Below are 72,089 nucleotides of genomic sequence, written 5' to 3' on the forward strand. Positions count from 1 at the left end.
GACTAATCTCGTTAGAGATGATGCCCTACCGGATAGTTGAAAGTGAAGCTTTCAAAGCCCTGATGGACTACGCTGTACCACGCTACGAGCTACCAGTCGACACTTCTTTTCGAGAAAAGCCATCCCAGCCCTCCACCTGCATGTAAAAGACCGCATTGTCCATGCACTCAGGCAATTTGTGAGTAGAAAGGTGCACCTGACAACAGATGCATGGACCAGTAGGCATGGCCAGGGGTGTTACGTGTCCATCATGGCACACTGGGTTAATGTGGTGGGTGCAGGGTCCACAGGGGACAGCAATATTGGGACAGTTCTGCCTAGCCCATGGTCTAGGAAACAGTTGGCTGTAGGTGTTTGCCCCCCCTCCTCCTCCTCCTCATCCTCGTGCAGAAGCGACAGCTTGTCCACAGACCGCAGTCCCACGACCACTCCATCCGCAGCTGCCACTGTTGCACACGAGGTGTCCCATTATGGAACAGCTAGTGGCAAGCGTCAGCAGGCTGTATTGGCAATGAAGTGTTTGGGTGACAACAGACACACCGCGGAAGTTCTGTCCGAGTTCTTGCAGCAAGAAACTCAGTCATGGCTGGGCAGTGTACATCTTGAGGCAGGCAAGGTAGTGAGTGATAACGGAAGGAATTTTATGGCTGCCATAGCCCTTTCACAACTGAAACACATTCCTTGCCTGGCTCACACCTTAAACCTGGTGGCGCAGTGCTTCCTGAAAAGTTATCCGGGGTTACCCGACGTGCTCCTGAAGGTACGCAGACTTTGCTCGCACATCCGCCATGCGCCCGTACACTCCAGCCGTATGCAGAACCATCAGCGATCTTTGAACCTTCCCCAGCATCGCCTAATCATCGACGTTGCAACAAGGTGGAACTCCACACTGCACATGCTTCAGAGACTGTGCGAACAGAGGCGTGCTGCTATGTATTTGTGAGAGGATACACATACACGGGCAGGCAGTTGGATGGCAGACATGGAATTGTCAGGTGTGCAGTGGTCGAAGCTGCAAGACCTCTGTCAAGTCCTTCAGTGTTTTGAGGAATGCACACGGCTGGTTAGTGCAGACAACGCCATAATAAGCATGAGCATCCCCCTAATGCGTCTGCTGATGCAAAGTTTGACGCACGTAAAGGAACAGGCGTCTGCAGCCGAGGATGAGGGAAGCCATGATGACAGTCAGCCATTGTCTGATCAGGGAAGTCTACTGGACGAGGTGGCGGGCGAAGAGGAGGAGGACGAGGAGGATGATGGGGATGAGTATTTTTTGGATGAGGAAGTTTCTCAGGGGGCAATAGAAACTGGTGGCGTCGCAAGGCCAGGTACAGGGTTTTTGAGTGAGGCAAGCAACGTTGATTTGCCGGAAAGTGCTCCTCAACCCAGCACAAGCAGTGAATTGACAACTGGAACATTGGCCCACATGGCGGATTATGCCTTGCGTATCCTAAAAAGGGACCCCCGCATTCTAAAAATGATGACCGATGATGATTACTGGTTGGCCTGCCTCCTGGATCCACGCTATAAGGGGAAACTGCAAAACATCATGCCACTTGAGAACCTTGAACAAATATTGACAACCAAACAAGCAACTATTGTTGAGCATTTGATTCAGGCATTCCCAGCACACAGCGCCGGTGATGGTTCTCACATGAGCTGCAGGGGGCAACAGGGCAGAGGTGTTAGAGGTGCACAAATCAGAAGTGGCGTTGGACAGAGGGGTTTTCTGACCAGGTTGTGGAGTGATTTCGCAATGACCGCAGACAGGACAGGTACTGCAGCATCAATTCAAAGTGAAAGGAGACAACATTTGTCCAGTACGGTTACTAACTATTTTTTCTCCCCTATCGATGTTCTCCCTCACCCGTCATTCCCATTTGATTACTGGGCATCCAAAATAGACACCTGGCCTGAATTGTCCGAATATGCATTGCAGGAGCTCGCTTGCCGAGCAGCTAGTATGCTATCAGAAAGAGTATTCAGTGCTGCTGGTTCAATACTGACCAAAAAAAGGACTCATCTGGCTACCCAAAATGTTGATGATCTAACCTTCATTAAAATGAACCACTCATGGATTTCTAATTTTTTTGCCCCACCTTTCCCGGCTGACACCTAGGTTTCCTTTAAAAAGGTCTTGCTTTTGGACTGGTCTTACTGAGTGTTCCAATTTCTCCATTTGCAGCTGCTGTATGTCCAGCATACGACATGTTTACACCTCCCTAAATGGGCTGACTCCCCCCACGGGGCCATGGTCTCGCCACTTGGCGGAAGCACCCGTGAGAGTGCCTTTTTTTCTGAAAAGGTGGGTGTGCCCACTTTAGGTCGACGGCACTTTCACTGGGTCCCTCATAGTACAATGAAGTGTCTCTGGCGGTGGTGGTGCGCCCTCAACGTCAGACACACCGTTGTAACATGAGGGGCCTTGGGCCAGTACCGCCGGGCACGAGAGAGTGCCCACCCAGCTCAAACTGTGCTCTTCCACTTGCAAAATTATCTGTCACTGCTCCACCACTGTTTAGTCTATGCGTGAAATCCTTCAATGCCTGGCACTGACAATACCAATTTGTTGACATGTATGATGCTACTTAAAATATTCAGTGGCCCTGTCCTACATTTACACCAGTAAATACTTTGCGCCAAATAACAATGTCTGAAAGTCATCAGAGGAGCCCACCCCTGTACATAAGTATGCCACCCTTTTTTTTGCTTGTTTTTTTTTTTTGCAAGACATTACCATCTATGTATTATTTTGGAGTACTAACTGTGTCAGACACTCCTTCCAATTGTCCTCCGCTGACCACACCAATGCTGCCTGTGTACCCCTGCAAGATAATTGAAACTGCATTGAGCCTACTTTTTTTATGTTAGGCCTACTAAGTCTGTCTGCGGTCCCTCCTTCCAATAGTCCTCCGCTGACCACACCAATGCTGCCTGTGTACCCCTTGAACCTATTTGAAAGTGCATAGAGCCACCTTTTTTATGTTAGGCCTACTAAGTCTGTCTGCGGTCCCTCCTTCCAATAGTCCTCCGCTGACCACACCAATGCTGCCTGTGTACCACTGGAACCTATTTAAAAGTGCATAGAGCCACCTTTTTTATGTTAGGCCTACTAAGTCTGTCTGCGGTCCCTCTTTCCAATAGTCCTCCGCTGACCACACCAATGCTGCCTGTGCACCCCTGGAACCTAATTAAAAGTGCATAGAGCCTACTTTTTTATTTTCGGCCTACTAAGTCTGTCTGCGGTCCCTCCTTCCAATAGTCCTCCGCTGACCACACCAATGCTGACTGTGTACCCATGTAACCTTTTTTAAACCTGCATCGAGCCAACTTTGTGGTGTAAGGCCTACTAGCAGTGTCTGTCTGTGCCACTCAATACAGCTGTCTTCTTAAAAAAATGACCTGCAATTGTCAGGTTTTCAGCCTATTGGAATTTTAAAACTGCAGTGGGGCTACTAGTTTGGTTGGGGCCTACTAACAGTGTCTGCCGCTCCAAGGTGTTCTCCTGGTTGCCTTTCCTGAGCTTCTATCTTCAGGCTCTTGTTAAATAGTTGTTAAATGGAACAAATGCAGTGGGGCTACTAGTTTGGTTGGGGCCTACTAACGGTGTCTGCCGCTCCTTGCTGTTCTCCTGGTTTCCTGTCCTGAACTTCGATCTTCATGCTCTCATTAAGTAGTTGTTAATATAACACTGCATTTGGCCTATTAGTTTGGTTGGGGCCTACTAACGGTGTCTGCCGCTCCTTGCTGTTCTCCTCCACTGAACAAAGCAGTGCTGCCTGTTTACTACTGTAACCAATTTTGAACTGCATTTAGACTACTTACTGATTTGGGCCTACTCACTGTGTCAGTCTCTCATTACAGTTGTCCTCCACTGAACAAAGCAATGCCGCCTGTTTAGTCCTGTTACCAATTTTGAACTGCTTTTAGCCTACTTTTGTATTTGGCACTATATCTGTGTTTCCTCCTCATCCTGCCCATTGCCCAGCCAGTGCTAGATGACTCTGTTGGTACATTGACCCAGACTGCTACATTCCCCTTGCACACTACACAGCCAGATTCTGACCCTGCTGAAAGTGAGGTTCCCCTTCCCGCATACTATACCACCTTACACGGGGACAAAGAGGAAGGTGCAAATGAAAGTGCAGGTTCCTTCATCAGGTGGGGGGGATACTCGTTGGCGACGTCACTGGCACAGGGCCCCTCATAGTATGCAAAAGTGTCGCTGCCGGTGGGAGGCGCCCCCGCCGTGCAAACACACCACCGTACTTTGAGGGGCCCTTTGCCAGTGCCAATGCGAACGAGTGGGCCACCCCTGCTTGCTCAGGATCACAGCACTTGCAAAGTTGAAATACTTACCTCTCCCTGCTCCACTGCCGTGACATGGTCCACGTTTCCTGGGCCCACTAAATACTTGACCCAGCGATACCCCCCACAACTTTAGCCAAATGACCCCAATGTCCAATGCCTAACTATTATTATAAGGTCAATTAAGATTGACAAGCTTCAGTACCAAGAATGGATGTTTTTGCCATTAAAATGGGCACTGTAGGTGTTTTCCTGGCCTCCACTCACTGCCAACTATGCTCCCCCATTGACTTGCATTGGGTTTCGTGTTTGGGTCGATCCCCGACTTTTCGCGATAATCGGCCGATTTCACTCGACTCGACTTTTGAGATAGTCGGGTTTCGCAAAACCCGACTCGACCCTAAAAAAGTAAAAGTTGCTCAACCCTAGCCAGGAGCAGTTGGAGCTTCTGGCGATGTGAACAGTGATGAGTGTTTTGTTTGTATTTTTTTTTTACATCTTATGTTTATTATGCCCTGGGAACTTCAGGGATTACATAGCATAGAGGGGACTTTAAATTTGTGCATAGCAACTTCTCAGCAAATTGAATTTCCAAGTAAAATCTCTGTGAACAGGTAAATTAGAATTTTGCCTAATTCATTGTCTCTTCAGTAAAATGCAATGTCTTAAAGTCTTTTCCATAGAGATTTCAATATTCATCTCATCAGCTATTAACAATTTTCACTGTCAAAGAGGATATGCAGTTTTCTCTGGGTTTTATTTAGCAGTTTTTATTTTGCAGTAGAAATGATCAAAACGATTAATTGAGAATCAAACTGAAGTAAAATTTTATGCAATTTGCAGGTTTCTTTGAATTTGCAGTTTAATGTGACACTGAGTCACATATCATAGTCAAGCCGTGAGTCGGGATAGTCAATGAGTCCAAGACCAATAGCCAGAATGGTTCGTCATGAACAGAGGGAAGAGACAAAGTTGTAGTCATGCAATGGCCAGAGGTCAAAATACCAGGAGGATAGAGGATCAGAGAAAAGGGGGTTAAACATATGGATATAAGAATGAGGTTCAAGGTCAGGCAGCAATATATCAACAAGCAAAATACCAGGCACAAATTAAACCAACGACACTTAGTTGAAGCTATGGCTGACAGCAAACTGAGACTACCAGCTCAGTTAAATAGTTGAGCAATTAAGGGAGTCTGATGAGGACTCAGTACCTCCCAGTCTCAGCTGTCAATAAAAACACAGATATTGTTACATTTAATTTACAAGTATGAATTTCTGCCCCATCTGAGGAATCGATTGGGAACACTTGTAATAGCGTAGGTATCGTGGGGCAGAGGAGCCCGTTGCCACGGGTTCATTAACATTAAAGGGCCCATCCGGAGCCACGGCCGCTTCTGTCAATTAGTAGTGTTGAGCATTCCGATACTGCAATATCGGGTATCGGCCAATATTCGTGGTATTGGAGTTCCGATACTGAGTTCCGATACTTTTACAATATCGAATACCGGAATCGGAAGTTCCCATAATGCAATGAGCCAGTTTGATTTAATTCAGTCAGTGAGGAATCCTAAGAAGTGTGGGCACATCCTGTTATGCATGTTAGGCATGTAACTAATGGCATGGCTGTGATTGGCTGCTGAAATGATGTCATGATGCACTATAAAAGCCGCCGCCATTTTGGGTTCACTCTGCTGTGAATTCAGTTAGGGACAGGACGCTGCTGTTCTGACTGACAGTTTGAGATAGCGATTTGATTCATTGTGCTTTACCCAGGCTACTTTAGCAACCGCTGTGTGAGAAGCTTTTTTTTCCTTGCAGCACTGTTCACGGCTGTCTGCGAGGTCTCTGTGTGTGAGTGTAGCTCATGCTGCAGTGTGTTCTGCAGCCACATCTGGTTGTAGTCCGCTCAGCATGCGTCACTGCCTCATGCTGCTGCATTGTCCTTTTTTGCATTAGTGCTGGGTCACATTTTTCCTGATTTCTCCTATTTGTGTGTTTCCATCCATATTCAGCTAGATTGCATGCAAACCCTAAATAGGAGTAGATAGAGGAGCTTTTCTGCAGCCTTGCAGCTCTGTTCACGGCTGTCTGCGAGGTCTGTGTGTGTGAGTGCAGCTCATGCGGTAGAGTGTTCTGTAGCTACATCTGGTTGTAGTCCGCTCAGCGTGCGTCACTGCCTCATACTGTTACATTGTCCTTTTTTGCATTAGTGCTGCTGCACATTTTTCCTGATTTCTCCTATTAGTGTGTTTCCATCCGTATCCAGCTAGATTGCATGCAAACACTAAATAGAAGTATATAGAGGAGCTTTACTGCAGCCTTGCAGCCCTGTTCACGGCTGTCTGCGAGGTCTGTGTGTGTGAGTGCAGCTCACTCTGTAGTTGTGTTCTGCAGTCACCTCCGGTTGTAGTCTGCTCAGGGTGCGTCGCTGCCTCATACATTGTCCTTTTTTTCATTAGTGCAGCTCATTTTTCCTGATTTCTCCTATTAGTGTGGTTCCATCCGTATCCAGCTAGATTGCTTGAAAACACTATATAGGAGTAGATAGAGGAGCCTTTCTGCTGGCTTGCGCTCTGCAGCCCCAGAAAGATTAGTATTAGCCTATTTTTGGAGCCTCATCTATTGCATTGTAGGTTACCTTCCTGCATTGTAATAGCAACAAAAAGTTTGTGATACTATCGGTTTTACATCTTTGGGCACATCCAGTGTCTTTTTGTGAAAAAAAACAAAAAGTTAATAAAGTTCACCAAACACTCCACTTTAAAGTTGTGTAGAACACATTAGCTCATATTAAAGTCTAGTCCACACTTTATAAAATTAGTGTTTCTTATACCTGTTAGCAGCTGTTCAGGAATAAGGCTAGGTTCATATTGCGTTATGGCGGTACATTTAACGGACTACGTTACACCGTGGCATAATGCGGTGTATCGTAGTCCATTAACGCCGCTATAGACTGCAATATCAGACGCATTGCTAGCGCATGCCCACAATGGGCGTGCGCCAGCAATGTGCCATCATTGAGTGACGGACCCGAGACGCGGGCTGCAGCGTTTCCGGGTCCATCACTGCTAGCGCAAATGGAGCTAGCAGATGCTCCATCTGCGCTAGCGCTGTGCCAAAGTCGGCACTTGCGTTAGTGTAGTCCATTTAACGTATGCTTTGAACGGACTGCACTAACACAATATGAACCTAAGCACACTAAGCCCTTAGTACTTTTCTGCCTATGTTTATCAGTCTACCAAGATAAAGAAGGCAGGGAGTAAGGCACGTGGTCGTGGGAGTGGAGTTTCTGCAGGGAGAGGACGTGGGGATTCTGTGCCTGCTGTGGGCACCTGTGACTCAGCATACCCCCGTTTTACCAGGGAACAGTCCTTTATTTGCAGCTTTGTAGGAGCTCGCCGTAACCCACTGCTGCAGGAGGATCAAATTGAAGCCGTTGTCGGATGGATGGCAGCTAGTGCATCGACTTCAATTAGTGCCACATCCTCTCAGGTCCAGAGCACTGAAGAGCACCCATCTGTCTCTACACCACCTGCCAAATTACCCAGGCAGTCAGAGAGCCCTGGACAGGAGCCATCTCTACTTCTGTTCTCTGAATCTCTTGGCTTGGAAAGAGGGGGCCAACCAAGCAGCATTTGAGAAATTGAAGAAGAGGCAGTATGCAGTGATGCACAACTGCTTTGTCTCTCTGAATCTGAAGAGGCAGGTGGGAGAGTGCCTATGGTCAGCACACCTCAGTACGCATCTGATGATGAGACTTAGGTGCCACTTTCTGGTGTCTACTGTGCTGCCGAGACTAGCCAGGAGAAGCAGTTGTTGGAAGAGGGTAGTGTAGATGATGAGGTCCTTGACCCATCATGGCATGAGGTACAGGAAGGTGGTGGGAGCAGCTTTCATTCAGGCTGTTGGAGACGGACACCTTCCGTAACTTCATGGCAGTGGCAGTCCCACAATACAACGTGCCCAGCCGCTTTTATTTCAGCAGGCATGCTGTCCCTGCCCTGCAAAAGCATGTGGAGGGAAAAATTAAACATGCACTACTAAATGCTGTCAGTAGCAAGGTCCACCTGATCACCGATGCGTGGACCAGTAACCATGGACAGGGATGATACCTTTCCCTCACTTCCCATTAAGTAAATGTTGTGGAGCCAGGTACAGATCTTGAGAGTGGCACTGTACGTGTTCTGCCAACTCCAAGGATTGCAGGAATCCAGTCTGTACACATTGACTCCTCCTCATACTCCAGTTCCTCTGAATCAGCGCTGCAGGAGCCGTCACAGTCTACCTCCACATGGACCGGTGAATGCTTACCTGTTACGACCGATATGAGCACAGCCGTGGCCCAACGTCAACAGGCCATATTGAATTTAATTTCTTTGGGGAATCGAAGCCACACAGCGCAGGAGCACTGGAATGCCATCAAGCTGGAGAGCAATGTGTGGTTTGTGCCAGCGAATCTCCAGCCAGGCATGGTAGTGTGTGACAATGGACGAAATCTGGTGGCAGCTCTGGGCCTAGGCAACCTCACTCACATCCCATGTCTGGCACATGTGCTCAACTTGGTCGTGCAGAGTTTTTTGAGGGACTATCCGGATCTTGATGCACTGCTGCACAAGGTCCGCCTAGAGTGCGCTCACTTGCGGCGTTCCAGCATGGCAAGATCGCGTATTGCAGCTCTGCAGTGCCGATTCCACCTACCAGAACATGGCATCATATGTGACGTACCCACCAGGTGAAATTCAACGTTACATATGTTGGAGCGGTTGTGTAAGCAGCAGGCAGCAGTAACGGAGTACCAGCTGCATCAGGCGCAAACAAGTCGCACTGCATGCTCACCACCACTGAGTGGGCCTCTATGAAGGACATCTGCCATGTTTTGCATGCCTTTGATGATTCCTCGTGGATGGCGAGTGCAGATGATGCACTAGCCAGCATGACTATCTCCTTTATCTGCCTGCTTGAAAAAACACTGCAAGCACTAAGGGAGGAGGTGGTGGAAGAGATGGAGGATGAGGAGTCACAAATGCCATCTGCTCCTGGACAGTCTGCGCAATGTGGTTCCTCACAAAGTCTTTGTGGGGAGGATAAGGAGGAGTCAATAGAGGAGGAAGACATCTGTCCAGAGGTGGGAGGTACACATTGCTCTAGTAGTCAGTATGTAGAGCGAGGGTGGGGTGATGCAGAGCAGGCAGAGATGATGCCTCAAGCAGGGGACAGCATTTCTTGGCCAGATGGCAGTCTGCAGCACATGGTTGATTTCATGCTGCAGTGCCTGAGAAAAGACCGCCGCATCGCCCACATTCTCAACACGGCTGATTATTGGGTGTACACCCTCCTAGATCCTCGCTACTGGGACAACTTACAAAGCCTCATAACACCGTTGAACCGGGAGCGTAAAATGCGGGAGTACCAAGACTGTTATGAATAGGTAATTCAGAACCACAATGGACCTTGAAGTTCTGAGCACACAAAGTGACCTGACAATAACCAAAAAACATAGGACGAGCTCTGAGACGTGGGAACTCTGCTGACCGCAATCCCTAATCCTATCACACCACACTAGAGGTAGCCGTGGATTGCGCCTAACGCTCCCTATGCAACTCGGCACAGCCTGAGAAACTAGCTAGGCCTGAAGACAGAAAAATAAGCCTACCTTGCCTCAGAGAAATTCCCCAAAGGAAAAGGCAGCCCCCCACATATAATGACTGTGAGTAAGATGAAAACACAAACACAGAGATGAAATAGATTTAGCAAAGTGAGGCCCGACTTACTGAATAGACCGAGGATAGGAAAGATAGCTTTGCGGTCAACACAAAAACCTACAAACAACCACGCAGAGGGGCAAAAAGACCCTCCGCACCGACTAACGGTACGGAGGTGCTCCCTCTGCGTCTCAGAGCTTCCAGCAAGCAAGAAAAACCAAAATAGCAAGCTGGAAAGAAAATATAGCAACAAAAAGTAACACAAGCAGAACTTAGCTTATGCTGAGCAGACAGGCCACAGGAACGATCCAGGAGGAAGCAAGACCAATACTAGAACATTGACTGGAGGCCAGGATCAAAGCACTAGGTGGAGTTAAATAGAGCAGCACCTAACGACTTAACCTCACCACCTGAGGAAGGAAACTCAGAAGCCGCAGTACCACTCGTGACCACAGGAGGGAGCTTGATCACAGAATTCACAACACAAGACACATTGGTGCATTCCATCATGTTCTCCATTCCAACCAAGAGCAGTGCTGCTAGTCCTTTACAAAGCAGCTCAGTACGTCGAAGCAGTGGAGGAAGCTCTGCACAAAAAGGGAGCAGAAGCTGTGCCTCAGCACAAGGCAAGACCAGTATGGCCCAAATGTGGCAGTTTTGTGTCCCTGCCACAAATGTCTACACCATCACAGATGGCTCCAGTCAGCAGGATGCAACGTTTCTTTCAGATGGTGACAGACTACATGTCTTGCCCTATCAGTGTTCTCCCAAACAGCTCTTCCCCTTCAAGTTTTGGGTCTCTAAGCTGGATACATGGCCAGAGCTTAGCCAGTATGCATTGGAGGTGCTGGCTTGCCCTGCTGCTAGTGTATTATCGGAACGTGTCTTTAATGCTGCAGGTGGTGTACTAACAGACCGTCGAATGCAACTATCCTACGATAATGTTGACCAGCTTACTTTTCTGAAAATGAACAAGGCCTGGATCTCGCAGGAATTTGCCAGTCCTCTTCCAGATTAAATAATTTAATTGGTTGGCAACAGTATCCAGGTCTCCTCGTGTGTAATTGTTTCTACCACCTGAACTGTGGTCCCTGGGCTCCAACACCGCCAGTTGCTGATCAGAAGTGCCATCTGCACAGTCAACACATGTTCCAGTGTTATTGGGGTTCAGTGACGTCAGCTGATCCCCTGCTGTGTATCCGGCAATTTTTCCTGCTCCGACAACACTCACACTACTGCAGATATTAAACTTGCTCCAATTAGGCCTCAGGCTACACTCTGTTTCTATCATTGACCCTGGGCTCCAACATCGCCAGTTGCTGCTCAGAAGTGCCGTCTGCACAGTCAACACATGCTCCAGTGTTATTGGAGTTCAGTAATGTCAGCTGATCCCCTGCTGTTTATCCACCAATTTCTCCTGCTTCATCCACATTCACACTACTACAGATTTTAAACTTGCTCCAATTATGCCTCTGGCTGCACTCTGTTTCTAGCATTGACCCTAGGCTCCAACACCACCAGTTGCTGCTCAGAAGTGCCGTCTGCACAGTCACCATTTGCTCCTGTGTTATTGGGGTTCAGTAATGTCAGCTAATCCCCTGCTGTGTTTCCGGCAATTTCTCCTGCTTTGTCCACATTCACACTACTACAGATTTTAAACTTGCTCCAATTACACCTCTGCCTCCACTCTATTTCTAGACATTGCCAGTTGCTGCTCAGAAGTGTCTCTGGCAAGGATAGTCCCTCCTGCCCAACCTGGTTCCAGCACGCCAGTTGTTTCCGGGTAGTGTCAACATCACTTTACCTCCAATACGTTGTCCGGTCGGGTTGCAGTTGGGTTAGCCGACTCTATGGTGCCTGCAGTTAGGTGCTTCCTATGTGGGCTGCGGGATCTGGCAATGAAGGCTGGTTCCGTAGTGCCAATAGGACAAGCTCCCCCTGTAGAACTGTGGGTTTTCGGTAACTCCGGCTGGCTCGCGGCCTTGCAACTTTTTTTTCATGTGGACCTTCTGCTGCCTATCTGAGTTTAAGCACCATTAGCTGGTTCTTTGGAAGTCAATCTTGAATAGGTCCCCTTGGGTTCCAGTACCATCAGCTGGTTCCAGGCAGAGCCTTTGGCTTAGGTTCCTCCTTCTCGGTATCTGAGTTCCACCAATGTCTTGTGGTCCTTGGTAGTGCTTTATGTCACCGGTACCTCCTGCTTAGCAACTGGGTTCTAGTACCATCAGCTGCTCCTCGGTAGTTCCATTGGCTCTTGTACCTTCTGCTACCCATCCGGGTTCCAGTACCATCAGCTGGTTCTCGGCAGTGTCTTTGGCACGGGTTCTCCCTCCTGCCCAGCCTGGTTTCAGCACAGCAGCTGTTTCCAGGTAGTTTCAAGGTTACTTTGCCTCCAATACATTGTCCTGTCGGACAAGCTCCCCCTGTAGGACTGTGGGTTTTCGGTAACTCTGGCCGGCTCGCGGCCTTGCAACTTTTTTTTCATGTGAACCTTCTGCTGCCTATCTGAGATCCAAGCACCATTAGCTGGTTCCTTGGAAGTCAATCTTGAATAGGTCCCCCTGGGTTCCAGTACAGTCAGCTGGTTCCAGGCAGAGCCTTTGGCTTAGGAGCCTCCTTCTCGGTATCCGAGTTCCACCAACATCTGGTGGAATTGGTAGTGCTTTCTGGCACGGGTACCTCCTGCTTAGTAACTGGGTTCCAGTACCATCAGCTGGTCCTCGGTAGTTCCATTGGCTCTTGTACCTTCTGCTACCCATCCGGATTCCAGTACCATCAGCTGGTTCTCTGCAATGTCTTTGGCTCTTGTACCTTCTGCTACCCATATGGGATCCAGTACCATCAGCTGGTTCCAGGCAGAGCCTTTGGCTTAGGTGCCTCCTTCTCGGTATCCGAGTTCCACCAACGTCCGGTGGTCCTTGGTAGTTCTTTCTGGCATGAGTACCTCCTGCTTAGTAACTGGGTTCCAGTACCATCAGCTGGTGCTCGGTAGTTCCATTAACTCTTGTACCTTCTGCTACCCATCCGGGTTCCAGTACCGTCAGCTGGTTCTCGGCAGTGTCTTTGGCTCTTGTACCTTCTGATACCCTTCTGGGTTCCAGTGCCATCAGCTGGTTCCAGGCAGAGCCTTTGGCTTAGGTGCCTCCTTCTCAGTATCCGAGTTCCACCGTCTGGTGGTCCTTGGTAGTGCTTTCTGGCACAGGTACTTCCTGCTAAGCAACCGGGTTCCATTACCATCAGCTGGTCCTCGGTAGTTCCATTGGCTCTTGTACCTTCTACTACCCATCCGGGTTCCAGTACCGTCAGCTGGTTCTCGGCAGTGTCTTTGGCATGGGTACTCCCTCCTGCCCAGCCTGGTTCCAGCACGCCAGCTGTTTCCTGGTAGTGTCAAGGTCACTTTGCCTCCAATACATTGTCCTGTCGGGTTGCGGTCGGGTTAGCCGACTCTATGGTGCCTGCAGTTTAGGTTCTTCCTATGTGGGCTTCGGGATCTGGCAATGAAGGCTGGTTCCGCAGTGCCAAAAAGGATAAGCTCTCTCTGTAGGACTGTCAGTTTTTGGTAACTCCATCCGGCTCGCAGCCTTGCAACTTTTTTTCATGTGGACCTTCTCCTGCCTATCTGAGTACCAGCACCATTAGCTGGCTCTTTAGAAGGCAATCTTAAATAGGTCCCCCTGGGTTCCAACACCATCAGCTGGTTGCAGGCTGAGGCTTTGGCTTAGGTGCCTCCTTCTCGGTATCCAAGCTCCACCAGCATCTGTTGGTCCTTGGTAGTGCTTTCTGGCACGGGTACCTCCTGCTTAGTAACCGGGTTCCAGTACCATCAGCTGGTCTTCGGTAATTCCATTGGCTCTTGTACCTTCTGCTACCCATCCGGGTTCCAGTACTGTCAGCTGGTTCCAGGCAGAGCCTTTGGCTTAGCTGCCTCCTTCTTGGTATCTGAGTTCCACCAACGTCTGGTGGTCCTTGGTAGTGCTTTCTGGCATGGGTACCTTCTGCTACCCATCCGGGTTCCAGTACCGTCAGCTGGTTCTCGGCAGTTCCTCAGCTTTCTTGTACCTTCTGCTACATTTCCAAGTTCAAGATTTTTTCAATGGTTTTTGGTAATCACTCTGGATCTCCCTGACGATGACCCTAAAGACGACGACCCTGAAGACCACCCCGAAGAAGACGACGACCTCAGAGACGACGACCCCGGAGATGACGACCCTGAAGACTTCCCCGAAGAAAACGATGACCCCAGAGACAATGGCCCTGGAGATGACAACTTTGAAGACCACAACGAAGAAGACCAACAAGATAACCCTGAAGAAGATGACCAAAAGGACAAAGAACAAGAAGACAACCACCAAGATACAGAAGAACAAGAGACAGAAGACCAAGAAGCAGAAGAACAAGAAGCTGCAGAGCAAAAAGCAGAAGAACATTAAGCATAAGACTAAAAATCAGAGCAAAAGATATTATCTAAATTATAAGCAGAAGAAGACTAAGCAGTGTATGGGGGTGAGTCCGTTCCTCCTCGTGGTGCCCCTGGAAAAAACCTGCTGCTGCAGGCCAAACTGAACGAGGACAAATCCTGTTGTAAATCTTTTGTGACAGGCAGAACGGAAGGTGTAATCTTCAAACTTTTATAGATAGCAACTACAGGAATGTCTGTCACAAGTAAGAATATGATGAAGAAGAATATGAAGAAGATGAAGAAATAGAATATGAAGAAGAATAATAGTTGAATAAGAAGAATATGAAGAATGTAAAAAAAAAGAATAATAGGAAGAAGGTGAAGAAGAAGAAGATGAATAAGGTGAAGAAGAAGTTGATGAAAAAGATGCTGCTGCTGAGGATGATGAAGGAGAAAGTGTGGGAGAAGTAAAAAAGAAGGTGAAGAGCATGGAAGTAGTGAAACATAAATATCTGACAAAATATAAAAAAGCTTAGCATAGTCAATATCTTTGTAACGCAGAACGTCTTAAAAAAAATGAATTCCTGCTATTCCATTTGATTGGGCTAAACCTCTATGCATTTAATGTCTCCTCCACCTCCCCCAATACATTCTACATTATTCTCAGTTTTTTTCCTTCATGTAGAATTAACCTACAAGGAAAGAAAGGTTTTATTTTAATTCCTATATTTGTGTCCCATTGACTTGCATTGGTTTCTGGTATTGGAATTGGCGATATCCGATATTTTTTATACCATATTTTTGCGGTATCGGTCCGATCCAATCCAAGCCGATATTTCCCGATATCTGAAGGTATCACTCAACACTAGTGGTGGCCGAGAAAAAAAATCAAACATCACACCGATACACACTAGGGCTCTATGAATAACAGAACTAGGAAGAGAATTTACTATTTAAGGGATGATGATTTATGTTAACAAGAGATGACATTATGTATTAAGGGGACACAATCTCTTTTAATACAGTGACGAGCAAAAAAGAAACAATGTTTTGAACTGTTGACTTTCAGGCTCCATATCTCATCATTCACTACTGGTTCGAACATGGGACTTCTATCATTTTATAGACAATCATGTAGGCTATCTCATACATAAATTTGACTTGCAACTATTTAGCAGATATGATTAGTTATGCAGATTCTTGTCATGTCACTGCATTGTTACTGTTTTGTTCCTAAAAATCTACATTTTAAATTGTATTGTTTTGTTAGGATTTGGTAAATCCACCTTTGTTTTTCAAAACTGCCTGAATCCTTCTGGACATGCTCTAGATCAGATTCAAGCATGTCTTGACCTAAATCTGATCTCAGGTTTCTGTTACACATTCTCAAAGTTGGTGCATATTGGTCAACTCCCTTGGGTATGTATACAGTTTTTTCTTCAACTCTACCCACAAGTGTTTGATTGAGTTGAGGCCTGGTGACTGTGGGGGCCAATCTAGCACCTCTACTTCATTGTCATTGAACCATTTCTTTGACAATCTCAACATATGCTTTGGGTTGTTGTCCTTCTGGAGCACTATGTTGTCCTTTTCACACCCATAGAACGTGAGTGTACAAAGTAACTTGCCTTGTAGGATACTCGCATATAGCTCAGCATTGAGACCACCATCGATCCTAGTCAAGCACCAAATGCCTTTGGCTGTAAAACAATCCAAATCATCAGGCTTCCGGGATCAAACTTGACAATTCCTTAAATTTTTCAATCTGTTAGCCCCTATTTGTCTTGATTCTTCCACACCCATTAGCATCCATCAGAGCCTAGTCTATTGACTTTCGGTTCATCATGCCAAATCACCTGTTTCCTATTTTCTACCTTCCACTTTTCGTGCTTTTTTTGCAAAATCAAGTTGACACTTCCTATGACGATATTGAAGTTGAGGCTTCTTCACATTTTTTCAAGCCTTCCAGACTTGTGAAACGTGTGTCGCATGGTGCTTGCATGGACGTCTGTGCTCTCACTATTATGAAGCATATGAGCCACCTCCACTGCCATGTTTTCCGCGTCAGAACTGATAGACGTTATGATGAGCTAACTTGTTGTCTCTGATATTTTGCCTGGATGTCCATCTCTTGACATTTATGTGGATGGATGGACTTCATTTTGTATTCTTCCAACTGTCATGGCACTCACCTGATGCAGTTTGGCAGTTTTCTGAGAGACTACTATCCAGCTGAGCTGGATGAAGATATTTCTCTTTTTTTGGGATATCTTCTTCATGGATGCTCCTTAATTCGAACCAGTGATCTGTCACTTGGGAATAACCCTAATAATCTAATTATTTATTACGTAATGTAAGAACAGGTTGTATTTTGTAGAGAAGAGGAAAAAAAGATTTTTTCCATTGCCATGAGCAAATTAGTAACAATGCAGTGACATGGCAAGAATTTGCATAACTAATCATATGCTAAATAGTTGCAAGTCAAATTTATGCATAAGATAGCCACTATGTGTGTTGATAATCCCAGAAAAGGTAGAAGAGTGCACCATTGCTTTTACTTGGCAGTCAAGCCCTTTGTATTGCTATATGTCTCCCAACTCTTCCCTTGTGTCTGCCAGCTATTCCATCTCCCTATAGCTTTGGCCCAGTTTCAGTGCTGCTGAGTACATAGTATTTTTGGTTAACAGGCAAACTTACATTTTCTCAGAGGCTAGGCTATGTAGTGAAGATTTAGGGTGGTATCACCTGCTGCCCAAGGTTCATACTCCATATTGATCCCACACCATCCGCCCTGACTTATTATCTTAAGGAGAGACAAATAATTTGAAATGTGTAACTTAGGTGTTAAAAAACTCAGATTTTATTGTCACATTGTTTGATTTGAGAATAGTGATGAGCGAATATACTCATTACTCGAGATTTCTTGAGCATTCTCGGGGGTCCTCCGAGTATTTTTCAGTGCTCGGAGTTTTAGTTTTTCTTGCCGCAGCTGAATGATTTACATCTGATAGCCAGCATAAGTACATGTCCTGTACATGTACAAGTACATGCCTGGTTGCTAGGGAATCCCCACATGTACTTAATCTAGCTATCAGATGTAAATCATTCAGCTGCGGCAAGAAAAACTAAAACTCCGAGCACTACAAAATACCCGGAGGACCCTCGAGCATGCTCGAGAAATCTCGAGTAACGAGTATATTCTCTCATCACTATTTGAGAACATTTCATACAGTATGTACTTTATAAACAAAATATCGAGGACTATATGAAATAAGAAAACTTGAGCTTGTCTTACACAAGATAATTTGACTTGCTGGCATTTTGCAAATTGTTAGATGTAGGACAAGATAGTTATCCTAGGGACATTCATTTTAATCAGACAAAACAGCAAGTTTGATAATTATTATGAAATTTTACAAAGAATCAACCTACAGTAGTTTAATGATAATTACGCTTGAAAATGATTGCATTTTCTTTTTACAACGTCTGTAGTTTTGGAAATTGCCAATGAATGTTTCAGTATCACAAAAGAAGTAGAATTTGACTTAAACAAATATCTGTACTTGGATACAAAAGCAAGCTCTGCTTAAATTCTATTTTGCATCATCATGTAATCTAAAATCTAGTATAATTAGATCTGATTCTTTTGCATGTATTAATATTCAATGCAGAAACTACATTTGGAAAAAGGAACATTACAGAACAATTTCTTGATAGACCCTGTACATGTTCCAATTTATACAAAACCATATAACAGCACTAAGAGAAGTTTAACCCCTTAGGCTTCTTTCACACTAGCGTCGGAATCTCCCCGTCGCAATGCGTCGGGGAGAGATTCCGACGCTAGCGTTTAACGCATTGCACAATGGAGGCAGCGGATGCATTTTTCTGGCGCATCCGCTGCCCCATTGTAAGGTGCGGGGAGGTGGGGGCAAAAAACGTTACATGTAGCGTTTTTTGCTCCCGACGGTCCGCCAAAGCACGACGTGTGGCAATCCGACGCTAATGCGTCGTCAATACAAGTCTATGGGGAAAAAACGCATCCTGCAAGCACTTTTGCAGGATGCGTTTTTTCTGCAAAACGACGCATTGTGACGGATTGCAGAAAACGCTAGTGTGAAAGTAGCCTTACCGGCATCGGACGTACTATACCGTCCGATGCCGGCTCCCCTGGTTTGATGCAGGGCTCTGCGGTGAGCCCGTATCAAAGCCGGGACATGTCAGCTGTTTTGAACAGCTGACATGTGCCCGTAATTGGCGCGGGCAGAATCGCGATCTGCCCGCACCTATTAATTAGTTAAATGCCGCTGTCAAACGCAGACAGCGGCATTTAACTACCGCTTCCGGCCGGGCGGCCGGAAATGATGTCATCGCCGACCCCCGTCACATGATCGGGGGTCGGCGATGCGTGTATATTGTAACCATAGAGGTCCTTGAGACCTCTATGGTTACTGATGACCGGTGGCTGTGAGCGCCACCCTGTGGTCGGCGCTCACAGCACACCTCCATTTCTGCTACATAGCAGCGATCAGCAGATCGCTGCTATGTAGCAGAGCTGATCGCGTTGTGCCTGCTTCTAGCCTCCCATGGAGGCTATTGAAGCATGGCAAAAGTAAAAAAAAAAAGTTTAAAAAAATGTGAAAAAAATAAAAAAAACATAAAAGTTTAAATCACCGCCCTTTCGCCCCAATCAAAATAAATCAATAAAAAAAATATCAAATCTACGCATATTTGGTATCGCCGCGCTCAGAATCGCCCGATCTATCAATTAAAAAAAAGTATTAACCTGATCGCTAAACAGCGTAGCTGGAAAAAAATTCGAAACGCCAGAATTACGTTTTTTTGGTCGCCGCGACATTGCATTAAAATGCAATAACGGGCGATCAAAAGAACGTATCTGCACCGAAATGCTATCATTAAAAACGTAATCTCGGCTCGCAAAAAATAAGCCCTCAACCGACCCCAGATCATGAAAAATGGAGACGCTACGAGTATCGGAAAATGGCGCAATTTTTTTTTTTTTTTTTTTTTAGCAAAGTTTGGAATTTTTTTTCACCACTTAGATAAAAAATAACCTAGTCATGTTTGGTGTCTATGAACTCGTACTGACCTGGAGAATCATAATCGCAGGTCATTTTTAGCATTTAGTGAACCTAGCAAAAAAGCCAAACAAAAAACCAATGTGGGATTGCACTTTTTTTGCAATTTCATCGCACTTGGAATTTTTTTCCCGTTTTCTAGTACACGACATGCTAAAACCAATGATGTCGTTCAAAAGTACAACTCGTCCCGCAAAAAATAAGCCCTCACATAGCCAAATTGACGGAAAAATAAAAAAGTTATGGCTCTGGGAAGGAGGGGAGTGAAAAACGAACACGGAAAAACGAAAAATCCCCTGGTCATGAAGGGGTTAAGGGGCCACGATGTACCTTCTTATGCCTCTGATTTTATATGGAAGATTTTGTCAGATTAGAACAAATTCAAAAGAAAGAAAAAATCTCCTATACTTACCATATTATGACTATATACTCTTCTACAATATATTGAAAACTGAAATGTAAACTTGTAAAATATTAAAAAGTTGCATTATTTTTTATCCAATTAACTAGTTTTACTTACTTTATATATTACTGTGAAAAAACAAGAATTGCTAATGTAGAGTAATACTAAATTGCCATAGAAAACTGCCCCAGATAGTGGAAAATAAAAGATGGTAGCCTAAATGAGCATTTTACAATAGTGATCTGAGGTGTCTGACACGGGGCAGCAGAGGAACTCCTTGCTTTGAGAGCAGGGATATGAGAGTTGTATGCTTATTTATTAATTGCCACTTAAACAGTGTCATGAGGGGGATATTATACTATTGGGGCCACAGTGAGAGATATACTGTATGGCAAGGTGCGCAGGTGGAAGGCAGTGCAGCTTTCACAGACAGGGAAGGAGGAGTGTGAGGATGCTGCTGCAGCTGGGCAGTGAGTATGCTGGCATCTTCATATGAAGGAAGGAGGGAAACGTTGCGGGGCACTGGCCATGGACGTTATGGTACCTCCCATTACACCCTCTCTTCTTCAAGCCCATGAGGACTCCTCGCAGAGAAGTTAGGACCAGATTTTTCCTCTCAAACTCCCACAAACTCTCATCAGGACCATGTTCTCTCCAAGCCGCTGAAGGAAAGGCTACATCTGCCACCTTCCTCTTGGTAAGGATGCTTCTCACAGACTGGACATCCTTGGAAACCTTAAATTGCCGAGTTTCCTAGTCCAGCTACAACAGCTATCCTCTTGGAAGAAATAAAGATGAACTGGTATTTTTCCTCCTGGTCGGAAGACAGTAGAGACTCAGAAGATGCCTCCATCTTGACGCTCAATAAAAAGCTGGAAGGAAAGTAACAGCACAATAGGGTCTTATCTGGGTATTAGGAGATACCTCTAATCAGATTTTACTCACCAGATAGAGCCCAAACATAGGCTCATAGAAATATTAGCTGCTGCAGATCCACCGGTCTCCTCGTGACCAGCCAGATTTAAAAAAAAAAGAGTTAAAAAGGTGGATGAACTCCGCGCTGCTTGAAAGAAAGAAGCCCAGATGGATATTCAGATGAAAAAGTGGCTTTATTCAACGCGTTTCGGAGTACTAGCCTGAGGAGGTGGTGATGGCGAACTCAGTCGAGGGGTTCAAGAGAGGCCTGGATGTCTTCCTGGAGCAGAACAATATTGTATCATACAATTATTAGGTTCTGTAGAAGGACGTAGATCTGGGGATTTATTATGATGGAATATAGGCTGAACTGGATGGACAAATGTCTTTTTTTGGCCTTACTAACTATGTTACTATGTTACTATGACTCCATCAGGAAACCACAAACATTTCCCAATGGGGGTTACAGTTTTAAAAATGTATTTATGGGTATCATACACACCCTTGCCCAAAAATTGAATTGCTGTAGCAGCATACAACATGTTCACCATGGTTTTCTAGTGGTGGGGAATGATGATATGTGGAGGAAGGCATTATTAAAAACTAGGCCCGATGTTAAGGAGCGGGTCTCCTAGACTTGTAATGCCCATACACGCAGTGCATGTGCTGACAAACATTTCCCCAAAGGGTATACATTTTAAAAAAATATACTATGGGCATCATAGACACCCTTGCCAAAAATTGGACTGCCTGTAGCGGCACAGAAGACGATAAGACTGGTGATCTAGTGGTGGAGAATGAGGAGACATAAAGATAAATCATAATGAATTCAAACAAATAAATAAAGGATGTGAATCCACCGATCAAAGTAAATAACAAATGGGAGGGGCGAACACAGGTTCATAGATTTGAAGCCAGAATGTGTCCAACGGGATATGTTTGTCCCTAGCAACAGCTATGAGACAGGGATATAAATAAAAATACAATATAAAAGTCTTTGAATAATTTTCTATTGTAGAGGACTGTCCAGAGATATTAAAAATGGAAATATAAGAATAAATGGGAAGAATAGATGTGCATCTCTTTTTTATGACATTTCCCCCTGTGGGAGTAACATTTGTTTTGGTTTACAATTTGTAATGGGCATCATAAAAACACCCTTGCGCAAAAAAAATTGTGACTTTGACATCACAGGATCCGTTCACCCTTGTGTTCTACTGGTTGTGGATGATGAGGATGAGGATAAGGAGGAGGATAACAACAACCAGACCAAATCTGGAAGCGTATACCCATGTGTGGTTGTGAAGAGGTGCATGAGAAAACACCTCCCCAAAAAAGAGAATGTATAAGAGGTTATGTTTTGCTGTTTTCACTTGGTAGTGTACAGAAGTCTTGCCCAATCCAGCACTTGTTAATTTTTATAAGAGTCAGCCTATCAGCATTTTCATTTGACAGGCGCTACTCTGTTATAATTCCACCAGCGGCAATAAAAACCTGCTCAGACAGAACGCTAGCAGCAGGGCAGGCCAGGACCACTGAGGTGTAGAGAGCCAGTTCATGCCACGTGTCCAGCTTGCATACCCATTAATTAAAAGACACAGAGGAATCACGGAGGACGTTTGTATGATCTGCAAGGTACTCCTCAGCGTCTTCCCAAACATTGCACTTCTTGTGACAGCACCCCTTGCCTCTGTGGTGGCTCGATGGGAGGGTCTGAGAAAACTGTCTCAGAACTTTGCCATTGTTCCCCTGCCTGAGATGGATTGTACTTCCGTCTCTCTCTCTTGGACTCCTTGGTTGTTCAACAAACTCTGATGTCTGCAACCTCTGACGTCTGCTGCCAGCAGTGTCACATGGGAATTTTCTAAGTAATTCCGCTACAAGGACCCTCTCGTACTGCATCATCTTAGTACACCTCTCTGCCTCTGGCAGAAGAGATTGAAAGTTCTCCTTGCAGCATGGGTCTAGAAGTGTCACCAACCAGTAATGAGTGTCACCCAAAATTTTTATAATGCGAGGGACACGCGAAACACAGTGCAACGTTATGTCAGCCATACGTGCCAGACTGCTAACAGGCAGGATTTCGATGTTCTCACCTACAGGACAACTGACCATGCTGTCCTCCATCTCCTCATCCTCATTCTCTTCCTCCCTGTCCTCAGGCCATCCCTGCTGAACAGACGGTATGACAGCTGTGCTTGTAGTACCATCTATAGTGCATGGTAGCTCGTTGGGAGGACATGAGGTTGGGCAGAGTGTAATCCCCCTATGTGGTTCCTTGCTACATGTCCTCGCGCTCTGCATGCAATGCATCCTGTTTAATTGTGAACAGAGAGGTTTTCAGAATGCTGAGAAGTGGGATGGTGATGCTATTTATGGAGTCATTTCCTCTCACCATATTGGTGCAGTCCTCAAAGTTTTGTAGGATGGTGCATATGACTGACATCCATGCCCACTCCTGAGGTCTTATGTGTAGAGTCTGAATTGAATATTGATGGCCTTGTTGATGCTGGTAGTCAACAACTGCCCTCTTCTGCTCACAAATCCTTTCAAACATATGCAGCATAGAGTTCCAGTGCGTGAGGACATCACACATCAGTCCGTGAGCCGGTAGCTGAAACACTGCTAAAACATGGCAAGAGTGGCTGAAGCTGTAGCTGACTTTCTAAAATGGGCAGACAGATGGCGTACTTTCACAAGCAGATACGGCAGCTCCGGGTAGATTTTCAGAAAACGTTGAACCACGAGGTTAAGCACATTGGCCAGGCAAGGTACGTGTGTCAGCTCACCTTGCCTCAGAGCCACAAGGTCATGGCCATTGTCACACACGACCATGCCTAGCTGTAGGTTCAGTGGTGTCATCCAAATATCTGACTGTTCTTTCTGCGATGTCCACAACTTTTTTGCATTGTGCGGTTCATCACCTATGCAGATTAGCTTAAGCACAGCCTTTTGCCGATTGGCTGAGGCAGTGCTGCAGTGCTTCCAGCTTCTGACTGATGTGTTGATTTCAGAGATGGAGGATGAAGAGGAGTAGGAGGTGGATATGCAGGAGCTGTACACTGTGGGGGCAACCCTGATTGACATAGGGCCCGCAATCCCCATTGTGGGGAAGATGTGTTCCATCCCAAGGTCCAACTGGGTCCTGGCTTCCACTAAGTTAACCCAGTGTGCCATCAGTGAGATGTACCATCCCTGGCCACAAGCACTTGTCCCCATGTCCGTGGTTAGGTGGACTTTCCCAGTAACAGCATTGTTGAGGGCATGGGTAATGTTGTGGGACACATGCTGGTGTAATGCTGATACGGCACACAGGGAAAAATAGTGGTGACTGGGGACCGAGTACCTTGGGACATCCGCCGCCATCAGGTTGCGGAAAACTTCCTTCTCAATGTGCCTACAAGGCAACATTTTGAGTGCAAGCAGAAGAGAAATGTTAGAATTTAGTACTGTGGCCTGTGGGGCGTTGGCTGGGTATTTCCGCTTGCATTCCAATGACTGGGGTATACGAGGGGCGATCCAAAAGTAATGATAATCGGTTATTTCTATTGCACACAGAAATTAAAATAAAATGTTTTCTTCTCTCTAAGGCTGGTTTCACATTGGCGTTTTTTGGGGTGCGTTTTTGCGGTAAAAAACGCAAAAAAACGCATGTAAACGCGTGTAAACGCTGCGTTTTTTTTTGACGCATGCGTTTTTGCATGTGGTGAAAAAAACGCGGCGTTTTGACGTGTTTACATGCGTTTTTACATGCGTTTGCGTTTTTTAAATGCATGCTGATAAATGTGTGACAGCTGCCAATCATCAAAAAAAAGTAAAAAACCCACTATAAACAGAAACAGTTAGGGTTAGGGTTAGGGGTAGGGGTAGGGATCATAACCCTAACCCTAAAGGGATCCTACCCCTAACCCTACCCCTAACCCTAACCCTAAGGGATACTAACCCTAACCCTAACCCTACCCCTAATCATAACCCTAACCCTAACCCTACCCCTAACCCTAACCCTACCCCTAACCCTAACCCTAAGGGATCCTAACCCTAACCCTACCCCTAACCCTAACCCTACCCCTAACCCTAACCATAAAGGGATTAGGGTTAGGGTTAGGGTTAGGATCCCTTAGGGTTAGGGGTAGGGTTAGGGTTAGGATCCCTTAGGGTTAGGGTTAGGGGTAGGGTTAGGGTTAGGGGTAGGGTTAGGGTTAGGGGTAGGGTTAGGGTTAGGATCACTTAGGGTTAGGGGTAGGGTTAGGGTTAGGGGTAGGGTTAGGGGTAGGGTTAGGTTAGGCATATCAATGTGTTTTCTGGTTTTTTAATTAAAAAACGCATGCGTTTTTTACCGCAAAAAACGCATGCACCAAAAAACGCATGCGTCCCCATTGACTCCAATGTATTTTTTGACCCAAAAAAAACGCATGAAAACGCATGCGTTTTTTTTTTGTCCAAAAAACGCTTCTAAAAATACTACAAGTAGCATTTCAGAAAATGAACGCATGCAGTAAAAAAAGGCATGCATCAAAAAACGCGACCAAACGCGTACACAAAAAAACGCATGCGTTTTCAATGTTAAAGATAGGAAAAAAAACGCATGCGTTTTTTTGAAAAAAAAACTCTGCAGACAAAAACGCAAGTGTGAAACCACCCTTAGGTACCCACTAGTCCAGGAAAAAAAAAATTACTTAAATAGACCACGATTCCCGGGAGCTACATTCATTTGAATATGAACTGCCGAGGAGTGAACATCAAAATGGAAAAAAACGAGCTCAAAGCTGTCATCAAATACCTCTGCTTGAAAAAAATGACTACCAAAGACATACACAGCGACTTGGTGGAAACATTGGGGGACTCTTCTCCTCCATATTCCACAGTTGCATGCTGGGCCAAGGAATTTAAGCTGGGAAGAACATCGACGGAAGATGAACATCGTGAAGGACGCCCATCCACGTCCCTCAATGAAGAAAACGTGAAAAAAGTTGAAGAAGTTGTATTGGCAGATCGAAGAGTGACTATCAGGCATGTAGCTGAGGTCACAGGGATCTCATATGGCAGTATTCAAAGAATCCTTGCAAAAGAATTGCATATGAGAAAGGTCTCCGCGCGTTGGGTGCCAAAAATGTTAACCGACGAACAAAAGAAGAAACGAGTTGACATTTCAATAGCAAATCTCGAAAAGTTTCAAGCAGACAAGGAAAATTTTTTGTCACGTTTTTTGACCATGGACGAGACCTGGATCCACCACTTTGATCCCGAAACTAAACAACAATCGATGACATGGAAACGAGCCGACGAACCGACGCCGAAGAAATTCAAAGTGTCAAGCTCAGCAGGGAAGGTTATGGCGTCCGTTTTTGGGACGCTGAAGGAATTATTATGGTGGACTATTTGGAGAGGGGAGCCACTATTACGGGCTCCTACTACGCAGAACAAATAAGAAGATTGCGGGAGGCTATCAAGGAGAAAAGGCGCGGCAAACTGCGGGCTGGAGTGTTGTTTCACCAAGATAACGCGCCGGCTCACAAAGCTGCTGTTGCCATGGCTACCATTCAAGAAGCGGGCTTTGAACTGGTGGAACACCCCCCCTATTCACCAGATCTAGCCCCCAGTGACTTCTTTCTCTTTCCTCGGCTCAAGGAACACCTCTGGGGCAAGAAATTTGACGACAATAGCGACGTGATAACCGCTGTTGGGGATTTTTTTGAGGGTCAAGATCAAGAATTTTTTTCGAAGGGAATTCTAAGTTTAGAAAAGAGATGGACTAAATGTATTGACTTGTTAGGAGACTATGTAGAAAAATAAATTTATTTTTTTACTATATTCATTGTGTTTAGTATTGATTATCATTACTTTTGGATCGCCCCTCGTAGACAACTGAAGAATGTGCTGGGGCAAGGACGTGGATGGGTTTGATGATGTTGGTGCTTGACTGTGGGCAACAGCAGGTGCAGGTCTAGAGGCATCTTCAAATGCACGGTGGACTGGGGATTGGCTTCTATGCAAATCAGTGGAAGAAGCAGTGGTGTCACCTGCAGACAGTGTTCCTGGAGCCTGGAGTTTTGCCCACAAAGTTGGGTGCTTTGGTGTCATGTGCCTGATCATGCTGGTGGTTGTCAGGCTGGTAGTTTTGCTCACCCTGCTGATGTGGGCATGGCAGGTGCTGCAAATGGCCTGTTTGGGTTATCGGCAGAGTCTTTAAAAATAACCAGACTCGGGAAGATCTAACAGTTGGAATGGTAACTTCCCTCATGTTGGTGTTTCAGGGAACGGATGCATGCCTTCTGCTCTTGCTTCAATAGTGGTGTTCTCCGGTCCCCAGAGACTGGGACAGGAAGGTTGAGCGCGAAGATGTGTGTCTTTGTTGTAGCCCACTTTCAGCTTGGCCACGGCCTCTTCCTCTGCATGCACTATCAGCATCAAGTCCACTTCCCCATCCCTTGACCCTTGCCTTGCCCATTTTAAATGTACTACTGAGCCATTTCAAAAAGCTCAACACAAATGTATTTATTTGGAGCTAAATTATATCTGATCAGTATGCCTGCAAAGCTACAAGTTTTCCAACACAGAAACATCCAGCCTCAGCCTGACATAACAGACTGTATTAAATATTTTTTTTTGTTTTTGGTGAATTAAAAAAAAAAAAAGAGTAGAACAAGGCTAGCACACAGGTCTATGCTAAGTATGCCTGCAAAACTATGAATTTTCCACCACAGATACACCAGGCCACAGCCTGACATAGCAGACTATATTAAATATTTTTTGGGTTTTTGGTGAATTAAAAAAACAAAAGAGTGGAACAAGGCTAGCGCACAGAACTATGCTACGTATGCCTGCGAAACTACGATTTTTCAAACACAGATACACCAGGCAACAGCCTGACATAACACACTGTATACATTTTTGTTTTTGTTTTTTTCAATTTTTAAAACAAACAAAAAAAAAGAGCAAGGCTAGCACACAGAACTATGCTACGTATGCCTGCAAAACTACGATTTTTCCAACACAGAAACACCAAGCCTCAGCCTGACATATCAGACTGTATTAAATATTTTTGGGGCTTTTGGTGAATTAAAAAAAAAAAAGAGTAGAACAAAGCTAGCTCACAGAACTATGCTACGTATGCCTGAGAAATTACGATTTTTCCACCACAGATACACCAGGCCTCAGCCTGACATAACAGACTGTATAAATTTTTGGGGGTTTTTGGTGAATTTTTGGGAAAAAAAGCCACAGAAAACTGCAGCTAGGTATGTAGTAAATAAGCCGCAGCAGACAGTAATGGAGCTTTTGGAGGTATGCACTGAGAGCTATATAATCACATACAGTGCCTGCAGGCCTTCCACTGATGTGGATATGTGCACACAGACTCCCCTGTCTACCTAGCGTTGCAATCTCTGGACCCCCGAATTAGCCCTAAAAAGGACTGTTGGTTTCTCAGGAGTTGTGGTCTGAACAGTTGCAGACCAACACTAACTATAAAAAGGATGATTCTGACCCTTCCTCAGCAGTAGCTCTCCCTACACTTGCTAAGTTCGGAGCAGAATGCGGCGAGCAGAGCAGCGCAGGTCTCTTATAGACCTGATGACGCTGTGCGGCCAGCCAATCACTGTAATACCACAAAAATGGCTGCGGCATTACAGTGCATGGCTGACAATCCCTGCATTGTCATTGGTGCTCTAAATAGTGCCAGAATTGCAGGGCGGAGACCTGTGCTCCCGCCAAATAATCCCGGAAATACTCGGTGCTCGCCGAGTACACCGAGCACAGTGATACTCGGGTGAGTACCGAGTAGTGGCGAGCACGTTCGCTCATCACTAGTGTATATATATATATATATACAGTGGGGAAAAAAGTATTTAATCAGCCACCAATTATATATATATATATATATACAGTGTATATATATATATATATATATATATATATATATATATAGTCAGTATATATATATAGTCAGTATTTAGTCAGCCACCAATTGTGCAAGTTCTCCCACTTAAATAGATGAGAGAGGTCTGTAATTGACATCTTTGGTAGACCACAACTATGAGAGTCAAAATTGGGAAAATAAATTCAGAAAATCACCTTGTCTGATTTGGCAAGATTTATTTTTCAAATTATGGTGGAAAATAAGTTTTTGGTCATTAACAAAGGTTAATCTCAATATTTTGTAATATATCCATTGTTGGCAATGACAGAGGACAAACATTTTCTAAGTCTTCACAAGGTGGGAACACACTGCTAGTGGTACGTTGGTCCATTGCTCCATGCAAGTCTCCTCTAGAGCAGTGATGTTTTGGGCCTGTCATTGGAAAACATGGACTTTCAGCTCCCTCCAAAGGTTTTCTATGGGGTTGAGATCTGGAGACTGGCTAGGCCATTCCAGAACCTTCATATGCTTCTTATGAAGCCACTCCTTTGTTGACCTGGCAGCCTGCTTGGGATCATTATCATGCTGAAATACTCATCCACATATCATTTTCAATGCCCTAGCTGATGGAAGGAGGTTTGCACTCAAAATCTCACGATACATGGCTCCATTCATTCTTTCATGTACACGGATCAGTCGTCCTGGTCCCTTTGGAGAGAAACAGCCCCAAAGCATGATGTTGCCACCCCCATGCTTCAAAGTAGGTATGATGTTCTTGGGATGCAACTCAGCATTCTGTCTCCTCCAAACAAAATGAGTTTTGTTTCTGACAAACAGTTCTACTTTGGTTTCATCAGACCATATGACATTCTCTTAATACTTTTCTGGATAATCCAAATGCTCTCTAGAAAACTCAAGACGGGCCCAGACATGTATTGGCTTAAGCAGGGAGACATCTCTGCCACTGCAGGATCTGAGTCCCTGGCGGCATAGTATGTTACTGATGGTAGCCCTTTGTTACGGTGGTCCCAGCTTTATGCATGTCATTCACTAGGTCCCCCGTTTGGTTCTGGGATTTTTCTCACCGTTCTCATGATCATTTTGACCCCATGGGGTAAGATCTTGCGTGGAGCCGCAGATCGAGGGAGAGTATCAGTGGTCTTGTATGTCTTCCATTTACATATTATTGCTCCCACAGTTGATTTCATCACACCAAGCTGCTTGCCTATTGCAGATTTAGTCTTCCCAGGCTGGTGGAGGGCTACAATTTTGTTTGGTTGTGGACAGGCATATTCAACACTGATAAGTTCAAACAGGTGTCATTACTACAGGTAATGAGTGGAGGACAAAGGAGTCTCTTAAAGAAGAAGTTACAGGTCTGTAAGAGCCAGAAATCTTGCATGTTTTTAGGTAACCAAATACTTATTTTCCATCATAATTTGAAAAATAAATTTTGCCAAATCAGACAAGGTGATTTTCTGGTTTTCTCAATTTTAATTCTCATAATTGTGGTCTATCTGTGATGTCAATTACAGGCGTTTCTCTTCATTTTAAGTGAAAGAACTTGCACTATTCGTGGCTGACAAAATACTTTTTTTCTCCACTGTATATACACTGCTCAAAAAAATAAAGGGAACAGTTAAAAACACAATGTAACTTCAAGTCAATCAGACTTCTGTGAAATCAATCTGTCCAGCTGTGAAGCAACACTGAATGTGAATCAATTTCCCCTGCTGTTGTGCAAAAGGAACACACAATATGAAGAATTTATGAGCATTTAGTAAGACAACTCCTATAAAGGAATGGTTCTGCAGGTGGTGACTACAGATAATGTATCTGTTCTCATCCTTTTTGGCTGTTATTTGGTCACTTTTGCATTTTGTCATTGGTCTCACCCCTAGAGGTACAGTAGCAACCAACAGAAGTTGATCAGGTAGTACAACTCATCCACATCATTGCAAGCTGTGGCAAGACGCGTAGCTGTGTCTGACAGAACAGTATCCAGAGCATGGAGAAGATACCAGGAGACATGCCAGTGCACCAGGACACATGAAGAGATCCGTAGGAGGGCAAAATCCCAAAAGTAGGACGTCTTTTTTGCCCTGCAAAATGACCTCCTGCAGGCCACTAATATCCACGTGTCTGCTCAAACTTTCAGAAACATACTCCATGAGGGTGGCATGAGGGCTCTGTGTCCACAAGTGTGTGTATTATGTGTACAGTTTGGGTTTTCTCATGCTGATATTTATTAGTGTGAACAGCTCATTTATTACTGGTTGCTTTTTTGGATGGAGAATGTGACAGGTGGTGTCGTGTGGCTGACATACGCCTGCCATATACCAGAATGTCATTGGTGAGTGGCTATTATAAAATATAAATGAAGGCACTACCCAGTACCCATGGATAAAGCTCTAAGTGAAACACGATCAGAAAATTGGGCAGTGTGGTCTGTCATTGGCCTATGAATTATGGCTAATGGTGGGTACTTATGTTAGTATACAGTTGTGGCCAAAAGTATTGACACCCCTGCAATTCTGTCAGATAATACTCAGTTTCTTCCTGAAAATGATTGCAATCACAAATTCTTTGGTATTATTATCTTCATTTAATTTGTATTAAATGAAAAAACTCAAAAGAGAATGAAGCAAAAAGCAAAACATTGATCATTTCACACAAAACTCCAAAAATCGGCCAGACAAAAGTATTGGCACCCTCAGCCTAATACTTGGTTGCACAACCTTTAGCCAAAATAACTGCGACCAACCGCTTCCGGTAACCATCAATGAGTTTCTTACAATGCTCTGCTGGAATTTTAGACAATTCTTCTTTGGCAAACTGCTCCAGGTCCCTGATATTTGAAGGGTGCCTTCTCCAAACTGCCACTTTTAGATTTCTCCACAGGTGTTCTATGGGATTCAGGTCTGGACTCATTGCTGGCCACCTTAGAAGTCTCCAGTCCTTTCTCTCAAACCATTTTCTAGTGCTTTTTGAAGTGTGTTTTAGGTCATTGTCCTGCTGGAAGACCCATGACCTCTGAGTGAGACCCAGCTTTCTCACATTAGGCCCTACATTATGCTACAAAATTTGTTGGTAGTCTTCAGACTTCATAATGCCATGCACACGGTCAAGCAGTCCAGTGCCAGAGGCAGCAAAGCAACCCCAAAACATCAGGGAACCTCCGCCATGTTTGACTGTAGGGATCGTGTTCTTTTCTTTGAATGCATCTTTTTTTCTCCTGTAAACTCTACGTTGATGCCTTTGCCCAAAAAGCTCTACTTTTGTCTCATCTGACCAGAGAACATTCTTCCAAAACGTTTTAGGCTTTTTCAGGTAAGTTTTGGCAAACTCCAGCCTGGCTTTTTTATGTCTTGGGGTAAGATCTAGGATCTTCCTGGGTCTTCTACCATACAGTCCATTTTCATTCAGACGCCGACGGATAGTACGGGTTGACACTGTTGTACCCTTGAACTGCAGGGCAGCTTGAACTTGTTTGGATGTTAGTTGAGGTTCTTTATCCAACATCCGCACAATCTTGCGTTGAAATCTCTTGTCAATTTTTCTTTTCCGTCCACATCTAGGGAGGTTAGCCACAGTGCCATGGGCTTTAAACTTCTTGATGACACTGCGCACAGTAGACACAGGAACATTCAGGTCTTTGGAGATGGACTTGTAGCCTTGAGATTGCTCATGCTTCCTCACAATTTGGTTTCTCAAGTCCTCAGACAGTTCTTTGGTCTTCTTTCTTCTCTCCATGCTCAAAGTGGTACACACAAGGACACAGGACAGAGGTTGAGTCAACTTTAATCCATGTCAACTGGCTGCAAGTGTGATTTAGTTATTGCCAACACCTGTTAGGTGCCACAGGTAAGTTACAGGTGCTGTTAATTGCACAACTTAGAGAAGCATCACATGATTTTTTGAACAGTGCCAATACTTTTGCCCACCCCCTTTTTTATGTTTGGTGTGGAATTATATCCAATTTGGCTTTAGGACAATTATTTTTAAGCTTTTTCATTTAAGACAAATTAAATGAAGATAATAATAACAAAGAATTTGCATTTGCAATCATTTTCAGGAAGAAACTGAGTATTATCTGACAGAATTGCAGGGGTGTCAATACTTTTGGCCACAGCTGTAGATGTACATGTTTATGAGAGCTCTTTGAGGGGTTTTGATTATCAGTATTTTTATTACACTTATTATTTTATTTAGATCTATAATCATATCTTTATTTCCTGTATTATATTTCCCATTATTATGTATATGAGTATGCAATATAACATTAATGATTGAGTGTTATAGCATAAATTGTATTAACTACATTGAGCTATTATAGGATTTATCATCTACCACACTGTTCTTATGTTTTGGTTTTTTTTTTAATCCTTTTTCCTTAAGTATTTGTGTATTCACTTACATATAATTAAAACTAAAAATCGGATATATTTATATACATGGATTTTATGGCATTTACCTTGTTTTAAGGAGTCATTTATAGGTATTTCTTATTTGTTGGATAGTCTTTAAATGTCTTATTTATTTTGATAAATATGAGTTTGGGTCCTTTTTAACACATTTGGTTAGAAAGCTGTGAACACACTTATGTCATAATTTCTCTTGCACAAGACCAAGTCGACCTGTCATTGGCTACAGCTGAACGAAGCAAAGGTTCTGGAGTGTCCATCTCAGTCTCCTGATCTCAATATCATTGAGCCACTCTGGGGAGATTACAAGTGTGCAGTTCATGCTAGACAGCCCAGGAATTTACAGGAACTGGAGACTTTTTGTCAAGAAGAGTGGGCAGCTTTACCATCTCAAAAAATAAAGAACCTCATCCACAACTACCACAAAAGATTTCAAGCTGTCATTGATGTGAGAGGGGCATTATAAGGTATTAAGAAATGGGGTATGTACACTTTTGATCAGGATCATTTCGATCTTCTGGGTTGTCATTATGATATAAAAAGAGAAAACACAGTAGTTGGACAATAAATGGCTACTCCCAACCACTAATCATGGGAGGTGAAAAAGTTTTGGTGTTAATATTCACATTCTCTGAAAAAAGAAAAACCTCTGCCGGGGTATGTATTAGGGCTAGTGGAACGTGACACCTTCATGGCCTCATGTGACTCGGATGCCTGGACCGGAGATTCCAGAGGTTTGGCGAAGATGGGAGCCAGCCAAAACCTCTGCCTACACAGGGCTCGCTCCAACTTTCGCTCGTGAAAACGAAGATTGATGTGAGTTGATACTGCTATGAGTTCTTCCAGTGTGGCGGGAATCTCCCTAGTGGTAAAAGCGTCCTTCAAATGGTCATCCAGCCCCCTCTAAAATAACGGGATGAGAGCTTTATCCGGCCACTCCAGCACAGATGCTAAAGTCTGGATGTGGACGGCAAAATGGCTGACCATGGACGAACTCTCAGTCAATGCCAGCAGTTGGAGCGCCGTATCATGAGTGACTCGAGGTCCTAAAAAGACCTGTTACAGAGTGCTCAAAAACTGAGGAGCACTCTGCACCACATGATCATCACGCTCCCACAGCGGCATAGCCCACTCCTGCGCCCTGTCCGACAGAAGAGAAATAATGAATCCCACCTTTGCCCGTGTTGTGGGAAAACGTGCATCTAGGAGCCCGAGGTGTCTACCGCACTGGCTCATGAAACCCCTACATGATTTACTGTCACCAGTTATTTCTCTGGCAGCGGGAAGTGGGATAAGGTCGGAACAGGGGTGGCAGGGGTTAAAGTTGCTTCAGCAACGCTAGCAGCCTGAACAGCTATTGCAGTAATATCCACAGCTGAGGTTGCACGCTCGAGAGCCGTCAACCTGCCCTCCAGCTGTTGGATGTACCCCTGCAATTGCTGTTTGTTCGCCATTACTTAGCCAGACCCTGGCGCTAGTATACTGTTAGAGCTAGCGGAACGCACCGAGTATAGATAAACTCTGAGCTCACACGTGGGCTAAGCTTCACCCTGTGTGAACTGGAAGTGATCTCTGTTACATCACAGAGTCGTGCTCTACACAAAACTATTACCCTAACTAGGGTTGTGCTTGCTCTGGAACTCTTCTGTGCTAACCGCACACATGAAGGAACCAGATGCTAAGCCAATGCTAATTGCCCCCACTGACGCTAACTGCCTGCCAGAGTGTACACTCCAAAGCTACAGCCTCACACCACATAAGTATAGAGTGGTATAGTATCCACTGGCATAAGTCAAACCCATTTGATACTACCGCATGGCCATGCAGCCATGTGAAACTTTTATAGTTACAGCTCTTTCAGGACCTTCCTGGTGGACCAATAGGAGCCGCTACAGGGCCTGAGCATGTGACCCCCGACCTCCAATGAGAGGTCCTCCCGTGGGCATGCTCAGTGTGTGAAAAGCAGAACTTAGTCCCAGAAAAGCTTGCTCGCCGCTGACCAGTGCTGGCTACCAAGGCAGAGCCTGGAAAGGCAGCAGTAACCATATGCACAGTATCAGGCCTAGCCAGATGCTGGGACTGACGTCTCTGCTGAGCAGGCTCACTGTGGCTGGAGGAGAATGGGAGACTACAGCAGACATGGTTCCAAATTCCCCCTGTGCAGTGGCAGGAACTCGACACCTAACAGTATGTAAACTTTTGAGCACAACTATATTCATAAGATACCTGACAAACATAAGATCACTGAAGGTCCAACCATAGGTACTCCCTCTGGTGAAGAGAAGCATGCTTCCAAAATCCCTGAATATTTGTCGCACATACACGCTACAGCTTCATAAATACATGGGGCTTGGGCTCCCAATTTTGTGATCAGTGTTGATCTCAACATCCAGACTTCCACTAATCAAACTTTTAATAACTATCTTGTAGGTATGTGATCAATGTTATATATGGTAAAACTCTGTTAACCCCTTAGCGAGCCATTTTGACCTTAATGACCAAGCCAATTTTTACAACTCTGACCATTGTCATTTTATGAGGTTATAGCTCTGGAATGCTACACTGGATTCCAATAATTTTGAGACTGTTTTCTCAAGACATATTGTATCATGATAGTGATAAAATTTCTTCGTTATAACTTGTGTTTATTTATGAAAAAAAAGAGAAATTTGACAAAAATTATGAAAATTTTGCAATTTTCAAAATTAAGTTTTTGTGCCCTTAAATCAGAGAGTTGCGTCACACAAAATAGTTAATAAATAACATTTCCCTCATGTCAACTTTACATCAGCACAATTTTGGAAACATAATTTTTGTTAGGATGTTATACGGGTTAAAATTTGACCAGCGATTTATCATTTTTCAAACATAATTTACAAAACAATTTTTTTCTGGGACCACCTCACATTTCAAGTGAGTATGTGTTAGGAGTCGAGTTTCCTCTGCTGCACAGGGGGAATCTCGATCCGTGTCTGCTGCGGTCTCCCATTCTGCTTCGGCCGCAGTGGGCTCTGCTCAGCGGAGGCGCCGCTCCCAGCATCTTGCTGGGACTGATTCTGTGCAGGGGGTTACTGCTGCCTTTTCTGGCTCTCCTGTTGTACCCTGCACTGATCTGCGGCGAGCGGGCTTCTCTGGGACTAAGTCCTTATTTGCACACACTGAGCATGCCCAGGGCAAGATCTCCCGTTGGAGATTGAGGGTCACATGCTCAGGCACTGCAGCACATCCCATTGGTCCTCTTGGCAGGTCCTGAAAGGGCAAAACTTCTGTAGCTGCTTCCTGTGCTGCAACTATATAAACTGCGCATGACCGCACGGCCATGCGCTAGTATTGTCTTGATAATGTGTGTGTGTAGATGGATGTATGTCGATGGATGAAAGCTCCTAAGTATCCCTCCCTAGTGTTGTTGACTGCTCGCGGATGATGGTAGCTACCTAGCGCCCGACTAGCCATCTGCACGTAACACACATCACAGCGTCCAGTTGCTGTGTCCGCCAGTACGGCGCCGTGCGCTTCCTCTGCGCTTTCCTTACCCAAGCCTGGGTGGTTAGTGGCGTCCGTCAGTGCGGCACCGCACGCACTCTCGTGCCTTTATATTCTATTTATTAGTTTCCTTACACACCCAGTTGCGGTGTTGTGCCAGCAAGTGTCTAATCGGACTTCAATCCTGAGTAGGGGTTGAGTTCGCTGACTTCTTGCTCGCGCTCTATGTGCGGTACTGCGGTCCTGTGACGCAACAGGATCGCTTCCTTCACGCAGGGTGAAGTTAACCCATGTGTGTATACTTAGTACCGCCATATAGTCCGTCTTACAAGCAGCAGGGTCTTTACCTGCACGGTGGACCTCGGACTGCGAACGCACCTAGTTTCATATCATCTATACTAGGTGCGTTCCGCCGGTCCTTAACATAATACTAGCGCCAAGCTCTGGCTAGTAAATGGCGGACATTCAGCAATCTTGGCGGTATATCCAGCAGCTGGAGGGTAGGTTGTCGGCTCTCGAGAGCTCAACCTCAGCTGTGGATGTTACCGCAGTTGCTGTACAGGCTGCTAGCGTGGCTGCAGCAACCTTGTCCACTGCCACCCCTGTTCTGACATTATCTCGCCTCCCTTTGCCAGAAAAATTTTCTGGAGATTGCAAAACTTGTAGGGGATTCGTGAGTCAGTGCTCTATCCACCTCGAGCTCCTGCCTGCACGTTTTCCTACAGAGCGGGCTAAGGTGGGATTTATTGTCTCTCTCTTGTCGGACAGGGCGTTGGAGTGGGCTACGCCGCTGTGGGAGCGTGATGATCATGTGGTGCAGAGTGCTCCGTTGTTTCTGAGCACTCTGAAAAAGGTCTTTTTAGGACCTCAAGTCACCCATGACACAGCGCTCCAACTACTGGCATTAACTCAGGGTGAGTCCTTTGTCAGCCATTTTTCCGTCCGCTTCCGTACTTTAGCTTCTGAGCTGGAGTGGTTGGATAAAGCCCTTATCCCCATATTTTGGAGGGGCCTGGCTGATCACGTTAAGGACGCTCTGGCCACTAGGGAGATTCCTGCCACACTGGAGGAGTTAATAACTGTCTCTACTCGTATTGACCTCCGTTTTAACGAGCGGAGGTTAGAGCGAGCCCAGTGTAGGCAGAGGTTTCGGCTGGCTCCCACCTTCGCCAAACCTTTGGAATCTCCAATCCTGGCATCTGAGTCACATGAGGCCTTAGAGGTGACACGAGCGGGATCCAAATCTCAGTCCGCCCGTGCACATAGGGTCCATCATGTTTGCCAGCAGTCAGGACATCTTGCCTCCAAGGGTCCTCAGCGGTCGGGGAAACGTCAGCATCTAGTGGCAGTTGGAGGAGGTACACTAGACACGGCGACGTTTGCCTCAAAGTTGTCCTTCAAGGGGACAATTACCATAGGCCCATCCACTCTTATGGTAAAGCTATGCGTGGATTCTGGGGCAGAGGGTAATTTTATGTCTTCCTCTTTGCCCAGCGTCATGCAATACCCTTGGTGATGCTCGCCAAGCCTGTAACCGTTCGAGTGGTAAATGGGTCAACACTACCCTCACAGATTACCCACCAAACCATTCCTTTCACGCTTTCTGTGTCTCCATCACATCAGGAGATAATCTCCCTATTAGTCATTCCTGAGGGAATTGATGAGGTCCTGTTGGGGATACCATGGCTTCGCTACCATTCTCCTCATATTGAGTGGTCCTCTGGGAGAATTTTGGTATGGAGTAAATCCTGCGAGGGTAGATGTCAGAGGGAGTGCGTTCAGGTTACTACTACACAGGTACCCGCAGATCTTTCCTCTCTCCCCAAGCATTATTGGCCCTATGCAGACGTGTTCTCCAAAAGAGCTGCGGAGACCCTTCCGCCTCACCGCCCCTATGACTGTCCTATTGACCTCTTGCCTGGTGCTGAGCCTCCCCGGGGTCAAGACTATCCGTTATCTCTCCCGGAGATGGAGGCAATGTCTCAGTACATCCAAGAGAATCTGGCAAGAGGATTCATTAGGAAGTCAGTGTCACCGGCAGGGGCTGGGTTCTTCTTCGTACAGAAGAAGACTGGAGACTTACGTCCATGCATAGACTACAGGGGTCTTAACGCCATCACCGTTAAGAACAAGTACCCATTACCCCTGATATCTGAGCTGTTTGATAGGCTACGGGGAGCGAGGATATTTACTAAGTTAGATCTGCGGGGTGCTTACAACCTGATTCGCATCCGTGAGGGGGATGAATGGAAGACGGCTTTTAACACCAGGGATGGGCACTATGAATATCTGGTGATGCCCTTCGGGCTCTGTAATGCCCCAGCCGTTTTCCAAGACTTTGTGAACGACATCTTCTGGGATATGCTCACCACCTCGGTCGTAGTCTATCTGGATGATATTCTCATCTTCTCTCCAGATATTGACTCCCATCGGAGAGATGTTCGCAAAGTCTTCGACCTCTTACGGGCAAACTCCCTCTACGCCAAGTTGGAGAAGTGTGTGTTTGAGCAGGAGTCCTTGCCTTTCCTTGGATATATCATCTCTGCCCAGGGTTTGGCTATGGATCCTGCCAAGCTACAGGCTGTAATGGACTGGCAGGAACCCCATTCTCTTAAAGCGGTGCAGCGCTTTATGGGGTTCATTAATTACTATCGCCAGTTCATTCCACACTTCTCAACTTTGGTAGCTCCCTTGGTTGCCCTCACCAAGAAGGGAGCAAATCCCAAGTTGTGGTCAGAGGAGGTCTCCAAAGCCTTTCTCTCGATCAAGTCACACTTCGCTAGCGCTCCCATCCTACATCGCCCCAATGTTGATAAACCATTTATCTTGGAGGTGGATGCCTCATCCGGTGGTGCTGGAGCAGTCCTTTTCCAAAAGGATGCTCAAGGTCGGAAGCATCCTTGCTTCTTCTTCTCCAAGACCTTCACACCAGCGGAGAGGAATTATTCCATCGGGGACAGGGAGTTGCTAGCCATGAAGTTGGCTTTCTCTGAGTGGAGACATCTCTTGGAGGGAGCTCGCTTTCCCTTCCAAGTCTTCACTGACCACAAGAACTTGGTATATCTACAAACGGCCCAGCGGCTGAATTCTCGCCAGGCTAGATGGTCCCTGTTCTTCTCCCGGTTTCATTTTACTCTCCATTTTCTCTCCGGGGAGAAGAACGTTCGTGCTGACGCTCTCTCCCGCTCCGTAGTGTCATCAGAGGAGGAGGAGGAGGAGCCTTGGCTTATTGTCCCTTCTGAGAGCCTGAGAACTGTAGCTCCGGTTTCGCTAGAGTCTGTGCCCCCGGGCAAGACTTTCGTACCAGCTAACTTGCGACCGGAGGTTCTCTCTTGGGCTCACTCCTCCAGAGTGGGTGGGCATTTTGGGACCAAGAGGACATCTGAGCTTTTGGCGAGAACATACTGGAGGCCGCATATGGCCCGAGATGTCAGAGACTATATTCAGGCGTGCATTTCTTGCGCCCAGAATCGGTCTCCTCGGCAATGGCCTGCTGGGTTGCTCTACCCTCTACCGGTGGCAGACAGGCCCTGGGAGATGGTCGGGATGGACTTTGTGGTGGGCTTACCCAAGTCTCGTGGCTGCTCCATTATTTGGGTTGTCACCGACCATTTCTCTAAGATGGTGCATTTGGTGCCGCTTCCTCGGTTACCCTCTGCACGGGCCTTGGCAGTGTTGTTCATTAAGCATGTTTTCCGATTGCATGGTATGCCTGATAAGATTGTCAGCGATCGGGGTCCCCAGTTCGAGTCTCGGTTTTGGAGAGAGCTCTGCCGTTTACTCAGCATAGAGTTAAACCTCTCCTCTGCATACCATCCCGAGACGAATGGGTTGGTGGAGAGAACCAACCAGACTCTGGTGACATATTTGCGACATTTCGTCTCTGCTAGGCAGGATGACTGGGCATCTTTGCTACCTTGGGCGGAATTTGCCTTGAACAACGCCGTAGCCGATTCCACTGGTCAGACTCCTTTTCTCCTTAATTACGGCCAGCATCCGCGTGTCCCTGTGCCCATGCCCGTCTCATCCACCGATTCTAGGGTGGCAGACTGGGCGGTGGAGGCACGTGACATCTGGGACCGCACACAGGATGCCATCCGGGCCTCCAAGGAGAGAATGAGGGTTTCGGCTGATACACATCGGCGCCCCGCTCCGGTCTTTGCTCCTGGCGACTTAGTGTGGCTCTCCGCCCGTAACATCAGGCTGCGAGTTGAGTCCACTAAGTTTGCTCCTCGCTACATTGGCCCGTTTAAGGTTCTGGAACAGGTCAACCCTGTGGTCTACCGTTTGGCTATTCCTCCACGCCTTGGTATCACCGATACTTTTCACGTTTCCCTCTTAAAGCCCGTTCATTTGTCCCGGTTTTCTGAGTCATCTGCTGGGACATCGGGTTCATCCACGGATGAGTTTGAGGTGAATGCTATTGTGGGGTGCAAGGTGGTACGTGGCAAGAAATTTTATCTGGTGGACTGGAAGGGTCACGGCCCAGAGGATAGAACCTGGGAGCCTGTGGAGCACATGCGGGCTCCGCTGCTTATTGCAGCTTTTGAGCGTTGTGAGGCTCAAGGAGGGGGGGCCCTAGGAGGGGGGGTAATGTTAGGAGTCGAGTTTCCTCTGCTGCACAGGGGGAATCTCGATCCGTGTCCACTGCGGTCTCCCATTCTGCTTCGGCCGCAGTGGGCTCTGCTCAGCGGAGGCGCCGCTCCCAGCGTCTTGCTGGGACTGATTCTGTGCAGGGGGTTACTGCTGCCTTTTCTGGCTCTCCTGTTGTACCCTGCACTGATCTGCGGTGAGCGGGCTTCTCTGGGACTAAGTCCTTATTTGCACACACTGAGCATGCCTAGGGCAAGATCTCCCGTTGGAGATCGAGGGTCACATGCTCAGGCACTGCAGCACATCCCATTGGTCCTCTTGGCAGGTCCTGAAAGGGCAAAACTTCTGTAGCTGCTTCCTGTGCTGCAACTATATAAACTGCGCATGACCGCACGGCCATGCGCTAGTATTGTCTTGATAATGTGTGTGTGTAGATGGATGTATGTCGATGGATGAAAGCTCCTAAGTATCCCTCCCTAGTGTTGTTGACTGCTCGCGGATGATGGTAGCTATCTAGCGCCCGACTAGCCATCTGCACGTAACACACATCACAGCGTCCAGTTGCTGTGTCCGCCAGTACGGCGCCGTGCGCTTCCTCTGCGCTTTCCTTACCCAAGCCTGGGTGGTTAGTGGCGTCCGTCAGTGCGGCACCACACGCACTCTCGTGCCTTTATATTCTATTTATTAGTTTCCTTACACACCCAGTTGCGGTGTTGTGCCAGCAAGTGTCTAATTGGACTTCAATCCTGAGTAGGGGTTGAGTTCGCTGACTTCTTGCTCGCGCTCTATGTGCGGTACTGCGGTCCTGTGACGCAACAGGATCGCTTAGTACCGCCATATAGTCCGTCTTACCAGCAGCAGGGTCTTTACCTGCACGGTGGACCTCGGACTGCGAACGCACCTAGTTTCATATCATCTATACTTGGTGCGTTCCGCTGGTCCTTAACAGTATGAAGGATCAATGTGACAGAAAATGCCCCAAAGTGACACCAATCTAAAAGCTTCACCCCTCAAGATGCGCAAAACCACATTCAAGAAGTTTATTAACCCTTCAGGTTCTTCATGAGATCTAAAGCAACGTGTAAGGAAATAATGAAAATTTTACTTTTTTTTACAAAAAATATACTTTAGACCCAAACATTTTTATTTTCGCAAGGTTATCAGTAGAAAATGGACCACAAAATTTGTTGTGAAATTTCTGCTAAATATGCTGATACCCCATATATGGGGGAAAGCCATTGTTTTGGCACATTGCAGAGCTCGAGGACACACTAAGAGGACTTAGAAATCCTCCAAAAAAAATTTCTCAAAAAAACACCAGAAAAAGGCAGCGATGCTTACCTGCCAGGCCTCCAAACAAATGCACTATCAGGGTGCAGTTGACCTAATTAAAGATGGCAGTAACACAGGTGCAGCAATACCAATGAAACAACCACTTTCAATCTAGTGTGTGGCTGTTTGGTATATTAGTGAACACAAAAATAACGGCAATCACAAGATGGGGGATGGTAAAAACTGAACCGAATCATGTTCTAAGGAGTCTCAGCTACCGACCCCAGAGATTTTCCAATGCTGGGGGGCGTTATACACTTATTTCTCATTGCCGTTAAAAATCCGCTCTGAGAAATAAGGCCCCTTAACTGCCACAGTTAAAAAGCATATCAGCGATCATTAAGGGGTTAAGACTTTGTTGGCTGTGGCTGTCATTGACATGGGACATTTGTGGAAAAAACTATGGTTGTCACTGTTATGGGGGCATAGTCATGGTTAGTTGAGATAATATAAAGGGTGGTTATCTGTGACTATGTGGATCCTTTGAAATTAGTAGCCCATTGATCAAGCACTGTTCTACCACATCTCCAGTCCATGTAAATAATTGAATATATGAATATATAAATATTGTTCCTTTTTATGCTGGCGTTAACTTAACAGGGATTATGGAATTTAGTACTTTACTATATCGGCCTTTTGGTTATGACAATATTGTAAAAGAGGTTAAACTTGTTAGCATGTTCCTCACTGCAGGGAAATATTCTAAACTAGAAAGTTTAACGTACAAATAAATGTGAAATTCAAACACCACATTGAATTTCAGAGCAATTTCACCTTACACATGTTCAGATTAGTAATTTAAAAAGCTCGGTAATTATGACAAGCACAAAAGTCTTATTTGTCAAAAGCAAGTAATTCCCATTAGCACAGATGTATAATTAAAACAATCATTGCTCAGTAATTTATTTTGTCATATGTAGACATCAGATGTGTGCACCTGCACTGTTATCCTCCAATAATTCTTATTCATGAATGTCTGTCTTTACAATGTTGTTTTGTGATTCATATGTTACTGAAAAAAAAATAGCTGAAAAGCTGCCAGCAAGTTTTTGCCATGTAAACTGAAAGCAGCATAATGTAGAAAGTGAGACCTTTGTTCCAACGATGTGTCAATTACTGGGCTGCTTAGTGTACAGTTGTGGCCAAAAGTATTGACACCCCTGCAAATCTGTCAGATAATACTCAGTTTCTTCCTGAAAATGATTGCAATCACAAGTTTTTTGGTATTATTATCTTCATTTAATTTGTCTTAAATTAAAAAACAAAAAAGAGAATGAAGCAAAAAGCAAAACATTGATCATTGCACACAAAACTCAAAAAATGGGCCAGACAAAAGTATTGGCACCCTCAGCCTAATACTTGGTTGCACAACCTTTAGCCAAAATAACTGCGACCAACCACTTCCGGTAACTATCAATGAGTTTCTTACAATGCTCTGCTGGAATTTTAGACCATTCTTCTTTGGCAAACTGCTCCAGGTCCCTGATATTTGAAGGGTGCCTTCTCCAAACTGCCATTTTTAGATCTCTCCACAGGTGTTCTATGGGATTCAGGTCTGGACTCATTGCTGGCCACCTTAGAAGTCTCCAGTGCTTATTCTCAAACCATTTTCTAGTGCTTTCTGAAGTGTGTTTTGGGTCATTGTCCTGCTGGAAGACCCATGACCTCTGAGGGAGACCCAGCTTTCTCACACTGGGCCCTACATTATGCTGCAAAATTTGTTGGTAGTCATCAGACTTCATAATGTAATGCACACGGTCAAGCAGTCCAGTGCCAGAGGCAGCAAAGCAACCCCAAAACATCAGGGATACTCCGCCATGTTTGACTGTAAGGACCGTGTTCTTTTCTTTGAATGCCTCTTTTTTCTCCTGTAAACTCTATGTTGATGCCTTTGCCCGAAAAGCTCTACTTTTGTCTCATCTGACCAGAGAACATTCTTCCAAAACGTTTTAGGCTTTTTCAGGTAAGTTTTGGCAAACTCCAGCCTGGCTTTTTTATGTCTCGGGGTAAGAGGTAGGGTCTTCCTGGGTCTCCTACCGTACAGTCCCTTTTCATTCAGACGCCGACGGATAGTACGGGTTGACACTGTTGTACCCTCGGACTGCAGGGCTGCTTGAACTAGTTTGGATATTAGTTGAGGTTCTTTATCCAACATCCACACAATCTTGCGTTGAAATCTCTTGTCAATTTTTCTTTTCCGTCCACATCTAGGGAGGTTAGCCACAGTGCCATGGGCTTTAAACTTCTTGATGACACTGCGCACGGTAGACACAGGAACATTCAGGTCTTTGGAGATGGACTTGTAGCCTTGAGATTGCTCATGCGTCCTCACAATTTGGTTTCTCAAGTCCTTAGACAGTTCTTTGGTCTTCTTTCTTCTCTCCATGCTCAATGTGGTACACACAAGGACACAGGACAGAGGTTGAGTCAACTTTAATCCATGTCAACTGGCTGCAAGTGTGATTTAGTTATTGCCAACACCTGTTAGGTGCCACAGGTAAGTTACAGGTGCTGTTAATTGCACAACTAAGAGAAGCATCACATGATTTTTTGAACAGTGCCAATACTTTTGTCCACCCTCTTTTTTATGTTTGGTGTGGAATTATATCCAATTTGGCTTTAGGACAATTCTTTTTAAGCTTTTTCATTCAAGACAAATTAAATGAAGATAATAATAACAAAGATTTGCATTTGCAATCATTTTCAGGAAGAAACTGAGTATTATCTGACAGAATTGCAGGGGTGTCAATACTTTTGGCCACAACTGTAGTTCTAATAATATAACTTTTGTTAGCAAGATGCACTGAGCCACAGGGGTTGTGCCAGGTGTTGCAGAAGGGCCTGTTTGGACATGTACTTCCACTGGCGGTAGATTTTAATGTCACAGAAACTGTCCACAACAATTTTCAATAGTGGGAGATGGTGTTGGACCTCCCAGGGGCACTCCTGTAGTGGTGGTGTCTAGGTGCAGGTGTTGCAGCACCCGTGATATTTGTGCAATACCAAGCAGCCAGACACACATGTGTATTTGTAAACTTAGCACTTTACTGAAGGAGAAAGCAGGGTACAGTTTCTCACTTAAAGACAAAATCATGGTAGTTCACAGTATAGGTTACACTTAGTGAAGTTCGGGTCCGGTGGGTTTGAATGAACATCTAAAATCAATTTGGTTCAGATACCAGAATGGTACCCAAACCTGAACCCCATTCAGATGAATGGGGGGCCTGAACATCGACTGTTTGCCATGCTGTCATCTGTCTGACAACTTGGCAAACATGGGCTGTGATCGGCGGTAAGATCATTACAGCCAGTCAGAGAGCTGTGGTTGCCATGTTGTCAGATGACAGAATGAGACAGCAGCTGTGACGGGCGGTAAAAAGTTACTGTCAGTCACAGGCGTCGGCTGATAAGAGATTATGCACATGAAATAACTATTACATCTCCTAACTCACAGTGCCCAATGTAGCTCTGGTACACTGTGACAAATGTACTGCTGGCAACTGTTTCACTCAGCATCAGTAGACCGGGTACTGGGATACCACAAATAGATTAAAATTAGTGGACTAGTAAACATGCTGCAATGTTGTCAAGCATATTTATGAACTCTGTATAAACCAGCCCCGACCACTGATTGACAGCTTTCTATATAGGCACAATGTGTGCAGAAAGCTGCCAATCAGTGGTGTGGGTGGGGTTATATAGAGCTCAGCATTATAGAACTGGTAGATTTGATCAAAATTACAGCATGCAAACCAGCAAGTCACACATTGCTGGAATCGGGGTTTCTTTCCTAATACCGAGATGCTCTCAGATGACGTAACAAAAACCTGGCGACAGATTCCTTTTAGTGCAATTTTAATAGTAAATTTAGTGCCTTAAATTGTAAAATGGCTCTCAGGTGACTTTTCTGAATAACGTGTCATATTTGTACACATAAGGAGTAACACTTTTTCTGGCCACAATATAACTTGAGTCCTGCACTTTTAGCAGCTTTTCCAATTACACCAGAAGCCATAGCAGATTATTTTTGACTCTGTAAGGTGAAGAGGTTGGTAGCCGTGGATGAGCTGCTGCTCCTCCATGCCCTGGCACTTTGCAAAGAAACAGTGTCCCAGTCCATATATGTTGCGCTGTGAAGTTTGCTTTGTACTCACTTGTAGACCTTGGGTCTCTGCTGTATCCATGTCCTTTGTTCCAGGATCAGCCATACACACATGAGGGGATATCTGGTTAGCTTTAGCAAGTTGAACATTACTGGACAGTTCAAATACATCAGTCTTTAACTCGCAGTATTGTGCACAGCACAATCCGGTTCCAGTTCCATCATCACGAACATTTCAAACCTATGCTTGCATTCAACTCGGACTATCCCTATTCTTGATCCTCTTGCCAGCCCCAGGAATTCCCCATCTGACTCCAAAGCAATCACAAGATCCATTACATCTCCCTCTCATGGTTCCCCGTCTGGCTTCCACTGTATTGAAGGGATTAAGGCACAGTGCCTAGTTCGGGCCATACGCCCCGGACGTTACAGGAAGATCCACAGGAAATTTGGTACGAGCTCATGCTGCCAGAACATTTTGTACTCCATGTGCCTCCAGACATTGCACGTTGAACTTGATCTTCACATGAATCACACACTACATCAAACAAACTAAGGCTAGGTTCACATTGCATTAGGGCGATCAGTTTAACGGATCCGTTACTTAGCGGCACTAACGCTATGTAACGGATCCGTTAACGCGCCCATAGACTTACATTATCATAACGTATCCTAACGTATGTCAAAATCAGCATGCATTAGCGATGATGCGTTACTTTATGATGCACCGCATTTTCGGGTACGTTAGGTCTAACGCTCAGCGAACGGACGCGTTCGCTGTGCATAGACCTCTATTGCTAACGCATGCCAACGCAATGGTACCATGCGTTAACGCATGCGTTAGCACGATTGTAGCAAAAAAGCGATTATGGGCATCAGAATTAGTGCATCCGTTTAACGGATCCGTTAAATGGTTGGCACTAACGCGATGTGAACCTAGCCTAAACCAGGAAGTGATTCCCATTTTTACTTGACCTATCAAAATGTTCCTATCTAGCTTTAACTAATCAATTAGCTATATTTTATTTTCTACTATGAGGTTTGCCATGACGTGGCAGTGGACTTCATACAGTCTGATCAGAATGTTAAACAGAAAACCACATAAACCACAGAAAACCACATAATAAGTTACATAAATTTTTGCCTAGCGGCTTTAGATCAACGTATGATTTTGGGATGTGCGGTTCATGCTCATTTTTTTCTTTTTGTACAAAGCATGTTCTAGTCTCTTTCCTGGACCAGCACTTCTCCCATTTGGCACAGGTGATTTTAATTAGCATGAGACTGCAAAGTAAGGGGTCTAGACCATTTTGACTCTCACTGAAGATCTGTAGGAAGGTGAGTCTCCATGCTCCTTTCATTTTGGTGCTGGTGCTGTGAGGCGGCCATGTTGCTGTGGTTTTGTGCTGGTGGGGTGGCTCGGTCTTGAGTCATGGGGGCTCAGTCTTGCAGCATGGGTGCTGTGGGGCAACAGGCTGTCCGCCCTGCAGGTGCATTGCCGCTGTGGCGGTGGTCACCGCATGGCTCCGCTCCGCTCTGAACACAGTTGTTATTTATCAAGCTTACCAACAACTTGATAAAGAACAACCATGTTCAAAACGTGTCGCCTGCTCCTGTTCCTATCCACCATATTTTTTTATTGTTTTTTGATAGAATAAAGATTACTCACAAATTTTTACCAGAAGCTGGAACACCATTTTTTTTTGCAGGTGCACAACAGTTTCTGTCACAACCTTACAAATCTATCTGCTTTTGGGTCCATGCTTCCCCAAACCCATGCTTCTCATTAACTGAAAGCTACTAATAAAGATTAAACAACAATGACAAAATGTATTTAATCTCCCAAGGTATCATTTTAAAGGGAACCTGTCACCTGAATTTGGCGGGACCGGTTTTCGGTCATATGGGCGGAGTTTTCAGGTGTTTGATTCACCGTTTCCTTACCCGCTGGCTGCATGCTGGCCGCAATATTGGATTGAAGTTCATTCTCTGTCCTCCATAGTACAAGCCAGTGCCAGGTTCCCTTTAAACAACATAACAGCGCTCACCTGACAGTGTCTTTAGGTTAATATCCATGGCCCCTTAGCAGCCTTAGAGAACCAGCTCCCAGCTGTCTGCTTTAGCTTGGCTGGTTGTCAAAAATGGGGGACCTCAAGTCATTTTTTAAAATTATTTATTTTAATAATTTATACAAATGCAAGGGGGACCCCTCTATTCTTGATAACCAGCCATGATAAAACTGGCAGCTGAGGTTTGGAGCCCAAAGCTGTCAGTTTTGCCTGCACTGGTTTTCAAAATAGAAGAGACCCCACATTATTTTTATTTAAAAAATGTATTTATTTATTGTACATGTGCCGGCTGATGAATACACCCATCAGCAGTGCCTGCTCTCACTGTTTTTAGGTAAAGGAGGCATAGGCTGATGAATGTCTTTGATTGGTGGTAAACTTTTTACCACCTGTCACAGCTGCTGGCTCATCCTGTAATTTAACAGCATGAGAATCACAGCTCTCTGACTGGCAGTAATGATCTTATCGCAGATCAGAGGCACCAGTGTTTCTCATGTTGTCATGCAGATGACATCAAAGGAAACATCCAATATTCAGTGTGCCGAACCAGAACAGTAACTCAGACTTCATGGAGACATCCGTGTTCAGGGACAGTGCCCAAACACTAAGTGTTTGGTACGGACCCTGAACTTTATTGTTCGGGTTCGCCCATATCTAGTGGTATCACATCTAAAATAATTTGTAAAACAGTTTCAGTTTTTCTTTAAGTTGATATTAAGACATAGAAGCATGCAGCGGTAACTAAAGCATCATTTCTTTCACAAGTGAATAAGTAATCTTATCGGACCCGAGGGCACATTTCAGTATTTTATGATATGTTGATATTCAAAATATATGTAAGAATGACGTCTATATGACATTTTTTTGTTCTAATGGTATATACTGCAGCATTATAGTATATTATTTGGTATAATAAAAATAGATCAACTTATTTTTGCATGAAAATAATTTTATACTGTTGCATGCATTGAGCAGAATGTTCACCAAGGGAAAATAAGTAAGGATTTCTTTTTTACACCTGCATTTGTTATCTGCATAGATTCAATCATTTGTAATGTAGAATTTTTAATAATGTAAAGCTACAGTAGGTAACCATTCAGCTATAATATTACTTTACTATATATATATATATATATATATATACTTAAATTGATAGTTACCAATTTATGAATGTTTTATGAATTTATGATTGTATTACTCAATGTATGCGGTAGTTATATATTTTTGCATGCCAAATGTTCTGTTATGGGAATGTAGCAATAGTAGACACGGCACTCAGGGCTTCTTGGAGTTGCACAAGTTAGGTATCCAACCCGTCAAATATAAGCAATAAATTACTTGCCACTTCCTGTTATGGGAATGTGTCATAAAAGAAATGTTTTCAACAATTGAAAATATGTATTCGTGAGAAATATTTAAATGTATTTTAATGTTTTAGACTATGAAAAATAATTTTAACCCCTTTCTGACATATGACGTACTATCTCATCGAGGTGGGGTGGGCCCGTATGCCCACCGACGGGATAGTACGTCATACGCGATCGGCCACGCTCACGGGGGGAGCGCGGCCGATCGCGGCCAGGTGTCAGCTGCCTATCACAGCTGACATCCGGCACTATGTGCAGGAGTGGTCATGGACCGCCCCTGGCACATTAACCCCCGGCACACCACGATCAAACATGATCGCGGTGTGCCGGCGGTACAGGGAAGCATTGTGCAGGGAGGGGGCTCCCTGCGTGCTTCCCTGAGACTCCCACAGCAACGCGATGTGATCGCGTTGCTGCGAGGGTCTCCTACCTCCCTTCCTGCAGCAGGCCCAGATCCAATATGGCCGCGGCATCCGGATCCTGCAGGGAGGGAGGTGGCTTACCAAGTGCCTGCTCAGAGCAGGCGCTTGGTAAGCCTGCAGTTCTGTAAGGCAGATCGCTGATCTGACAGAGTGCTGTGCAATCTGTCAGGTCAACGATCTGTGATGTCCCCCCTGGGACAAAGTAAAGAAGTTTTAAAAAAAAATTCCAAATGTGTAAAAAAAATTTTTAAAAAAATTCCTAAATAATGAAAAAAATATATACAGTGGGGCAAAAAAGTATTTAGTCAGTCAGCAATAGTGCAAGTTCCACCACTTAAAAAGATGAGAGGCGTCTGTAATTTACATCATAGGTAGACCTCAACTATGGGAGACAAACTGAGAAAAAAAAATCCAGAAAATCACATTGTCTGTTTTTTTAACATTTTATTTGCATATTATGGTGGAAAATAAGTATTTGGTCAGAAACAAACAATCAAGATTTCTGGCTCTCACAGACCTGTAACTTCTTCTTTAAGAGTCTCCTCTTTCCTCCACTCATTACCTGTAGTAATGGCACCTGTTTAAACTTGTTATCAGTATAAAAAGACACCTGTGCACACCCTCAAATAGTCTGACTCCAAACTCCACTATGGTGAAGACCAAAGAGCTGTCAAAGGACACCAGAAACAAAATTGTAGCCCTGCACCAGGCTGGGAAGACTGAATCTGCAATAGCCAACCAGCTTGGAGTGAAGAAATCAACAGTGGGAGCAATAATTAGAAAATGGAAGACATACAAGACCACTGATAATCTCCCTCGATCTGGGGCTCCACGCAAAATCCCACCCCGTGGGGTCAGAATGATCACAAGAACGGTGAGCAAAAATCCCAGAACCACGCGGGGGGACCTAGTGAATGAACTGCAGAGAGCTGGGACCAATGTAACAAGGCCTACCATAAGTAACACACTACGCCACCATGGACTCAGATCCTGCAGTGCCAGACGTGTCCCACTGCTTAAGCCAGTACATGTCCGGGCCCGTCTGAAGTTTGCTAGAGAGCATTTGGATGATCCAGAGGAGTTTTGGGAGAATGTCCTATGGTCTGATGAAACCAAACTGGAACTGTTTGGTAGAAACACAACTTGTCGTGTTTGGAGGAAAAAGAATACTGAGTTGCATCCATCAAACACCATACCTACTGTAAAGCATGGTGGTGGAAACATCATGCTTTGGGGCTGTTTCTCTGTAAAGGGGCCAGGACGACTGATCCGGGTACATGAAAGAATGAATGGGGCCATGTATCGTGAGATTTTGAGTGCAAACCTCCTTCCATCAGCAAGGGCATTGAAGATGAAACGTGGCTGGGTCTTTTAACATGACAATGATCCAAAGCACACCGCCAGGGCAATGAAGGAGTGGCTTCGTAAGAAGCATTTCAAGGTCCTGGAGTGGCCTAACCAGTCTCCAGATCTCAACCCTATAGAAAACCTTTGGAGGGAGTTGAAAGTCCGTGTTGCCAAGGGAAAAGCCAAAAACATCACTGCTCTAGAGGAGATCTGCATGGAGGAATGGGCCAACATACCAACAACAGTGTGTGGCAACCTTGTGAAGACTTACAGAAAACGTTTGACCTCTGTCATTGCCAACAAAGGATATATTACAAAGTATTGAGATGAAATTTTGTTTCTGACCAAATACTTATTTTCCACCATAATATGCAAATAAAATGTTAAAAAACAGATAATGTGATTTTCTGGATTTTTTTTTCTCAGTTTGTCTCCCATAGTTGAGGTCTACCTATGATGTAAATTACAGACGCCTCTCATCTTTTTAAGTGGTGGAACTTGCACTATTGCTGACTGACTAAATACTTTTTTGCCCCACTGTATATTATTCCCATAAATACATTTCTTTATCTAAATAATAAAAAAAACAATAAAAGTACACATATTTAGTATCGCCGCGTCCGTAACGACCTGACCTATAAAACTGGCCCACTAGTTAACCCCTTCAGTAAACACCGTAAGAAAAAAAAAAAACGAGGCAAAAAACAACGCTTTATTCTCATACCGCCAAACAAAAAGTGGAATAACACGCGATCAAAAAGACGAATATAAATAACCATGGAACCGTTGAAAACGTCATCTTGTCCCGCAAAAAACGAGCCGCCATACAGCATCATTAGCAAAAAAATATAAAAGTTATAGTCCTGAGAATAAAGCGATGCAAAAAAAATTATTTTTCTATAAAATAGTTTTTATCATATAAAAGCGTCAAAACATAAAAAATGATATAAGTGAGATATCGCTGTAATTGTACTGACCCGAAGAATAAAACTGCTTTATCAATTTTACCAAACGCGGAACGGTATAAACGCCTCCCCCAAAAGAAATTCATGAATAGCTGTTTTTTTGTCATTCTGCCTCACAAAAATCGGAATAAAAAGCGATCAAAAACAGTCACGTGCCCGAAAATATTACTAATACAAATGTCAACTCGTCCCGCAAAAAACAAGACCTCACATGACTCTGTGGACCAAAATATGGAAAAATTATAGCTCTCAAAATGTGGTAACGCAAAAAATATTTTTTGCAATAAAAAGCGTCTTTCAGTGTGTGACGGCTGCCAATCATAAAAATCCGCTAAAAAACCCGCTTATCAAAGTAAATCAAACCCCCTTCATCACCCCCTTAGTTAGTGAAAATTAAAAAAAATGTATTTATTCCCATTTTCTCATTAGGGTTAGGGTTAGGGCTAGGGTTAGGGTTTAGGTTAGGGCTAGGGTTAGGGCTAGGGTTAGGGTTAGGGTTAGGGCTAGGGTTAGGGTTAGGGCTAGGGTTAGGGCTAGGGTTAGGGTTAGGGCTAGGGTTAGGGCTAGGGCTAGGGTAAGGGCTAAGGTTAGGGTTAGGGCTAGGGTTAGGGCTAGGGTTAGGGTTAGGGCTATGGTTAGGGCTAGGGTTGGGGCTAGGGTTAAGGCTACAGTTAGGGATGGGGCTAAAGTTAGGGTTAGGGTTGAGGCTAAAGTTACAGTTAGGGTCTAGATTACATTTACGGTTGGGAATAGGGTTGGGATTAGGGTTAAGGGTGTGTCAGAGTTAGAGGTGTGGTTAGGGTTACTGTTGGGATTAGGGGTGTGTTTGGATTAGGGTTTCAGCTATAATTGGGGGGTTTCCACTGTTTAGGCACATCAGGGGCTCTCCAAATGCGACATGGCGTCCGATCTCAATTCCAGCCAATTCTGCGTTGAAAAAGTAAAACAGTGCTCCTTCCCTTCCGAGCTCTCCCGTGTGCCCAAACAGGGGTTTATCCCAAAACATATGGGGTATCAGCGTACTCAGGACAAATAGGACAACAAATTTTGTGGTCAAATTTCTCCTGTTACCCTTGGGAAAATACAAAACTGGGGGCTAAAAAATAATTTTTGTGGGAAAAAAAGATTTTTTTTATTTTCACGGCTCTGCGTTATAAACTAGTGAAACACTTGGGGGCTCAAAGTTCTCACAGCACATCTAGATAAGTTCCTTGGGGGGTCTAGTTTCCAATATGGGGTCACTTGTGGGGGGTTTATACTGCTTAGGTACATTATGGGCTCTACAAACGCAATGTGACGCCTGCAGACCATTCCATCTAAGTCTGCATTCCAAATGGTGCTCCTTCCCTTCCGAGCCCTCCCATGCGCCCAAACGGTGGCTCCCCCCACATATGGGGTATCAGCGTACTCTGGACAAATTGGACAACAACATTTGGGGTCAAATTTCTCCTCTTACCCTCGGGAAAATACAAAACTGGGGGCTAAAAAATAATTTTTTGGGGAAAGTTTTGATTTCTATTTTCACGGCTCTGCGTTATAATCTGTAGTGAAACACTTTGGGCTTCAAAGCTCTCACAACACATCTAGATGAGTTCCTTAGGGGGTCTCCTTTCCAAAATGGTGTCACTTGTGGGGGGTTTCTACTGTTTAGGTACATTAGGGGCTCTGCAAACGCAATGTGACGCCTGCAGACCATTCCATCTAAGTCTGCATTCCAAATGGCGCTCCTTCCCTTCCGAGCCCTCCCATGCATCCAAACGGTGGTTCCCCCCCACATATGGGGTATCAGCGCACTCAGGACAAATTGGACAACAACTTTTGGGGTCCAATTTCTCCTGTTACCCTCAGGAAAATACAAAACTGGGGGCTAAAAAATAATTTTTGTGGGAAAAAATTTTTGTTTTATTTTTACGGCTCTGCATTATAAACTTCTGTAAAGCCCTTGGTTGGTCAAAGCGCTCACCAAACATCTAGATAAGTTCCTTAGGGAGTCTACTTTACAAAATGGTGTCAATTGTGGGGGGTTTCTACTGTTTAGGTACATTAGGGGCTCTGCAAATGCAATGTGACGCCTGCAGACCATTCCATCTAAGTCTGCATTCCAAATGGTGCTCCTTCCCTTCTGAGCCCTCCCATGCGCCCAAACAGTGGTTCCCCCCACAGCTTCATTTGTGCGGATATTCCATGACATGCGCACTGATGCCATCGGAGATCGGGACTGTGACATGCTCACTGGAGCCTCCGGAGATTGTGACGTCATGGATATGCGCACTGAAGCGCTGGGCTCTGATATGTATGGGCGGGTCTTAACCTGGGACATGCGCATTTGGAGAATGGCCTGTGGACTTGCGCAGTGATGACTGCTGCATGCTGGGTATAGTGCGTTCACATGACTTTAGCTTTGGTGACTTGATTGGGCTGCTTTTCTCATGAACACGCCTACAGCGCCATGACAACTGCCAATGCATTGCCCTGACATGGGGGTCGGAGTTTGTTTACATCCTGAGAGTTGGGAGTTTATTATTATCTTTGTGGGCTAAGTTATGCATAGGGGAGCGATCAGGGGTAATTGATTTGTGTTAGATGGTGATATGTATAGATTGCTACTCGTATGGGACTGTTTATATATATAAATATATATATATATATATATATATATATATATGTATATTATATCGTTGTGTGTTTTTTTCCATTGTATTATGATACCCCTATTGGTTGTTGGTTAATTAATGGGGTGGGCCTAAGGGTATATAACGGTGGTTGGAATGTTTTGTACTGTGCTTGACAAAGGTCCTCAGACCGAAACGTTGCCGCAGGAGGCAGAATAAAATATGAGCTGCTTTTTCACTTCCTGGTGTGGCGCTGTCCTTCTCTTCATTTGAATTTGGATCTTCTTGCTGGGATGGACCCCTTGGTGAGGACGTGCGCCCTGATGTCCATAGAGACAATGTAATTATAGGGTGCGGCCTTACTACATTAGATGATATTGCCTGTCAACAGAGATTGCTGACAAACCATGGTTATGATCCGAATTTTGCACACCACCAGATGATAGCAGCATGGAAAGTTTTTTTAACCCCTTAACGACCAGGGGTATTTTTGGTTTTGCATTTTCATTTTTTGCTCCCCTTCTTGCCACAGCCATAACTTTTTTATTTTTGGTCAAAATGGCAATGTGAGGGCTTGTTTTTTGCGGGACGAGTTGTACTTTTGAACCACACCAGTGGCTTTAGCATATCGTATAACAGAAAACAGGAAAAAAAAAATCCAACTGTGGTGAAATTGCAAAAAAAGTGCAATCCCACACTTATTTTTTGTTTGACTTTTCTGCTAGGTTCACTAAATGGTAAAACTGACCTGCCATTATGATTCTCCAGGTCATTATGAGTTCATAGACACCAAACATGTCTAGGTTCTTTTTTGTCTAAATGGTGAAACAAAATTCAAAAGTTTGTAAGAAAAAAAAAGGAACGTTGTCATATTCCGAGACCCGTAGCGTCTCCATTTTTCGAGATCTGGGGCCAGGTGAGGGCTTATTTTTTGCACAGCGAGCTGACATATTTAATGATACCATGTTGGCGCAGATACGTTATTTTGATCACCTATTATTGCATTTTATTGCAATGTAGCAGAGACCAAAAAAAGGTAATTCTGGCATTTCTAATTTTTTTCTCACTACGCCATTTACCGATTTAATTATTTTTTTATGTTGATAGATTGGGCAATTCTGAACACGGCAATACCAAATATGTGCATATTTGATTTTTTTTATTGGTTTATTTTGAATGGGGTGAAAGGGGGGTGATTTGAACTTTTATATTTTTTTCATTTTTCAAATATTTTTAAAAACATGTTTTTTTACTTTTTGCATGCTTCAATAGCCTCCATGGGAGAATAGAAGCTGCACTTGTCTGATCGCCTCTGATGCATAGAGCAGAGCTGCAGCCCTGCTCTATGTATCAGATATGCTTACTCGCAATGAATGCCGATCACATGGTGGCGCTCATAGCAATTCAGCAATGACAACCACAGGAGTCTTCTCCTGATTCCGGGTTGTCATGCCAACCCATCGGCGACCCTCGGTCATGTGACACAGGTGCCGATGGGGTGAGAAAAGGACATGCTTCCTGCATGTCCATGTTAAATGCTGCTGTCAGAGTTTGACAGCAGCATTTAACATGTTAACAACTGCGGGTGAATTGCAATTTCACACGCAGCTGTCCCAGACACATGTCAGCTGATCAGATCAGCTGTCATGTCCTGGAAAAGATGTGGGCTTACCACCGGATCCCGAGCCAAATGGGTGGAGGCATCCAGTGATGGACTCTGTCCGTCATTGGATGTTAAAGGGTTAATTTTCTACATTTGAAGGAGGCCCACCAGTTGCTGCCTTCTAGATTCTATGGAGCACCCTACTTATATTTTATTTCTGGCTTTGCATTTTTTGCAAAGCCTTTATGAGTGTAGAAGTACCACAACTACACTTTATTTATAATATATGAATGAGGCAATACAGTTGGTGCATTCAAGGGTGTATGGATGACCCGGCTTGTATTGATTGGCAGGATTTTCATTTCACGCATAGCCTTTATGAGTCTAGGAGTAGCAATCCATGACAATTTGAACAGAATGTGCATGAGGCCCTCCTTAATGTCTGATACATGGTGTATCTGAGTCCCTCTGAGTCCCTAATTTTTGGCAGTTCTTGCTTGCTTCATAGATAAAACTGAAATTTCCTTTTTTTATATAAAAAAAAATTTGGTTTACTTAACCTCTTTCCAACATCGGGCATAATAATACAACGATGTCAGACCCCCTCCCTTTGATAAGGGCTCCAGCGCTGAGCTAACATCTTAGGCCGGCGTCACACACAGCGTAAAACAATACGGTCCGTATATTACGGCCGTAATACGCTGAAAAGTCCCGAAAAAAGTGGTCCGTAGCTCCTCCGTAGGCAGGGTGTGTCAGCGTTTTTTGCGCATGGCATCCTCCGTATGTAATCCGTATGGCATCCGTACTGCGTGGTTTTCTCGCAGGCTAGCAAAACCAACATACCGCTATAGAAGTGATCCATGTGTCCCAAAAAGAAAAGAAAATATATATATACTGTGTATATATATATATATATATATATATATATATATATATGTCAGTAGACACATATATTAGAGAGAAAAGCCGGTAATTCAGTGCGGTGTACAGTAAAATCACACTGACAGCTTACAGTAGAATAGGTAGAATAAATGTGTACACATAGAATAGGTATATATATATATATATGTCAGTGAGACACATATATGTATATATATTAATATTTATTCCAGTGCTAGACAGCTTGAAAGCCGGTAATTCAATTACCGGCTTTTTCCTTCTCCTTCCTAAAACCCGACATGATTTGAGACATGGTTTACATACAGTAAACCATGTCTTCTCTCCATTTTTTTTGCAGATTCCACACTACTAATGTCAGTAGTGTGTATCTGCAAAATTTGGCCGTTCTAGCTCTTAAAATAAAGGGTTAAATGGCGGAAAAAATTGGCGTGGGCTCCCGCGCAATTTTCTCCGCCAGAGTAGTAAAGCCAGTGACTGAGGGCAGATATTAATAGCCTGGAGAGGGTCCACGGTTATTGGCCCCCCCCCGGCTAAAAATATCTGCCCCCAGCCACCCCAGAAAAGGCACATCTGGAAGATGCGCCTATTCTGGCACTTGGCCACTCTCTTCCCATTCCCGTGTAGCGGTGGGATATGGGGTAATGAAGGGTTAATGCCACCTTGCTATTGTAAGGTGACATTAAGCCTAATTAATAATGGAGAGGCGTCAATTATGACACCTATCCATTATTAATCCAATACTAGTAAAGGGTTAAATAAAACACAAACACATTTTTTAAAATTATTTTAATGAAATAAAAACAATGGTTGTAGCAGTATTTTATTCAACGCCCAATCCAGTCACTGAAGACCCTCGTTCTGTGAGTAAAAAAACATAATAAACCAACAATATACTTACCCTCCGCAGATCTGTAACGTCCAACGATGTAAATCCTTCTGAAGGGGTTAAAACATTTTGCAGCAAGGAGCTGTGCTAATGCAGGCTGCTCCTCGCTGCAAAACCCCAGGGAATGAGGCTAAAAATAGATCAATGATCTATATTTAGCTTCATTTGCGGTGAGGCGCCCTCTGCTGGCTGTTCATAGATCGTGGGAAATTACCTAGAAAGCTCCCTGGCTTTCTAGGTAATTTCCCACGATCTATGAACAGCCAGCAGAGGGCGCCTCACCGCAAATGAAGCTAAATATAGATCATTGATCTATTTTTAGCCTCATTCCCTGGGGTTTTGCAGCGAGGAGCAGCCTGCATTAGCACAGCTCCTTGCTGCAAAATGTTTTAACCCCTTCAGAAGGATTTACATCGTTGGACGTTACAGATCTGCGGAGGGTAAGTATATTGTTGGTTTATTATGTTTTTTTACTCACAGAACGAGGGTCTTCAGTGACTGGATTGGGCGTTGAATAAAATACTGCTACAACCATTGTTTTTATTTCATTAAAATAATTTTAAAAAATGTGTTTGTGTTTTATTTAACCCTTTACTAGTATTGGATTAATAATGGATAGGTGTCATAATTGACGCCTCTCCATTATTAATTAGGCTTAATGTCACCTTACAATAGCAAGGTGGCATTAACCCTTCATTACCCCATATCCCACCGCTACACGGGAATGGTAAGAGAGTGGCCAAGTGCCAGAATAGGCGCATCTTCCAGATGTGCCTTTTCTGGGGTGGCTGGGGGCAGATATTTTTAGCCAGGGGGGGGGGCCAATAACCGTGGACCCTCTCCAGGCTATTAATATCTGCCCTCAGTCACTGGCTTTACTACTCTGGCGGAGAAAATTGCGCGGGAGCCCACGCCAATTTTTTCCGCCATTTAACCCTTTATTTTAAGAGCTAGAACGGCCAAATTTTGCAGATACACACTACTGACATTAGTAGTGTGGAATCTGCAAAAAAAATGGAGAGAAGACATGGTTTACTGTATGTAAACCATGTCTCAAATCATGTCGGGTTTTAGGAAGGAGAAGGAAAAAGCCGGTAATTGAATTACCGGCTTTCAAGCTGTATAGCGCTGGAATAAATATTAATATATATACATATATGTGTCTCACTGACATATATATATATATATATACCTATTCTATGTGTACACATTTATTCTACCTATTCTACTGTAAGCTGTCAGTGTGATTTTACTGTACACCGCACTGAATTACCGGCTTTTCTCTCTAACAGCGCTGCGTATTTCTCGCAAGTCACACTGCTTGTCCGTGTGTAATCCGTATTTTTCACGCTTCCATAGACTTTCATTGGCGTATTTCTTGCGCAGTACGGTGACAAACGCAGCATGCTGCGATTTTGTACGGCCGTAGAAAGCCGTATAATACTGATCAGTAAAATACGGCAAATAGGAGCAGGGGCATAGAGAATAATTGTGCCGTATTTTTTGCGAGTTTTACGGACGTAGATTCTGCGCTCTTACGTCCGTAAAACTCGCATGTGTGACGGCGGCCTTATACGGCATATGTCAGCTGTTTTGAACAGCCACGGGTGGAAGCACGATCCAACTGCAATGTTAACTAGCTAAATGCTGCTGTCAATCTCTGACAGTAGCATTTAACTCACAATTCCAGCAAGCATGCTGGGAATCCAGCCCATCAGACCTCTATGGTTGTCATTAATGGATTGCTATGAGCGCTGCCCAGTGGTCGGCGCCCATAGCAAGTAAGCATTTTTGCTACACACAGGCAATCTGATCATTGCCTGTGCGTAGTAGAGGCAATCAGACGACTGCAGCATCTAATCTCCCATGGAGACTGTTGAAGCAATAGTAAAAAAAAAAATGTTTTTAAAAATATAAAAAAAATAAGAAGAATATAAAAGTTCAAATCACCCCCTTTTGCTCCATTCAAATTAAAACAATAAAAAATAAATCAAATATACACATATTTAGTATCATCGCATTCAGAATTGCCTGAACTATCAATATAAAAAAAAGAATTAACCCGATTGCGGAACCGCGTACTGATAAAAAAAAGTCAAAACACATGAATTATGCTTTTTTGGTTGCTGAACATTGCATTAAAAGGCATTAACGGGCTTTCAAAAGACCATATCTGCACCAAATTGATATTATTAAAAACATCAGCTCGGATTGCAAAAAATACGCCCTCACCCAACCCTAGAACACTAAAAATGGAGATGCTAAGGGTATTGGAAAATGGCACAATTTTTTTTAAACAAACTTTGGATTTTTTTCACCATTTAAAAAGAACCTATACATGTTCAATGTATATGAACTCGTAATGACACGGAGAATCATAATAGCAGGTCCATTTTAGCATTTTATTGAAAATGGCAAAAAAAAGCAAAAAACAACTGTGGGATGGCACTTTTTTGCAATTTCAGCGCACTTGGAATTTTTTCCTGCTTTCAGGTAGAAGATAAAACTAATGGTGTCATTCAAAAGTACAACTCATCCCGCAAAAAATAAGTCCTCACATGGCCATTTTGACAAAAAAAATTATGAGTCTGAGTCTGGGAAGAAAGGGAGCAAAAAATGAGAATGCAAAACCAAAAATACCTCTGGTCGTTAAGGGGTTAAATTATATATTATTTTTTTAAATCCTTTTTAAATTTTGCTTTGTATAGAAGTCATTATACAGGAAAAAATGATTCTTAGACTGCCGTCACACTAGCAGTATTTGTTCATCACTATTTGTAAGCCAAAACCAGGAGAGGAACAAATACAGGTCCTTCTCAAAAAATTAGCATATAGTGTTAAATTTCATTATTTACCATAATGTAATGATTACAATTAAACTTTCATATATTATAGATTCATTATCCACCAACTGAAATTTGTCAGGTCTTTTATTGTTTAAATACTGATGATTTTGGCATACAACTCCTGATAACCCAAAAAACCTGTCTCAATAAATTAGCATATTTCACCCATCCAATCAAATAAAAGTGTTTTTTAATAACAAACAAAAAAACCATCAAATAATAATGTTCAGTTATGCACTCAATACTTGGTCGGGAATCCTTTGGCAGAAATGACTGCTTCAATGCGGCGTGGCATGGAGGCAATCAGCCTGTGACACTGCTGAGATGTTATGGAGGCCCAGGATGCTTCAATAGCGGCCTTAAGCTCATTCAGAGTGTTGGGTCTTGCGTCTCTCAACTTTCTCTTCACAATATCCCACAGATTCTCTATGGGGTTCAGGTCAGGAGAGTTGGCAGGCCAATTGAGCACAGTAATACCATGGTCAGTAAACCATTTACCAGTGGTTTTGGCACTGTGAGCAGGTGCCAGGTCGTGCTGAAAAATGAAATCTTCATCTCCATAAAGCATTTCAGCCGATGGAAGCATGAAGTGCTCCAAAATCTTCTGATAGCTAGCTGCATTGACCCTGCCCTTGATGAAACACAGTGGACCAACACCAGCAGCTGACATGGCACCCCACACCATCACTGACTGTGGGTACTTGACACTGGACTTCAGGCATTTTGGCATTTCCTTCTCCCCAGTCTTCCTCCAGACTCTGGCACCTTGATTTCCGAATGACATGCAAAATTTGCTTTCATCAGAAAAAAGTACTTGGGACCACTTAGCAACAGTCCAGTGCTGCTTCTCTGTAGCCCAGGTCAGGCGCCTCTGCCGCTGTTTATGGTTCAAAAGTGGCTTTACCTGGGGAATGCGGCACCTGTAGCCCATTTCCTGCACACGCCTGTGCACGGTGGCTCTGGATATTTCCACACCAGACTCAGTCCACTGCTTCCTCAGGTTCCCCAAGGTCTGGAATCGGTCCTTCTCCACAATCTTCCTCAGGGTCCGGTCTCCTCTTCTCGTTGTACAGCATTTTCTGCCACATTGTTTCCTTCCAACAGACTTACCATTGAGGTGCCTTGATACAGCACTCTGAGAACAGCCTATTTGTTGAGAAATTTCTTTCTGGGTCTTACCCTCTTCCTTGAGGGTGTCAATGATGGCCTTCTTGACATCTGTCAGGTCGCTAGTCTTACCCATGATGGGGGTTTTGAGTAATGAACCAGGCAGGGAGTTTATAAAAGCCTCAGGTATCTTTTGCATGTGTTTAGAGTTAATTAGTTGATTCAGAAGATTAGGGTAATAGGTCGTTTAGAGAACCTTTTCTTGATATGCTAATTTATTGAGACAGGTTTTTTGGGTTATCAGGAGTTGTATGCCAAAATCATCAGTATTAAAACAATAAAAGACCTGACAAATTTCAGTTGGTGGATAATGAATCTATAATATATGAAAGTTTAATTGTAATCATTACATTATGGTAAATAATGAAATTTAACACTATATGCTAATTTTTTGAGAAGGACCTGTAGAGCAAAAGTATAATAGAAACATATGCACCACTTCTGGATTTATCACCCGCTCCTGGTTTTGGCTTACAGATACTGATGTAAAATACTGACCAAATACTGCTAGTGTGACGGCAGCCTTAGAATTTGCTCGGTTCGAGCAACGAGCACCCGAGCATTTTAGTACTCGCTCATCTTTACTGAGCATGTCTGCTATATTAGTAAAATTTGACAAATGTAAACATCAAACCTATACATGCAGCCATATTTTACTTTCTATACATGTACATACTTACTCAGCATGTCTTACCTCCTTTTTGGCAAGGATTCGATAATCAGCATCGGAAATACTGTGAAAAGGTATATATAGTGTTGCACAAAAAGGTTTTGTAAAAGAAAAAGGAAATAATAACAATGGACAGATTAGTGGAAAAAGCCCCATACTACAGCTAATTATTCATATCTGATACAAGCCACTATTTTAAGTATAGCCTGATCAAACCATTTGAAAGTTACCAGTGGAAACACCATATTTTTAAAGGTGAAGATACTTCAGGAAAAAGCACAATATTTTTCCTGAAGCGGCTTCGTTGTTGGTTTTGCAATTATTTTTTGTGCCATCTTTGCACTACACAGCAGTATGCTGTCTGAAGATTTAAGTTCTTTTAACTTTTTCAAGATTTCCGAAGCCTGAAGCGGATAAAAAACTTACATAAAACAAAACTTGTGCACACGATTTCATTTTGAGGTGGAATCTCTCAGACATCAGCTTCAAGATTGACTGCCGGTCTAAAATATTCCACCAATTGGCAGGTAGCATTGTAATGTAATAATCAAAATTATTCAATTTACCTGTCAGTTGCTTTAATATTATTGGTCTGTCTTTGGTGTACATCATTAAGAAATGGTTTAACCTTCGTCAGGCTGCATAATTTTACAACGTTAACAGGCTGCAGAGGTACAATTGTACCTTCATATATATTTTATTGAAATTTGGCCAATATATTCTGGACCAAAACTGCAGAGATGTCACGAAATTTCAGCCCTCTACGGCTTTTCGAAAAAAAAAAGTTATTGCAATTTTAAAACGGAATAGTTACAATTGTACCTACTCAGCCGGACGAAGGTTAAGCATTCACATAGTTTCACTTCAGCCGTAGTAGCATTTCCTACCAATTTAAAATTCTACAATAATCTGTGAAGTTAATTAATTTGTAATAATTTTAGCAACCCTGAAGTTTTATCACTTCAAGCACCACAGAGTTGCACATGCTTATAGCACTGAGCCAAGGATGACATTACCAGCCCAATCACAAGGCACTTTTGTAAAGCAGACTTTGCATTAGAAGTAGTAATCACATCTCGCTTTCCCTTAATGTTAGAATCACATTAGCTAACTAAATCACATTTTTCCAAACAGACCATTGCCAAAAGCTTAAATGTTCCACGCAGCTTCAGGTCCTTTAATTATGCTCTGTGGTCACATTATAACCAGAAATTGAAGAATGATTGCATTGGAAAAATACCACTTACATAGTAATTAACCTTCACACTTAGAATCCTAGGAATGATATCAAATATTTAGAAGGCATACATTACTACAGTGACTACTTAAAGTTAATACATGAATTCAACTGAGTCATTCAGTCATGTTCAAATCAAGTATAAGGGATATCTTGAAGCAAAAACAAATAGAATCATGCTGTTATTAAAATAGCAATGATAAATAGCTGTCTCATGACATATTTCGTTTTATTGAAGATATTTTCATTATATTATCCTATAAAATAACATTTATCATAGTAGTAGTGAGGAACAACATAATAAAAAGAAAGTGATGCATTACATGCAACAAACATATTTAATTGTCGTAGTGATAGTGTTGCCACTTCTGAAAGCTGTGATAAAAAATGATGGTTATTCCACTAAATATTGATTTCTGAACTCTTCCTGAGGTAAAACTTTAGCATTGCTGTTTCTAAATGATTATGAACTTGTTTTCTTACCATTATTTGAGATCTGAAAGCACTGGTTTTTTTTTAATTTTGAAAATTTCACTTTCTCAGAAAAAAATACAAAATTTATTGCTTGGAATTTCGGAGACATGTTGTCAGAAGTTTATAGAATAAAATATTTTACTCCAAAATACACCTATAAAGTGAAAAATCAGTCAAACTGAACATTTTGCAGTGGTCTCTTAATTTTTGCCAGCGCTGTATATAAATATATAGTACCGATAAATTTTTATTTTTATGTAAAAAAAAATGTAAAAAAAAGTATACATGTTTGGTATTGCCACTTTCAAAACGACCTACGCCATAAAATTGTGACAATAGTTAATCCTTTCAACGAGCACAGTAAAAAAAGAGAAAAAAAAATGGTGCAAAAAACTATGCTTTTTCATCGTACCGTTGAGCAAAAAGTAGAATGGAACGTGAACAAAAAACACATGTAAATAAAAATAGTATTGCTGAACACATCATCAGCCGAAAAGAAAAGTTATAGCTCTCAGAATAAAGCGATGCAAAAATAATTATTTCTTCTATAACATATTATTTATTGTGTAAAAGTGCCAAAACAAAATATATATATATATATATATATATATATATATATATATATATAAAAATGTGGTATCACTGTAATCCAACTGACAACTAGAATAAAGCTGCCTTATCAATTTTACCACACAAGGAAAAATCATAAAAAACTCCCAGAAAAACAATTCCTTAATTGCGATCAAAAAATGCCATGTACCCGAAAATGGTACAAATAAAAATGACATATTGTGCCGCCAAAAATATGCCCTCATTTTACTCTATCAGCTGAAGTATGGCAAAATTAAAGCTCCCAGAATATGGCAATATATGTTTTTGCAATATCAAGCGTTTTCTAGTGTGCGACAGCAGCCAAAAAATATTATTCTGATATCGCTATAGTTGCACAGACCTGAAGAATAAAGACATCTAGTCACTTATACCTCACAAGGAACGATGTAAAAAAATAACTATTAGGAAATTTTTCACCTGCAGTTGATTTGTTCATGAAGAAAAAAACAAGAAAAAGATTGGAGCGCACTTACCCAGGTAAAATAGTCACCACTTTATTAGGACTTTGTACAAAAAGCAGGGAAGGGGGTGGACAAAGATCGGACGACGGCCGTTTCGTGCAAAGTGGCACTTTTGTTCATTCTGTCTCTCAAAGATTGCAGTAAGGCGTGGCGCACATTTATTCTGCACTCTTCACTATGCGATTACACCTGGGTTTCCATGTAAATCTCTTAAACACATGATTCAGACTGACCCCGGACAGAATATTCCCTATAGCGAGGCAGATGGGAATGCCATCTGACCTGTGTTCCAGTGGTGCCAATAATTTTAGGCATGCATAAAAGCTCGATCATGGAAACATTGTCAGAATCACCGGGATCCATGGAAGCGTTCCAGAATTATTACCTCATAAAGGGACAGTGGTCAGAATTATCAAAATTGGCAGCAGAGCAGGAGCCGAGTGTCATGCGTCTGTTCTCCGATTCTCTCGCACACGGAAGATCAGAGCACAGCTGCGGAGGAGGCGGAAAAATGAATTTCTCCATCTCCTCCATTGCTGGGGTCCGCTTATAGCGCACATCACTCAAATGATAGCCGAGTGGTGTGTGCTGTCTCACTCGCACCCATAGGCTTATATGGGTGCGAGTGAGCCGAGAGTTTTCCTCGGTCCGAGACAATCGCAGCATGCTGCGATTTTCTCAGACTGAGTAAAACGGCCGACAAAAAGTCGGCTGGTGGGAGCTGCCCCATAGATTAAAATTGGTCCGAGTGCAATGCGATTTTTTTATCGCATTGCGCTCGGACATTTAAAACGCCAGCGTGAAGCCAGCCTTAAACAGAAAACTGTTTCTGATCAATCAATTTGCCATAAAATTTTCTGTCCCACACAGAATTAGATTGTGAGTTTCATTTTGGACTTGGACTGATACCAATAATGATATTGTACAGTGGTGTGAAAAAGTTGACACAATATTGGCACTTGGAATAATGAATAATAGTTAATTACCAGGTACTCCAGACTGGAGATGAGCAAACTTGTTCAGAAAACATTCACCAAGTCAGCACATACGTTGCACATTCGGATTCGTGTTTGGATTCCTGAGCGTTTTATGCAAAATTCAGTAAATGATCGCATTTCCACTAAGGCTATGATCTTACCGGCGGTTCTGATTGGAGGTAATGTTGGTTATTGTTGGTCAGAGTGCTATTACTATGACCAGTGGTATGATAAATCATTACTGCTGGTCAGAGAGCAGTGGTTTCCATCCTGTCAAATGACAGCATGAGCCCGCAGCTGTGATTGGAGGTAAAAAATTTGCAACCGGTCACTGGAGTCAACTGATGAAGCTTCTACTCCCATCAGCCGACGCCTGCTGCTGCTAATAACAGTGAAAGCTGATGCAGAGTATTCTTCAACTGGTGCCTGTGCTTAAGGGCTTGTTTTCACTTGCGAGGAACACGTCCGTGTCTCGCATGTGGAAACGAAGCTCTGGTGCCGGCACTCCGGAGCGGCGCGTGCGGCCGCATAGCAACACATGGAGCCGCACGCTCCGCTCTGGAGTGCCGGCACCAGAGCTTCGTTTCCACATGCGAGACACGGACGTGTTCCTCGCAAGTGAAAACAAGCCCTTAAATAAATATAAAAAAAACTGCATGGTTCCCTGTATTTTTGATAACCAGCCAATTAAAACTGAAAGCTGCGGGTTGCAACCCTCAGCTGTCAGTGTTAACTAGGCTGATTATCAAGCGTAGAGGGGTCCATGCGCCGTTTTTTAAAACTCTTTATTATTTCTCATGATGAATTCACTGCTGTACCCTGAGACTTTTTCTCACAGTGCTCGTGGTGATGTCACCGAGGGCCCCGCAGTTCAGGGGCTCGTCTGGCACCACAGTCTCAGTGACCGGGGGTAACCTCGATGACGACATCGCTAGTCACTTAGGCTGTGCTCACAGCAGCTCATTCCCCAGTGATTTTCAGGCTGGATGGTCACATCTCTGCACTGTCCAAGTTGAAAACTATTTATCCTCAGACATGTATAATAGCGAATGGCAGAACAAAGGACAGGTGAGGAATATAGCTGTTTTTTGTTTTTGCTTTATTACAGGAGACCATGACTTCAATGGAATAGGCATAGGTGACAAGGGTTTCAATGGAGTGGGTATAAGGTGAGTATAACTGTGCTTGGTTTTTATATTTTTTTTTAAATGTGTTTTGTTTTTATTTCAAATAAAGTACTTTATACTTGATGTGTGTTTATTTACAATATAAGTATTGGATTAGTAATGGATAGGCATCTCTCCATTACTAATCCATAGGCTTGATGTCACCAGATAACACAACAGTGATATCAACCCTAAAAAAATTAACTCGGCTTGCCACCACTAAAGGTCAAGTGGGCTGGTTGTCAAAAATGAGAGAAACCCCATGTAGTTGTTTTAATTATTTATTTAAATAATAAAAAAAATGGGGACCCCTTTTTTCTTGATAACCAGCCTTGCCAATGCTAACAGATGAGGTTGCAGCCTGCAGCTGTCAGTTTTGCCAGGCTGGTTATCAATAATACAGGAGACCTATTGTCATTTTTTAAATTGTTTATTTAGAGCGCAAGCGCCGACTGATGAATACTCCTATCAGCCATGCCTGCTCACACTGTTATTAGCGACAGCAGGCATTGGCTGATGGGAGTAGTAGTCCCATCAGCTGATGCTAGTGACCAGAGAAAAACTTTTTATCTATGATTACAGCTGCGGACTCACGCTGTCATTTGACTGTGAAGTAAACAATTAATGCTCTGGCACCCTCATTCAAGTGAATGGAGGACCTGGTTTCAGTTCAGGCTCGGGTACTGTTCTGGTACCCAAACCAAACCTTTTTTTAACTATTTGCCAAACCCTCCGAGTCCGAACATCCAGAGGTTTGCTCATCTCTATTCCAGATTGGATAACCAACCTTCAATGTAGTATATAAAATACTCTAAAATACTAAATGATTATAATAAGAAAGTTTTGTTATCAAACTATTACCATTTTTGCATTTCTTACCTGAAGCTGCAATGTGGATAAAAAGTGGGGCATTGATTAATGTTTTAAAAAAAGACCTATAGCCAATACAGCTTAAAGTTTAGAAGGGTGAAAAATCTTCTCTAATATTTGCACTTAAGCCTTTGGCTTGTCTATTTATCACATAATTTTATTGGAGGACTCTCAGGTAATGGTCAAAATCAGATATGTATAAATCAATGCAGATGGCTTATTAATAGCTCTTACAAACTGCCCAATTTCTCCTACAAGCTTCTTCACCAGTTTAGATGACTTTAAGGCTTTCTCAGGACTAAACATAAATCTAGAAATATAATGATATTAGAGACATTTTCTTGCTACATTACCACACCATTTTCTTTTGGATTCATTTTACACTTGATAAGGTTTCTATTAATATATTTTTATATTGTGATTCTCCAGATAAAAATTACTTTCAACTTTTACATAAAATATACAACAAATAGCCCTTATGTAGCATGTGTATGGTATTATTAGTATAAAATTTTATATAGCTACAGATCTAACAAGCTGGAATCTGTAATTTAAATCTTTGGAGATTCATTTGTTTGAACATTGTGTAAACCAGATGTAGATTTATCAATGGTTTAGTCTCAAAACAGAAAATCACAAAAAAGTTTACCACTGTTACTAAATAGAGAAGAGTGAACCCCTGCATGTTTGGGTTCAGAGAGCAGTTAAAAAAAGGTTTGGTTCGGATTCCAGAACAGTACCATAGCCCAACCTTGAATGTGGGGGCAAGACAATTGTGCATGACAGCACCACCAACACTGCCTCTGATTGGTGATAAAATCATTACCGCTGGTCAGAGAGCCACGGTTCCCACGACAGCGTGAGCCCAAGGCTGTGTTTGGAGGTAAAAATGTTAACCTCCGATCACTGGTGACAACTGATGGGACTACTACTTCCATTAGCCGATGCCTGCTGCCACAAATAACAGCTATGTTAACCTCCGATCACTGGTGTCAACTGATGGGACTACTACTTCCATTAGCCGATGCCTGCTGCCACAAATAACAGCTAGAACAGGCTTGGCTAATGGGAGTTTTTATAAGCTAGTGCTTGTGCTCTTAATAAATAATAAAAAAAAGTATACCTAGCTGTAGAAATGATTGGAGAATGGATGCTGTTCCATTCTCTGGTTATTATATCTTACAACAGTCAGAGAATAGCAAATTAGATGGAATGGAATTGAAATTTGAAGTGATTTTTTTGGGAGGGTAAGACCTTAGTCCTCCACATACAAATCATTCCCCCCTAAGACACCTTCACATTTCCTATAATGTCCCCTGAGTCCTCTAGATAAATATGTACCATGAGTCTCCAATATATAACATTGCCCTCTAATTCCTCCAAATATAATAATAGCCCCTGAGTCCTCCACTTAAAATAATGCCTCAAGAGTCCTCCACATATAATAATGGCCCCTGAGTCCTCCACATATACTATTCCCCCTGTTGTGCATTGCTCATATCTTAATAATGACCCATTAGTCATCAATATATACAAATAATTATAATGGCTCCCTGAGTCCTCCACATAAAATAATGCACCCCTTTGTCCTCCACATATAGTAATAATGCCTCCTGAGTTCTTCACAAATAACAATGACTATTGACATCACATATAATAATGTCCGCAGAGTTCTTCAACAAAAATAGTAACAATGCGGCCTTATAGCAAATCGCAATACAAATGAACTAACAAAATGCAGGCAACTCCCATGAAAATGGCAGGGGCAGCACAGTTGCACAATGCTGATGAAGCAATCACTCAAAAACCTATAAAAAATGGGGAACATGATGTTAGGGCTAGCGGAACGCACCGAGTAAATAGAGATGTTTATTATAAATTGTGCGTTTGCAGCCTGGGGTCCACCATGCAGGAGGAACTTGCTGCTAGCGAATGGCGGCACTGTTTGGTGGTATAAACTAGCTCTGTTACCTCAGAGTAGCCGTGAAAGGAAAGCACTGCGCCCTGTTAGCCTCACAGGAGCACAAGCTTACTGCCAAGCTGATAGCAGTCAGTGGTTATGCAACACGCAATCTCCTCACCGGAGAAGCCAGTATTCTAGGGGCTTATTTCAGCCGGGTCCCTGAACACATTTACAGATAACCACACTGACGCAAAGCACATAACTTAGATTTGATACTAGCACATGGCCGTGTAGCCATGTGAACCTTATACAGCTGCAGCACGTACAGGACCTTCCTAGAAGGACCAATGAGAGACTGCCACAGAGCGTGAGGAACTTCAGGACCTTCCTGGAGAACCAATGGGTCTTGCTGCAGTATCTAAGCATGTGACCCTCAATGTCCAATGAGAGATCTTACCCTGGGCATGCTGAGGAGGGGAAAAGCAGGACTTAGTCCCAAAAGCATCTTCTCGCCGCTGCCCAACACTGGCTTCAATGGCAGAAGCTGGAAAAGCAGCAGTAACCCTTTGCACAGAGTCAGACTGAGCGAGACGCTGGGACCGACGTCTCTGCTGAGCAGGCTCCACTGCGTCAGGAGTAGAATGGGAGACCACAGCAGAGATGGCCCGAGATTCCCCCTGTGCAGAGGCGGGAACTCGACCCCTAACATTACCCCCCCTCCTAGGGCCCCCCTCATTGGACTTCGCTATGCTCAAAGGCAGCAATGAGCTGCGAAGCCCGAATGTGCTCAGCAGGCTCCCAGGACCTGTCCTCAGGACCATAACCCTTCCACTCCACCAAATAAAATTTTTGCCACGTACCACCTTGCACCCCAAAATAGCGTTCAACTTGTAATTGTCCGTAGACGAACCCAAT

Source organism: Ranitomeya imitator, chromosome 6, assembly GCF_032444005.1.
Source record: "Ranitomeya imitator isolate aRanImi1 chromosome 6, aRanImi1.pri, whole genome shotgun sequence".
Taxonomy (NCBI): Eukaryota; Metazoa; Chordata; class Amphibia; order Anura; family Dendrobatidae; genus Ranitomeya; species Ranitomeya imitator.